This window comes from Myotis lucifugus, unplaced genomic scaffold (assembly GCF_000147115.1).
Source record: "Myotis lucifugus unplaced genomic scaffold, Myoluc2.0 scaffold_31, whole genome shotgun sequence".
In the NCBI taxonomy this organism is placed as follows: domain Eukaryota; kingdom Metazoa; phylum Chordata; class Mammalia; order Chiroptera; family Vespertilionidae; genus Myotis; species Myotis lucifugus.
The window spans coordinates 1071112-1126398 of record NW_005871079.1 but is presented as its reverse complement, the minus strand read 5'-3'; the positions used below and the strand labels follow the sequence as shown (position 1 = coordinate 1126398).

Here is a 55287-nt window from a genome sequence, read left to right as displayed (position 1 = left end):
TCCACTGCTCTCCAAGCACAAAAGGCTGCTACAGGCACCTCTGCCTTTACATGAGGTGTACATATGCATTTTCTTCTTAGTTTTATTTTTAAATTTTTTAATTGAGGTTTAGTTGACATATAACATTAGTTTCAGGTATGCAATGTAATGTTTGAATATTTGTATACATTGAGAAATTATTATCATCATAAATCTAGTAACATTGGTCACCTTACAGAGTTACAAAAATTTTTTGTCTTGCAATGAGAAGTTTTAAGATCTACTCTCTTAGCCACTTTGAAATATGCAATATGGCATATACATTTCTTTACCCACTTCATTGGTAGGAAAAAAATGTCTGAGGTTCTACAAACATAGCCTTTCTCTCATGAAAAGAAGTAGTGAGGGCTTTTAAAACCACGAATGCATGTCAAAGGTATCTGAGTGAGGCACAGATGATAAAATGCCCTGGTATGTAATGCCTCTACCTTAGAGGAGCTGAATTCTGACTCGACTTGGCTGACATTAGAATCTGCAGCTGCTAGAAACAGAGTAGATTAACATCTCACCCAATGGTATCATGAATGATAAATAATGTTTGCAATGTACTTAATGGGTTTCTTCCAGATTTCCCATGAAATTCTCAGATGTTGATTGTGGACCACAGGATTTATAAAAACCAAATATAATAGTGATCACCTGCTATAAAACTTCTTCAACTAGAAAAACACTGAGGATGCATTAAAGTAGCATTCCAAGATCAACCCAGGTCTGGATTACTGTTGTCTAGAAAAGTCTTCATTCAGTTTTAATAAAGTCTTTCCTTTATTGTCCTAATTGTTGGACAACTATCCTGGAATTGATAGACACAGTTATTGTGTTTGCTGGGGATATTCAATGCAAGTCAACTGTCCATCCATGAGCAGTGAGCCCTAAAAGTCTTGAGTAAGGAGTAAAGAATAGGTTTCTCTAAACTCATGGAAGCCACAGTTTAGTGTCTTGGAGACAGACCTAAAAAGTGGAGTTCTTTAACCCTATAATCTCCTTGGTTTTCCCCATTTGACAGTATATTTGATATTTTATTATCTCTAGTGTAGGAATGACAAATCATTTTCATCTTAAGTGTCAACAGTACTCAGCTAGTACTGGCTTCCTGCCATGATGTGTTGAGAATGATTCTGAGACCACATTTGGGCTCAGAGAAAAGATTACTGTGATAGATTAATAATATGCAAAGAAGGAATATACAGTTAATGTGCCATAAATGTCTACTCTTACTCTAAAATGAAGACAAAATAAAAAAATAATAAAATAAAATAAAGACAAAATCTTACAGATAGTCCTAAACAAAGTTATCTGCTTTTTAAAAAACTTCTCCTCTAAATAAATGTTGGACCAACTTTAGAAGCATGTCAGTTGAAGAGACGCCAGTGTTTCTGCCTGCCCATTTCAGTCAGCGCCGAGTCTGTGTTTTCTACAGAGCCTAACCCAATGAAAAGCTTGACTATTCCTTTTGCCTGGCTCTGGGCAATAGTCGATGATGGAATCTCATTTGGAATGAACTCTGAGGATGTGTTTCTCTTACAATTTTGGCAGCAGAAAATCTACCTGACCATGTGGCAGTCCCTGTATTCTTTGGCAACACTTCAATTTCTACTCTTGGGCATATTCATAACCAAAGGCAAAGGACAGCAGAGAAATTGCAGAGATACTGCTCAGGATTTGTCACCTAAATGTCCTGTTTGTCCCGGCCTTATGTGAAGAATTTGGCAGCATGTCTGCCTCAAGAGCAGTGCTCTCCAATCGAACTTCCTATGAGCATAGAAATGTTCTGTATCTCTGCTGTGCAATCAGCTAAGCACTTGAATTGTGGGCAGAGTGACTACGAATTAAATTTTACATTTTATTTAACTGTAATAAATTGGAGTTTAAATTACCCCATGACTAATGGCTTCCATATAGGATTGCACAGCTCCAGCATTTCCCCAAAACTGGGAACCCTTGACTGCCAACAGATTTCCATGGTTCCCTTTATTTCAATAACATTTTTTTGCATTTAGCCAACATTATACATTCAGTCATTCAACAATATTTTTTTAACACCTACTATGTTTCAGGCACTGTTCTAGGCACTGGCCAAAATACACCTGTGGACCAAATAGACAAAAATTCCTACTGTTGTGGAACTTTCAGTTTAGCAGAATTAGATAGAGAATAAGTAATAAACAGAATAAACACCCCTTATAATATTAGGTGATAAAGAAAATGGTGGGGGAATTAAGGTAAGGAGGTATGGAAAAGCCTCTGTCTTCAGCACCTGGATGAGACTACATAGTCACATCATGTGCAGTCCCTGCAGCCAAGGAGTTAGAGTCTCATTGGGACTTTCTTAAAAATTAATATTTCTTTATGAAATGCCATGTATAAAATGTATAGCACAAAGCTTCTCTTACAATAGGTACTTAGTGCCTTCTACCACCCTCAATCCTACAAAACTACCCACCTTCTATTTCTGTGTGTGTGTGTGTGTGTGTGTGTGTGTGTATTACCTTAGGTTTAAAAAAATAGAACAAAACAATGTGAACACAAAGAAGAAACACTCTATGAGTAGTTGTAAATGAATTTTATTGAACAGATTGTAGCATCAAAGTGTGTGCATCCTGCCCAATTATAGGCAGCTTCTCTTAGATCATTCTAACTGCCTTGCATTACTGAATGGGAGCCCCCAGGAAAAGCCCAGGTGAACAATTTCTCTAGGCTAGATACTAAAGAAAGATCAGAGGTACTGTTTCTCGCAGGCCTTAGCTTACAGAGGCCCTTTGTATCTGAAGTTGATCCTTAGTAAAAAGTTGGACAAACCAGTTTACTCACCTCATCCCCTCTATTCGTCATTTTTGTGCATTCCATTCACATGGTTCCCAACTTTCTGGTCAACTAGTGCTTTCTGAAAACCATCAACATTAGTCAGTTACAATTAAGCATGAGGTTAACATGAAGCATCACTTATCCAGAGCTGCTCTTAGGGCTTCTAATTGTTGAACAAAATATGTATTTTCCTTTTAATGAATTAAAAGGAACTTTGGGTATCTGGTAAGCTAGAGTAGTGATCCTTGAAATCACATGACTCAGTCTTCTCTCACATAAGACTTATAACATCCAGTTTCAGGAAAAAGACAGATGAAATCTCCACTTGTATCCAGTCATTTCAACAACAAATCACTAACTTTGTGTGACTACACTGAGTTGAACTATGTATTTAGGTTCATATAATTTATTTGCAGAGATTCTTCCTCCCCGATTCTCTTGTCCTTAGACCCCACTCTGATGCTGTCAGCTGTAATATAATTTTTAATAAGTTAGTTTACCTCTGTAGGCATCAGGTTCTTCATCTGTAAAATGTTTGCTCTAAACTTGTAGCATTCCTTTATCCTAAAGTTCAAATCCCTCAGCAACATTTTTAGATTATTGCTTTCCCAAAAATGTACAGATCCCAAAAATATCAAGAACTGATATGTTATGTTGCTAGTGATAGGATGCTATTGCACGACTTTAAGAAGAATGTGATAGAATCATGTTTGCTTTGTAGAAGCACAATTTAATCAACCCGATGGAAAATGGATTAGAGGGGGATAAAGGACAAACCAATTAGTGGTATGTTGGTACCACCTGAGTAAGATGTGACAAAGGCCCAAACCAAGGTATATCGAGAATAAGATTGAGTGGAACAGTACTTTAGAAACTCACATTTCTCAGTTCGTTTGTGGAAGGTGCTGTTGTTTTTCCTCTCCAAACAGATCCCAACGTGAGATGAGGACACCAAGAAAACACCCCGCTGTTTTTGCAGGTGACAACAGGGACACATTACATGTTAATCCAAGCATGACACATTTTACAGATGTCCCTTACATATAGCACTCAACAGAGACAAGGTCTGATAATATCCATGGAGAAAAGGGTCCAGCCAGGTGCCCAAAGCCTAAAAGAAACACCTCGTATGTAGTAGGTGCTGAATAAATGTAAATAGGCCACTGAATCAAAAGAAAACATTTGCAGGTCCTATGCTTTGAGCAAGTAATAACATTTTGAAAATATTTGTCAGTGATTAGACTCATTTTAAAGAAAAATTGTGGTTCTCATTCTAATCAGCTGTTAAAAGATGGAATTTAAAGTACAAAGTTGAGGCTCTTTATGCTTAAATGTGGAAAAAAATCAATGCTTTACAACGTCTCATCTGAACAGAATCTCTTAATGGAGTTGCTTGCCTCCAAGATGATCACCGTTAATATATTCCTTCTCTCTATATATTTATGCTTCTCTTCCATCAAGAGATGGAGTCTATTCCTTCCCTCCTCTTGAATCTAGGCTGCTCTTAGTGACTTGATTAGTTGAAAATAAGGAAATGATGTTTTGGGAATTCTGAAGTCAAGTCATAAAAAGCCCTGTTGTCTCTACCTGGGCCTCTTTGAAACTCTTTCTTGGAATTCTCACTGAGAGAAGCTAACTGCCATGTAAGAAGTCCATTTATCCTGCCACCACCATTCCTCAGTTCCCTCGGCCATCCCAGGCCTGGGGCCACACTTGGAAGTAAAGAAGCCATATTGGATAGTCCAGCCCCAGGAGATGCCATGTGGAGAAGAATTGAGGCCCCAGACATAGAATCCCAGTTGAGCATTGATAGCCATCTTCAGTCATTCCAGCTTTTCCCTAGATATCATGGAGCAGAGACAAGTCATCCCTACTATGCTCAGCCTGAATTCCTGACCCTCAAAACCATCAACACAATAACTAAATGCTGTTTTACATCACTAAGTTTTGGGATGTCTTACCAATTAAAAGATTATCAGAATATATGACATACAACCCTATGAGTTAATTGAGACTAGGTCTGGATAGTCTTCATCTCTCTACTCCTAGCTTAGTTCCAGGCACATAGTAGGAACTCATATTGTTGAGTAAATAAATAGATGTGCAGATGTCTACATGGCGTGTTTGTAAGGTTCCTCTTTAATTGAGCCTCCTAAATCTTGCTTAGTGTCTCTATTTCCCAAATGTAAGAAAGAACTGGTGATCTCTCACCTCTCTGAAGTGGGGAAGTTATTTCTGCAGCCTGGACTGGGAGTGGCCTTGTACCATTGGGCTCCCCAGGTGAGCAGAGCACTGGTGATCCCAGGACAGAGCTCTGCATTGCACACAGAGGCCCCAGCTACTGGTCGTGCTACTTAATAAGAAGTGACTCTTTCCTACAGGACATTGTAAGACAGTGTTTTGATAATAATAAACGCTTACATAGGATTTGTCAGGCACTTCTCTAATCCCTTTGCAATTATTAATTCATTTAATATTTACAAATGGATTAGATTAGTGCTATTATAATTCTCATTTTACATATATGAAAAATATAACACGGCAAGACTCATAACTTAGACAAGATGGCACAGCTAGCAAGTGACAGTTTAACTTTGGGAAGGACCATGCTGTTACTTATGACCCAAAGCCATGATATTTGGGAGGAAGTGGTAATTTTTACTGAAGATGGAAAAGAAGATTTTTAAAACTACCATTCTGCATTACCTTAGGCAGGACATGTAATTTTTCTGTGTCTTTAGTGTTACATTTAGTAATTTGCTTTGACTTCGAGAAAATAATAAAATTTCATTTTTCTTTAGAGTATTTGAAATTCCATGGGAAATGATGTCTTTTAAATACCAGGTTGATATTATCAATCTATTTTATCTACATAAATAAAATTTTATCATATTGTATCTGAATAAATTAATAGAAGGTGTTTATGGAGGGCATTAGAAGGGCTTCTCTCCTCAAAAGCCATTAACCTAAGTCTAGCTCTTTGAGTCCCATTGAATTTTAAATGCATTTTCTAATTTTTTAATCTAGGAACAAAACTGTCATTGCAGGTAATTAAATTCATTCTGAGAAAAGTGTGTATATGCGGGTGGTATTACATTCGAACAGAATACTAATAGCAAGCAGTGGGAAGTTTTGTTGGTTCCTCTGAGCATTGGATGAACCTTGACCTATTTCAAATAACTCTGCAATTCATCTAAAAAGCTCCAGGTCACAAGTACAGCATTTACATGGAAACATAAATGCCATAGTATAAAGATTTCCCTCACTTCAATGACTACACTTTTTAAATCAGAAAACCTTCCAATTTTAGGTATGCCAAAGATAGCATTGGTGTGTGGAGTCTCAGATTAACAGCTTCCATAAATAGGCAACCCTTTGTCAAAGACCCAGTTCTAGAACTAAAAATTTTACATAACACTATAACCATGTTTTGATGTCAAGAAACTTCCAATCACTATTTTAAAGCCATAAAAAGAAATCTAAAATGGGCTTATTTCTATTTGTGCTGACTATTAAATATCACAGTCCAGATTTTTAAATCATTCCACTGTTTGCAGGGGGGCGGGTGGGAGATAAAAATGGAAAAGGCTAGGAAAGCAATAATTTCAAGAAAGCAGGCTTCTCAATATCCTACAGAATATGGCCACAAAATAAGAAAGGGCTCTTGGGGAAGACAAGAAGCCTTTGTGCCAAACATAAGACATTGGTTCAGCACAGCAAACACTTGTGAAATTAGAAGCAAATGTAATCGTCAACATACTAAATGCCCTTTCCATCATCCTCACTTACCAGTCATTTGCTTATCTCCTCCAACTGCACCTGCTTTTCTTCAAATGTTCTCTTTATCGCAAAAGGAAAACCAATTTCCTACAACAAATACACTTACATTTTTACCCTCAATGCAGATTATTAGGAAACTGAAAGACATATTGATGGGTTCCAATCAGGAAAAGCAGCACCATGGAGGGAAGGCTGAAATCGGTAGACTTGACTTCAAGCATCTGAGATGACCAAGCTATGTGATTTTGTACAAATCATTTAACCTCTTGAGCCACAGTTTCCTCTTCTGAAAAATGGAAAACCTGTTGACACAGGTTTTTATGAAGATAAAAAGAGATTATCACTGTAGCCCACTGTGTCATACACCATGATGTGCTGTGAACATGTCAAATGTTATACAGGATCTTTTTCAAAACCATGTTATTAAACTCTTTAGATCAAAGGAATGAGACCTAATATCTGCTGTTTCTTTGTCAAAAGTGGGAGATTTGCAAGTGGTGAGAAGTTGTTAAAGGCAAAGAAGCTTCAAAAATGAGATTTTCCTCTTGATGCAATCAGGATGATGGAAAAAGAACTAAATCAGGAATAGCAGTTATTTAATGTTTAATGAGCATCTAGGTGCTTTATAAGGACCAAATCAACTTTGTTTCACCTAAAACCATCTCTGCTCCATCATTAATAGGCATCCCACACTTTGGAAAACAACCAACCGATAGAATTCTTCTACTTCAAAAAATAGAATTCCATGTTATTATTGCTAAGTCATTTATGCAAAACCACAGCTTTAGTCGGCTGCAAACTGGACTAAAAGTATAAGATTCTTAGTGTCTTTATTATCTCCTAACCACTGAAACACACAATCAGCTTAGCTGTACGTTATGCCTCAATATTTACAAAATGACAGGCTGGATACAAGTAACAGATCCCTCAGACAGATAATGACCTCAGGGAGCTGGGATTTATTGCAGATGGTTAGCAATGGGAAACAAATTTTGAGTTCTCAAAATTAAACACCTGCAGATGAATGATTGGATCTATCAAGTGACTAATCAGGAGAGTTTCTTCTGTGTTAATTGTGTACAACATCTATGTACATTTGATATTGCAGAATTCTCTACCAGTGGTCGGCAAACTGCGGCTTGCGAGCCACATGCGGCTCTTTGGCCCCTTGAGTGTGGCTCTTCCTAAGCCTTAGGAGTACCCTAATTAAGTTAATAACAATGTACCTACCTATATAGTTTAAGTTTAAAAAATTTGGCTCTCAAAAGAAATTTCAATCGTTGTACTGTTGATATTTGGCTCTGTTGACTAATGAGTTTGCCGACCACTGCTCTAGACCCTTCCACATGGGTTATTTGTCAAGTAGACACATGCCCAGGTATAAGTGCTCAGGACCTGACTCCTTAAGAAAAGTAATTGGCAACACAAATGTAATTATATCACTTTCCAACTTAAATCCTTCAATGGCTTCCAATTGCCGGGAAATAAAATCTGAGCTCTCTAACACTATGTCCAAAGTTCCCTGTTATCTTGCCTTTGCTCATCCCCTCTGCAGCTCCATCCTGTTCCACCTTTTCTTTTGCTCTCTATGCTCCAGGAATACTGACCTTTTATTTTCTCTAAACTAGGCCTGTTCATGCTCTTTTGTCTGCCAAGAATGCTCTTGCCCAGACCCCATGATCACGCTAATGCTCATTCATTCCTCAAGTCTCAGATAAAGCAGCACTTCCTCAGAGGAATCTTCCTTGAACCCTCCAGATTAGATTAGATTCAACTGTCACAAGCAGCTTCTTTTTACCTCTGTCAGTCACAGTTGAATTGCTGATTCATGTCTTTCTTCTCCACTGGTGTGAAGGCTGGAAGTGTATATATATCATCTGTCCCTGTAGCCCTGCATGCACCACAGTGTCTGGCACTAAATAGCCATTACTAAGCAATTGTTGAATGAATGAATAAATGGTTTCAGACTGGTCAACACCTAAGGCCACAGTGTCTTCCAACATAGTAAACTTCAGAGGATCTAGTATCCCTTTTCAACCTTATCGGGACCATCCTCTTTTCCTAAATGTATATGTTCATGATATAAATCTTCCGAGGGGCAGAGGAGTAACCCATTCCACTACGGAGCTGAGTGACATTCAGGATCCTTGGTATAGTTTCATCATGAGGAATGCAGCCTCCTCAAAGATGGGCCCTCATACTATCCAACCTACAGGGCCCAGGTAAATCCTCACACAATATTGGAGCAGAGCAGGCCGTTGATATGAAGATACTCTCAAGCTTCCCATCATGCTTGCTTTTAAGCAACACCATTTGTCATGCTTTTATGTTAAAGGAAATTTCATCATTTCCTGTTCAAGTAGCCACTGTGACAAAGAGAGGCAGTGGTGTAGGGCGCTTGATGTAATAAAAGGCAGTGTGTGGTTGCCCTGGCCGGTGTGGCTCAGTTGGTTGAGTGTCATCCCTTGCACCAAAAAGTCGCCAGTTTGATTCCCTGTCAGAGCACATGCCCGGGTTGTGGGCTCAATCACCAGTAGGGGATGTGCAGGAGGCAGCCAATTGATGTTTCTTTTCCTCTCTCTTTCTCTGTCTCCAAAATAAAAAAATGTTAAAGGCAATGTGGTGTTGTGGAAAGAGCACTAGACAAGGATTCAGAAACCTCGGTTCTGGTTCTGGCTCTGCCATGTATTTGCTGAGTGACCTTAAGCATCTGGCTCTCTGTGAATAAAATGTCCTTCCCTTTTAAATTGTATAAATATTTTGGCTATAGGGTTCTTGTAAGCATCAAATGAGATAATTATATTTTACTATCGTACGTAGGAATTGCTGATACTTCAGTGATAAAAAGTTGTAAACTTTAAAATGCTAGGCAAATTATGGTTATTTTGTCACTGGTCTTAAGAACAGTTTCATCTTCCTTATTTTGGACAGTATCTGTTAACAATAAAGTGAATTTTTATTCCCTGCCATTTGATCGCTGGTAGAACTAGCCCAGTTCTCATCAGGCTAGTAAGAGGAGTTAAAGTTAGTTATGATTGCTCCATGTTTAAGAGATCATGGAGGATTGATTGGATATGATGCACCTCCTGCTTGCATTAATTCTCCTATAGTATAAAAACTGTCTTTTAATAAAGTGGTCAATATAATACTCCGTATGGGTCAGGCCCTTGTTGACTATAACACAGCAAAATCTCAACATAATGATGATGTGAATCATAGGCCAGATAAGCTACCGCCTACATGAAATAAATTTTTTTTAAGTAAGTTCTGTTTATCCTGATTGATGCTCAAAAAAACCATTACTGAGATATGACATTTTTTTCACAATTAGAGATGAAGTTAAAATTTAAATGTTTAGATAAGCAATACAGCAAAATTTTACGAAGATGCTAATGATTGATTGAAAACATTTTTTATTACAACACTTGAGGATGAGGGTATTAAACACATGCCATATAAAAGAAAGAAGAACTAAATCTTCTGATACTTTGCTCTTTTAGGTTCTGAGACATTAAAATGAATTTGTTTTTAAATGCATGGTGGGTTTTCTTTTAGTTATCCCATTCAAAATAACTGTTGTGAGCCCTAACCAGTTTGGCTTAGTGGATAGAGCGTCAGCCTGCGGACTCAAGGGTCCCAGGATCGATTCCAGTCAAGGGCATGTACCTTGGTTGCAAGCACATCCCCAGTAGGGAGTGTGCAGGAGGCAGCTGATTGATGTTTCTCTCTCATCGATATTTCTAACTCTCTATCCCTCTCCCTTCCTCTCTGTAAAAAATCAATAAAATATATTTAAAAATAAATAAAGAAATACATAACTGTTGTGAGAAGCATACCGGAAGAGGAAACTCCTCTCGAAAGGAAGTTGTCATAATGCTTTCCTACGTTCTGTAATGTCTCTCAGCGATATATACTGAATAGGAGCTGGGTTCACCTGTTTGGGCGCTGGTTTTCATTGCAGACTTATCAATGAATCTTTGCGGGACCAGCTGCTGGTGACCATCCAGAAGACCTTCACGTACACTCGAACACAAGCGCAGCATCTGTTCATCGTCCTCATGGAGTGCATGAAGAAGAAGGAACTGGTATGTAAGCAGTGTCCCGTGCGTGGCAGAGCCCTCTCCACAGCCCCTCTGTCTGTCTCACTGTTTTCTTGAATCACACACTGTTTCCCCCTCCCCTGAGGCCCCATTGGCTTCTGTAGTTTCCTCCCCTCAGTAGCGAAGACACTGCTTTTCCTGCCCTGATTTAATGTGAGACAGGGTTTTAGAATCATTTCCTATTGAAGCTCACCCAAATGCTTCTGACTGCTTCCACCAAATGAGTAGACGAGATGAAACAGGTCACCTCCTGGGAAATGCTCCAGTGAATCCTCTCTGAGGTTTGGGGTCTCGCTGTGCTTGTGAGTCGGGAAGCACGGATGTGCTTGTTGTCAAGTAACTTAGTGACCCAGGGTCCAGGCTACTACCCTAAGCTACACAGGGAGAAAATGGAAGAATGTACCCAAGGAATGGTGGACATTTCTGGCGTTTCTGACGTGTCCTCCAATAGCTACTGAAACATTTCCTGCATCTGGACAAAGTGTCTTACAGAATGTGGGTAACACAGAAACCATCTGCTAGGGTGAACAGGAATAAAAAGGGCTAACATGCAATGAGCCCATGCAATGTGCCAGGCAGGATGCTCCATCTTCACATGTACTAACTCCTGCGATGTTTGCTACTATCCCAATGAGAGAGGTACGGTTATTGTTTTTACCGGACAGATGAAGATTGATTAGTAAATGAGGATCTAGGGCTCAAAACCAGCGGCGTATAATGTCTGTTGGAAATATCTTTATTCTGAAATTGTCTCACTGAGGCCAGTGTAGTGAACCCACCCTATCTAGGTAGATTCTCTGAAAGCCTGGGCAGGCAGGGGCTATTCTCAAAGGGCACTGGAGCCCACCTGCTCACAGGGGATGTAAAGGAGCAGTTTAAACCCAGCCAGTGGTCTCACTCAGGTTTTAGATGATCTCAAGTCTGCGTGTGAATCCTGGAAGGATTGCCTCTGGGGACACTTGGGGAGCACTTCATCTCCAGAGGGGCACCAGGGCCAGACCCTAAAAGGCTCAACCACAGGGGGATAGGAGAGGAGCCGACGCTAACTGCCTTCATCAGTTCTGCCACTAGACTGTGAGCTCCTCGAGGCCTGGGCTGGAACTGTCTGCTTCACCATGGTGTGCCTATGCCTGTCCCCGCTGAAAGAGAAGCCAGGGTGCAGATGGGGTTCACAGTCATGACCACTGAGCCTCTATCCACCCGGGAGTGTCCCTAGCATTCTCCCACCGAGAAGGCAGTGAGCTCACAGCTGTTCAGCTCACTGCTTCCTCTGCTCCCACAGAGACACAAGCAGCCCTGAGCTTCCACATGCTACACTGTGGATTTTCTCCTGACTGAGCACCAATGATTTCCCAATGCTGACTGTGGAACTTTCTCAGAACTATATATTTCAGCAGTCCTGCAAATTTCCTAGAAAAGCATTAGGATTAAAATTCTAGGAACCAGTTGGAAGTCATAAAACCAAATGAGGCTGAATGTGCTTCTCTGGGTATTTCATAGGACTGTCCCCTGGGATTCTGATCATCGTCATGTCACTTAATCATGGCTCCTGCAGAAAAGGTCAACGGCCTTTTAATGTGAGATCTTTATTGCAAGATATATGGGGTACCCCTAGCTGTCGGGTAGGGCAATGTGATCTTAAGAAGAAATGAATTCTCCTTATCTCCACATCTGGGCAGAAAGCAGTTAGAATTTTAAAATCATAAATGGAGTTATAATAATTTCAATTTTTGAGGGACAATTTATGTGCATGGACAGTACTAGGTGCTTGATAAAGGAGGTAGGCATTACTTTCCCCTGGAGGAATAGGAGGTTGCCTGAGGCTGGGCGAGGTGCAGGATGTGTGCACCGCAGGCAGGGGGCGCTGCACTAGGACTGCCTTGCTCCAGAGCCGACCACGCTGCACAGTGAGCACACAGAACAAGGAACGTTGCATGGTGAGGTTTCTCCTTGCTTTTATCTCCTTCAAGTTTCTTTTGATTCCCTTTGCAAACTAAATGGAACATAATATTCTGAGGTCAATCTAACCATTGCCAAGTTCAGCTAAGGGATTTGTTTCTGGAGCACATCTGATATCTTTCTCATCCCAGGATCCTAGTAACGGGTATTGAAGAACTGCACTATGAACGTATATGTAGCTAGTGAAACACGGCCTCTGGGCTGTGTGGCCTCGTGGAAAATATGCATCAATGAGTGTTTTGTGTGAATGCTTTCTATTCCATATCATCCTTGACAAAATTCACTTATCTGCTTATTTCCCACTTTGGGTCAAAACAACATCTCAAAACCTGTCGCCTTCTGAGAACATATATCCCCCTAGAAACCAACCTGTGAGCTAAGTCCCATCATTGTTATCAAGGAAAAAATAAAATTTAAAGAGATTAAAACTGTCCACAGCTGCATATTAATTAGGGGGGGGATGTAAGGGATAAGAAGAAGGGGGTAGAGAGACACTCTTCTTCCCTCCCCAGAGTTACTTTCTCATGGATTCGATGATACGTACTAGACTCTCTAGATTCACTATTTCCTCACCTTTTCCCTTACAGTTCATTTTGTCTTTCCATTGCGAGTTCCTCTTCTTTCTCTCTATTCTATAAACAGATATTCATCAAATGTCAATATTGGCTCTTTCCCCTTTCATTCACTATTCTGACTTCAGTTATCATTTTGAGACAACTCTCAAATGCAAATACCTAGCCCTGTCTTCCTCCAAGCTCCTGCATGTCTGAATTCCACATATATCAAGTTTAGAACACTGTTCTCTCTAACACAATGTCTGTGAAGAAATAGAAATTTTCTTTGCAGTAGATGCTGGATTGTACCTAGCTACTTTTAAGTTTATTTGACTATCATCTTAACATTAATAAAGTCCAAACATTTTAAATGAGAAAGTGGAAAGAGAATACAGAAAAAGTATTGCTCCATTAAAAATGTTTTTCTTATTAGTTCTCAATTCACAGTGGGTTACAGATTAAGTTTTGGAAATTCTGAAACTCTTTTAGATGATTAGATTATCACCATTCCAAGAATAAAGATGCTGCAGGCTTTGAAGTCAGTTTAATACATAACAATGAACAAGTTTTTGAATCTCTAGAGGCCTTTGTTTTGTCTTCAAGAAAGTTGAGGTAATAATTGTATTTATATTATTGAGTTAATTATAAGAATCAAATGAGTTAACATATGCAAAGAACATAGAAAGCACTCAATAAATACTTTTAACAATGATGATGATGATGTCTATGTAGCATCTTATGTTTACCAAAGATTATCTTTTGTCCTCTTCTTCGATACCACAACCAGCCTTGCTAACATCAGTATTAGTAACACTATTTTATAGAGGAAAATCAAGACTCAAAGACTTAAGTGACAAACCCATGGTCACGTGGCTAGTTAGTAGCAACCACGTAACTTGAACCAAGAGCATCTTTCTGCAAGTCCTGGGCTCTTTTTTCCATATTTCAGCTGATTCCATATTCTAAATATTAGGTATGACCAAGTTTAAAATGAATTTAGTAGAAGCCCATTTTCTCTCTCATCCCTGGAATAATCTGAACAAGTATTCATTAGACTCTGAGGTCCCTGGAGAAAAAAAGAATACATTGTCAGTTGCTTTTCCTGGAATGCCCTCTGCCCCAGTGTAGCAGTCATTATGTTTCTGCAAGGACAGGGTAAGCACAATGTCCAGGTCACTTAATATTTCTACATCAAGGGCAAACTAATCTTTCCAACATAATATTTAACTAGGCTAACTATAAGCCCAAAATTAGACATCAACTCATGTCCTCACAAAAATAATCATTTAAATAAAAAAGGAATTTAAAAGAAATGTCATTTATACAATTGCTTGCCATGACAGCTAATATTAATAATAACACCTTTCATTTTATGATTAGAGGCCCGATGTATGAAATTCGTGCAAGAGTAGGCCTTTGCAGCCGCAGCAGCTGCCTTGATTTCTCCCTCGCAGCTGGGGCGGCTGCCTTGATCCCACAGTTGCAGCCCCGGCTTCATCTGGAAGGTCGTCTAGAAGGTTGTCCAGAAGGTCATCCAGAAGGATGTCTGGATGGCTGTTCAGTTGACTATGCTTTTATTATTAAAGATGTACTAGAGGCCCGGTGCATGGATTCATGTATGAGTGGGGCCCCTCGGCCTGGCCGGCAATCGGGCTGATCGGGGCCAGCTGACTTGGGGGAGGGACTGTGGGAGGTTGGCTGGCCAGGAGAGGAGGGACCACAGGAGGTTGGCTGTGGGAGTGCACTGACCATGAGGGGGCAACTCCTGCATTGAGTGTCTGTCCCCTGGTGGTCAGAGTGAGTCATAACTACCGGCCTGTCATCCAGTCGTCCAGTCATAATGGTTGCTTAGGCTTTTCTGTATAGAGATAAAGTATTATAAGGTATTATTACTCCTTATATGGACAGAGTTCTGTTGCATCCCAGTCGTCCAGTCATAATGGTTGCTTAGGCCTTTCTATATAGAGATAAAGTATTATAAGGTATTATAACTCCTTATATGGACAGAGTTCTGTTGCATTCCTTGTGCCACTTGAGCTGCAAACAATGGGACAAGAATTACATCTATTTTTCTGCTAACCAAAAAAATTAAACAAATTGGAGAAGACCAGAGAACTATACAGAAAATGCCCATTTGATTTTCAACTTCACTATCCAGATGTCAGATTCTCTCTCAAGATCAACAAAACTGCATAAAATTTCAATGCCCCTGACCTTTTTCAGCCATAACCAGTAGATTAAAAAATAGAAAAATATAGAAAGTACTGTACTATCTTTTTTGGGGGGGGAAATAAATAAAAATAATACAATAACCAAAATATAATAATACACAAAAACAAACATTATTGTATTGTATTCACTTTAAGAGCTTACTTATTATATCATTTACATGACAATTGTTTTGAGTTCCAACTCTAGAAAGATATTCCTACCGGCCCTCCGGTCCAGTTTAAGAACCCATTGTGGCCCTTGAGTCAAAAAGTTTGCCCACCCCTGTAAACCATTGGTCTTTGCTTGGTCTCACAGCCCCCATCCTCTCCATTGTAACTAACCAACAACTGCTGCATGACTCCTTTTAAGGAGCAGCTCTCATAATGAAACCCCTATTACCCTCACTAGTGTTTCCCAAAGTGAAAAATGCTGATTGCAAATGAGATCATTTCAGGTGAAATGCAAATTAATATTTTTAAGAGGTGTTTTTTATTTTCATATATAGATAAAATAAACAATTATAATAACATAAAACCATGGGTATTAAACCTAAATAAATACAAATTTTAAAGGAAATTCATTTGGAGAAAAAATATAATTGTAGTGTTGATATATAAATATAGCAAAAAGATGAAGATTATACAAAAATGGCCTTCAGAATTAAGTTTCAGTTCCTTAGCCTGGCATTAGAGACCCTCTGTGATCCAGATCTAGCCTACCTTTCCAGCCACAGTTACTAGGACTACTACTCTTATCTTATACTCTAGTCTAACCAAATCTAATTTTTCTTGAGGAAAAATCTATGCCTCGTATTTTTCTTTATTTTGTGCAAGCTCTTGAATCCTTTCTCCAATGTTAAATGCACTAGAATTGAATCTCCACCTCTATCCTACAGCCTATTCCCAATATGAATTTTTCCATTCCAAATAGGAATATTCAGGCTAGTGTTTTCCCTGGATTCCAGAGAGCACAAATTCTTAGCCTAGTGTTTGAGAACAATTAGAAGTCTTTAGAGAGTTCTGCAAACCCTTAAAAATATATGCAAGATTTTGTGAACATAAGCATATTATGGCAAGAATGCATTCAATTCTTAGATTCCCCAAGGTATGAATAACTCATAGTTAAGAACCATTGTGTTAGAGGTCACTCTATGGCAGCAACTAAGTTAAACTCATAGGAGCCATATACATCATTTTACATTCCTTCTAGTTTCTCAGAGACACCACATCTGGATACATATTTAACTTCTGAGCACTTTTTAAATATGCAAACCTCCCTGTTTCTCATTAGCAGTTTTTATGCAGGTAATCCCTCACATGCTAAATAGTCAGTCATGTATTTCATGAAGTCATCAGCTTATGAACAGGCTATGAGCCAAGGATCGATCCCAGAATCAATTTTCTCATAAAGCAATATAAATAATTTAGCAAAATTCTGCTTTGCTATAGAAAGTCTGTGAACAAGAAACCCAGAAATGCAGTAGGAAAGGAGAAAAAGGTTATCATCTCTTTCTTTGGGACAGACTGACCCTAGACAAGGTTGTTCATATATTAACATTTGAGTAACTGCTCCCTCCTTCTCTGCAGCATTGCCCCCAGAAACACCCCAAAACCTTCTTTAGCATCCTAATAGGACTCCCCCCAACCCCATCTTCTCTCTCCAGCATTACCCATCTCTCACCTCCTACAATTAATTCCATGCCCTCCCTGAAGAGGAGCTGGTCTGGGAATCTGGAGGCCAGCAGTGTTATTGAATTCACATTCATGTACATGGGGCTGATAGCTCATTGACCTCCATGATATACTTGAACTTCCAATAGAGAACACATGCTGACCCAAAGGAATGATCAATTGGGGGACTTTTAGGAAGTCTAACAACTGAAGGGGAAATACAGGTGGGTAGGGTGAGGACGGGGTCGGCTACCACTTGAGTTTTGTTTAGAAATCTCTTTCCCATGTCAACTCTCACACTCAAATTATTTCCAACTCTGCCTCCTACAGCATCTTCATGATGGGTAAAGGCAAGGAAAAAGAGAATGCTGAACATTGCACACACTGGGCCACCCTTTCTCTGTTTTAAATGTATCTTAGTTCCCTAACCCTTTCCCAGTAATAGTTCTTTGACTAAGGTTGTAAGACTAAAGTTTGAAAATCACTGCTCCAAAATAGATGTTTCCCATCTTATCCCCTTCCTCCACTCCTGATTCCACAACATCTACTCAAACCTGTTCAGCTTTGTTGTGTTTTTGACCCATAGTGTTTGCAGAAGGAAGCGGAGTGGAGAGTTGAGGGGGCAAATAAATGGGAAGGAGCTGTCAGGGCTATTTATATGCATGAGTTATTTGTAAACCAGGTGTCTGAAACCAGGTACTGTCTGCTTTCTCTTCCATGCTAATCAATGTGTATAAAATACCTCCTATCATTTAAACTCATTTACCCACATTCCTTCTATATTCGTATTTATGTTTCTTCTTATTAGATGCGAGGCTCAGTAAATGAATACATTCATCAAATTCCAAGGTTTCAGCCAAGGCCATTAGCCCGGTGTTGATTACATGTCGCCCAATATAACATTTTCCCTGTTTATTATCTCCCTTCGCCAAACTCAAACCTTGCCCTGAGAAAATTATCCTAATCAGGGAAAACAAACATGCACCGCATAAAAGATTAGCGTTGCTACCATTATCTCTATCATTGCTTTTGGCCATCTTCGCCCTCAAATGGAATTTAAATGTTTTACCTGCTAATCTCCTCCTTTATTTTAAGAATTATTTTCCTTTTTTCCCATCTCATCTGGCCCTTTCTCTCTTGTATTTTATTTACTCTGCTGCCCAGTTCCACTACCTGTTATCAGCACACAGTCATCAGTTATAAGAGCCGGTGCTCAGACTTTATAATGAGACTGGGTTGTCATCTTCATTTCCATAATGATATGACTCACACTTTATTCACCCCTGTCATCGCATTGGCCTGTGGCGGCCACATGATTTTAGTTTTCTTCTTCTCCACTGCCTCTTCCTTCCTTTTAGTCCATAGAAATGTAGACACATAGTCCACAAAAGTATAAAGGTTTGGGGTGTTAAGAAACACAGCAGTGGTTCTCAACCTTGGCTGCACATTGGAATTAACTGGGGAGCCTTAAAAATTACTGATGCCTGGATTCCTCCTCTCCCACCCCCCAGAGATTCTGACATACTTGCCCTGAGCTGTGGTCTGAGTGGGAACGACGTTAAAGCTCGCCCAGTGGACTTCCTGAGATAAGGACCTTCGTGCTTCTGCACCATTACTTCTGACACCTTCTATTTGGTTCTGTGCCTTTGGGCCTAAAGAAGATCTGGCATAATTTGCCACAGGAGATGGGCATGATTTTTCTGGAAAAATATATTAAAATGTCATTTATGAAACTTTTCATTTTCCAAAGATACTGACTGAAGCATCATTCTACATTGAGAGCAGGCCTGGTGGGGGCTTGAGCAGAGAAAGAGCATAATGAAGTGAAACTGGTCCCAAATGACTTGGTTTCGAACATTGTGATCACATTCTTCTCCAAGCACTTGGCCATGACTTTTAACAAGTGATGAGAATGACTGCTGGGGCTTCTCACTACCACATCGTGGGCTCTCTGCACATGCCAACGATGAGCCATCCTATATAATAAAGACCTACTATGCTAATTAGACCGAACAGCAAACGACCTTCTGGACGAAGCTGGGGCTGCGAGAGCTGGGCAGGGCTGCAAGGGGCTGCGAGGGTCGAGCCCCTTGCACAAATTTTGTGCATCGGGCCTCTAGTTAAATGATAAAAGACAGACAAGAGTCATCACTGAGTAGTGGAGGGAAGGGAAGAGAAGGAGGGAACAGAAGAGAAGGTAAGAAGAAAGAGTAAATTAATATCTAGGTTGCCAGTTTCTTCTTCTAATTTTATCTTCTCCAAAGTAGTAAGAGAGAGATAATAGTATCCCTATTTTACAGACAAAAAAAAAATGTGTTAAGAGAAGGTAATCATTTGCTTGAGGTCACTCTGCTAGTCAGTGGCATAATTGGGCTCCCTCCTACCACTCCCCCATTATCATCCTCCATTCAAAGAACTACCGCCCTAGTTTTGAAGGGCAGGGAACACAGACCCTCCAGTTATGAATGAAATAAAGTTCCCTCGCTGCTTCCTACCAACCTGTCCCAGTGGGAAGAAGGGGCAGCCCTACCCAGGGGAGAGGAAGATTACAGTTTTCAGCCCTCCTGGTGGGGGCAAGCTGACTTGGGACCCAAGAAATAGAGATTGAGATTTTCTGGCAGCATGTCAACCTCCTCCAGAAGCCCTCCCTGACTACCCAATATAAAGCAGTTTCCCCTTTCATCCCACTATTTATTTACTGATAGCACTTACCACACTTTGCAATTTTCTTATTTATTATTTTCGCATGTGTTTTATGTCTATCTGCACCTTTAGCTGGCATATCTGTATTGTCCAGCACATCACACATTTCTAGATACAAAGTAGATCCTCAATTTAAATATTGCTGAATAACTGAGCAAATGAAGCCCAGGTCTGCCATGTCTGATGCTGTATTTTCTCCCCACACCCTTTTTTATAACTACTATTTAGGATGAGCTTTATTTCATCTTACTAGTAAGACTCAAAACAATGCTGTGTGATAGGTGTTATTTCTCCAATTTTACAGATTAAGAAATTTGGTTTCTTGTCTAAATCAACATGATAACTGAAAAGGCCAGGATTCAAGCACAGGTGTGTCTAATTCCAATACATTTGCTCTTTTCACTCTGTGACACTATTTCTAAGGAAAAAAGAGAGCATACTGGGGAGAATAGATAATCTTTCCAACAACTCAACAACTGTGTTTCTCTTATTTTTCTTCCTCCCCTCTTATTTGTTCATTTCAGCTCCCCAGGCCCCCCTTTCACATTGCAAAAAACGTGCACATTCGCCGGCAGGAAATGGGGAAAATAATCCCTGTCACAGATAGCACTTTCTGAAACACTGAAGTCAGAAAGCCACTCTGAACGCAGGCTCTTTTTCCATGGCTCTCACAGAAATCTCCTCTCATCATACCTATTTCAGAGCCTCGATGCCACAGACCTCAGTGGACCATTCTCAACCCTTGCACCTTCAGAGAGATGCCCCTGAGTGGCTGGGAGCTCCAGAAAAAGGCCAGATAATGCCCCTACCAACAGCCTCAAAACTCAGGCCGCACAAGAACTAACTTGCAAGCTCCATTATGAGGGCAAATGAGGGCAGGGTGATAGAGGAGAGGACCCCAACATAACACGGATAGAACTTGAAATTGCTCAGACTTGTCACTGGCTTATCTGTGGCTTTAAATGCCCATGTTCCAACTCTGCTGACGATAAAATGTCTCTCGACAACCCGATTTCCAACCAGACCTCAACCATCTGCCGTCCATGAGCCATAATCTCTTTGTCTTCCTCTTTCATTGGTCCTCGGAAGCCCTCCATCCGCACTGCAGCTGTTTCATCTCCTTTGTGGGGGTGGATTCTGTCGCTCTGCCAGCTTAGCAGACTTGGTAGCTTTCTCAGCCCCAACAGGATAAGCCAGAGGGCTCAGAGAGAATTTTCTAAACCTCCTCACATGCCGACACACTCCCAGACACCCTGTGGGCACGGGCACACAGAGGGCGGGAAGCAGAGCAGATGCCAGGCACAGCACACCTCGTACACAAATAAACACGGGCACAAGCAGCCAAAGCTCACGGCAGAAAAAGCCAAGTAGGAAATGCATCTCTTTTGAAATCCAAATCATCACACATGCCACCAAATTGTAAGCATTGAACAGAAGTCCAAGAACTGCCAGTGGCATCCGCGAGGTGGGCTCCAGCTTACAATATCCATTCACATTCCCCTTAGGGTCCACTTCTAAGCCACACAGCGTAAGGTAAAGTCTGCCTGTTACCTGCAATTGTTCACCAAACTACTTTGCCATCATTCATTTCACAGTTCTTGAGAGCCTGCCATGTGCCAGACTCTATTCTAGGGCCTGGGGATATAGCAGTACCTAACCTCAGTCAGCCTACATTCCAGTGGGGAAGCGGTGATAAAGAAATACAAAATAAACATATGGAAGGGAAGAGGGAATGATCTTGTGCTAATAAATCAAGGACTACAAGGATTAAAAATTTGCCACCAGATTTAGCAAGGAGTTCATTGGTGACCTTGAGATTTAGGAAGGAGTTCATTGGTGACCTTGAGAAGTACAGTGGTGGTGTGGGTGAAATCCTGAATGGTGTGCATTCCAGAGAGAATGAAACTGCAAGAAGTGGAGACAGAGTAGAACATGATCTTGGTGAATTTTGCACTAAAGGAACACCAAAAATGGGAAAGAAGCTGGAGGAGACCAGAGATCAAGAGATGATACCACAATAACTCTTTCCTGAAATATTTATCCTGAAACATTGACCTGAAATACTTATCCTACCATTGCCTTTCTTTCATACTATTTATAAACACACATTTTTAGGGTTAAACAATTCATTGCTTCATAGTGAAATTCCCCCACTGAAAACACTGAGGTTGTTAAGCTCAGTGTACCTCGCCCTCCCAGCCATGCTTTTAGAAAAGAGTAGGTGTCTGGTTATAACACCCAGGTCAGTGCTCCTAACACTTTCTTCCCACATTTATACCATAGTTCTCAAAACTGCTTTTCATAAGGGAGCTACCTTGGCAAGTATACACTTTGGGGTCATCCTGTTATCAATGTTATGACCCTATTGAGAATACCTGAAAAAAACATTGGATTTAGAAGCATGCCAACCGCACATCTGCCTAACAAAGTCCTCCCTAACCATTAAAGATGCGTGTGGATGCTGTTTGTAGCATCTACTGAGGACTGTATAATATTCTAACATTTGAACAGAAGATCATTGTTAAATATTATAATGCAGAGGTGACCCTGACTAATTGACCCTTTTTACCCATGAAGCTTATATAATACAATTAGTTTGAATTCATTTAATGTCCAAACATTTTGTTGGGCAATTCGCTGAGTTGGTGAGTATCATGGATTCTTAGACATCCTGGAATGTGAGGAAGTCAGTGCCTCCTAGAGAACCTGTGTCCCCTGAATACACAGTTCCAAGTGAGGGGGCCACGAGATCAAAAGGAATTGCAGGGCAAAAGAAATATGAGGACCCAGCTTGTACTTGACATCGTGGTGAATGCAGCTTTCACTGATGTACTGCTACCAGTCCTGCCTTGTTTGATTTGCATTCTCCATGAATGTGGCTACCACGCTGGCCCTGCTGAAAGTTCATTGTAAGGCTCCTGTTTCCTCAGAATAATACAACCAGCAAGGTTACTTACATGCCAGCTGCTGATTAACAAAATATGCAGCATATTCTTCACAGGCAACAAAAGCTATGTCAGGGACAATGTTAGAAACCAATTAGAACCACAAATGAAAACCCCCTTTTATTCTTTCTCTCATGCATGCTCTACTTTTTTATTTATTTAATTTCTTTTTGTCTTTTTTTTTTCCTTTGGAATTGTTTTGCAAGCAGTATTACCAATACATCTATGTCTGATCAGGAGTGGTTCATTTTGTAAAATATCACTGAAGTTAACTATTGATGGGTTATATTTGTTTTCTTTTCTGGACTATTGTTCCCTAGAAAAATTTTATCTTCTTGGCTGCATGTATATTTTTTAAATACTTTTTTTATGCATTTGGAAACAAGAAATAGAGGTCTTGTGTTGCAGGAGGAGATAGGATTCTTCCACAGTTTTGCAGGAAATGCATTTCAGGGACGCACATATAGGAGGGTTGGAGGCATAGAGGCAAGATTTATCGGAGTGAAAACAAAGGCCTGCTCCCAGGTACACCAGGCCCGGTCTCATCCACAACCAGGTGGCTCTGCTGTCTCATTGCGGAAGAAATCCAGCCTCTGGGACCGCAGGCTCACATTTGTTCCCACCAAGCCCGGGAGGGCCAGGACCCAGAGCTGCCATGCCATTATCCTGGCATCCCAGGTTCCAGTAGTCCAGCACAGTCTCTGTTCCCATCCAGTCCGCTAGGGGCGCTGTGCTTCAACCTATAGGCTGCTGAAGAGACCTCAGGCTTGTGTTATGCTTTGATTATATGTCCTTGGGCTTGGGCAAGAGCAGGCTTTCTTTCAAAGAATCCAGTCCTGTGCTGGTGCCTCTCCCTATACGATCCCTTTTCTGGGTCTTCCGAGGTTTCATGTCCTTATCCTATCCAATTCTTCTCCAGGATTTTTCCAAGCTAGACTCCTCACTTTATGGTTGCCATTTTGCGTTCTACCACACATGCCTCAGCAGAGATATTCTCCCCTCACTTTATCCTTCCCCCTGTTAATCTGGGGGCTCGCCCAGCCGTTATTCCCTGGGGAGATTGGAAAGCCTGCTCTGGGATTAGCATTTGTTTGGCAGGGATGTAGCTGTTCCCTGGAGTCTGTGAAACTGCCACTTCCTAGTTAATCTGGCTTAATTAGATGTCTCTTTTTTGTTAATATCTAACTAGCTGCCTACTGTAACACTTGGATTTTGGTGGAGCTGAAATACTGGGAAATGTTAGGGGGGAAATGTCTTTTTCAAGAGAGAGCTTATTCACCACCTCATAGGCTAATTTTAAGCAGTTTACAGCCCCCATGACGAGCCTATATTTTGATAGGAAGATATTTGAGAAAGAGAGCAACTATTTGGGGAGTGAAGGATTTGCATAGCAGTTGCTGGAACAACTGGCTCCCAGCCTGTCCAAACATTCTCCCAGATTCATAACATAAAATTAATGTATCAGAATGCGCCTCCTGGGAGCTAAAACAACCAATTCACAAGCTGCTCTGCTCCCTGTTAGGGCTGAGCTGGGTCTCCATCCTTCTGGATCCAAAGCATTCAAAACTAGGCCAAGTTCTTAAGCCCCTCAGGGAAATTACCTGCTGATTATCATCTCATCATTCTGGCGCTATAAAAAAGCAAACACAGAAGTTACTCACATGGATCAAGACAAAATAGTTACTCATCTGCTTCTATTTGCGGCCACAGTTCTTAATTCTTCGGGGTGAATTTTCCTTTGTGTTCAATGTTAACCTGATCCATTCATCTAAGATATTGGTCACTTCATTGAAAGTTAAAGGACAGAGCAGCAGAGGGTCTCCAAAAGAAAGAAACAGTAGGGATTGTCAAGATTAAATTCACCTGTTCATTTTACAGATGAGGAAACTAGGACTTTAGATAACAACAATAATAGCAACAGCATTTATTGAACACCTGCCATTTTCCAGGTGGCTTGGGTTTTTTTGAGCTTATATGTCAAGCTAGTTAAATTTCTCCAAGAATGTGCCAAGCTCCTTTCTGACTATTTTACACATATTAATTCACTTTTCTCATAACAACTTATGAGGGAGATATCATTACTGTCCTTGTCTATAAAACAAAAAGATGACTTGTTCATGCTAACAGAACCAGTTAACTGGCCTATTATATGGTTACATATCATTTTATTATTTATAACATTTATTTATGTGATAATGCATATCACATAAATTATTGTATGTAATAATAAATATTATTGAAAATTATAAAAATCCATTCTTCTAAAGGTTTCTATACATCAAGTATTTCTTTCAAGAGTGTTTTAATAAGTCTATCATATCTTGATAAGGAAAAGCAAGAAAAAATAATATGCCATATCCCATAGAGTAAAGGTCCTCTGATTTCACTAGATATTGAATTAAAACACCAACCTTGCATCTGGAGAAAATGTTCCAAAATATCTATTGAATCAGAATCTGAAAACAGTGGCTTTTATGGGTCCAGAGACTAGATGGATGTTAGCTGACAACCGGACAGAATATTTGAACTAGGGATGATTCTATATGTGTTTAATGTGTGTGCGTATTGTGTATATTTGGTATGTATCAGTGTAAAATTCTAACAGACTAACATTCTTAACTTCTTTTGAAAAGTTACTTTACAAAATTTTAAAACTTGGCCATTTTAGAAACTGTAGGTAAAGGCCAATAAAAATTTGAATCAAAAAGCAGGGTATCCAGTATTTTTCACGAGTCAGTAAAAAGTAAGTTACCAGTGACAAAGAGGAAGTCTCGTCCCTGAATTTCATTTTAAATCTAGAAATGCCTCTTTTCCTCATCCATATCAAAATATAGGATAAATCACTATAAAAAGGTATGTATACAATGCTTTATTCAGAAAGCTGCTAAAATGTGCTCTTCCTTTAAGGGCCTTCCTAGTTCTTTCTCAGCCTTTGTCACATGGGGCCCGGGTGGTTCTGGGTCTGTGATTGCTGAGTGTGATCAATGAAGAGTGCTTGAAGGTAATTGAAAGCTCAGCTTGAATGGGCCTATAAAAGTAGCCAGTATACTTGAAATTACAACCTGGACTCTTTGAAATGAAACTTGTCATGCCCAGCAAAGCTGTTGACTGTCTGTCATATGTGGGAATTCTTAGAGGAATTGAACTAGCCTGACAGATAGACTCAAAAACCAAGTAACCTGGGAAATGTTCCTGAATTTTCCCTTCCTTCACATAATCAGGGGTGCTAGTGGCCATGCCTGGGCTGTCTTCCTCGTTAGTTCCCGGTGGCACAGTGGTCATGTTTAGGTGGTCTTTGCAAAAAGATGATGAGATCCTTGATAAGATAGTGTCTTGAATAATGAAAGAAGTTGTCATTCAGATAATATTTCTTCTTTTGGAAAAAAAATTCTTTCCATTGTCTAATTTATTTCAGGAACTGTTTCACTTCTATCAAGTCATAGATCCATGAAGTTCCAGTACGTTTGAACTTGGCCTTACTGGCTCTTTAAAAGCTCCTAGTTAATATTTTTTTGAAGGAAGGAAAGCTGGAAGGGAGGGAAGGAATGAAGAGGGAAAGAGAAGGGAAGGTTGAAAACATAACCAAAAGAAACACAGGGTTTGTATGAGAGAGACAGCATTTGAGTGTTTCTTGAATGTTCCCATGCATCTGCCCACACATAAGTTTCAAGCTAAGGGATGTTTTGCTGCAGTGGACCGATAAGGAAGTGGTGAAAAGGAAAGAAACATCTCTCACCGATGTCCAGAAATGAATAACAAGGTGACAGACTCCAAGACAGGTGCTGGACAGAAAATAATTACATTCTACTGTGTTGCCGCAGTTAAACGCAGTAGCTTTATAATTGCTAGCTAAAAATATTCACCTTTTCATGCCATTATCCCATGCCTCTTTTCTTTGGAACTTGACTTTCTTTAGCAACTTGCTTTATTCTGTGCTAGTTTTACTCTGGGCATCTAAGGAATTCTCTACTTGAAAAGTCCAAAGGAGCTGATGATCAATGGTAAAGCCTGATTGAATAATCTGACCAATCAGTAGGTCCCCTTGCCAAAGCCAAAGGAGAGGACACTCCAGACTGGCTAGTAACCCTGACTCTTTCTTTGTATCTGGCTTTTGTTTGCTTGTTTGTCTGTTAGCCTTCTCTGCAAGTTGATGGTTTTAGAGGAAATAACAGGAAATGAATTCTGAACGTTAGAGAGCAAAAGGAAGAATGGCTAACTGTCATAATTCTCTTCTTCTGGTAGGTTTTTCTTTGCCTTTGAGTCCATTGAATAGAGGAATAGTCTGCACAAAATAAGGGGAAATGAGGCTTCAGCGGCAGAGCAGGTGGTCAGCATGGCCTGAGAGCTGTCTGACCTCCAGGGCGACCAACCGGGCTCTGCTGCTGCTCTGCCTGCTCTCTCCGCAGGCTCCACATTGGCTTGGAAGCAGTGGCCAGGGACACTGAATAAGGAACACTCCCTGTAACCTCAGTGTGGCTTCCGTTCATTCTCCTGCCCTCCCATTGACTGCAGGAAACTGAGTCATCAGTAGAATGAGCGGGAGGCCTTCAGCAGGAGAGTGTTTTAGAGGACAGCGCGGGAAGGGAAATTTAGCTATGTGTCTTTGAATAAACTGCTTTACCTTTAAGCCTCAGGTATCACTACTGGAAAACAAGAATATACTTTCTAATGAGGGTCATTGGGAAGGCTAAGTGAGAGTTACACAGGTACAATGTTGAGGAGCGCTGGCACACCATGGCTGCCATTATGATTATAAGGGCTCGCTTCTCTTCTCAACTGAGGCAGACGTGTTTATTTCACTTAGCAACCGCTCTCCCTAAAGCCTACAGATGTTCAACCCTTAACTTTCTAGTAGCAGAAAGAGCTCAAAAAAAAGATTAACTAGAAAATTGTCCTGCCTAAATATAATACTTAATTTTACCTAAATATCTCTTATGTAGAAACTTCAACTACTCAGAACCAGGAAATAAGACTTTTTTTAAAAAAAAAAAAAAAAAGACTTATTTCAATGCCAATATCAATATCAGACAATCTGTGCACTAAATTCCACACAGTCATGGGCATTAAATGCCATAGAAACCACCGCTCTTCTGCTCAGTGTTGGTATTCCTGCCCATTGCAGTTAGAAAGCTGGGAGGCAAAATGAATGAGGGTTGTTAGAAGAGTTAGTCAGAGTGTACAGTCAGGACCCTTTAAGTAGCAGACAAATAGCTGTAAACATGAGCAGTCTGGGACCATTTAAAGAGAGCCAGATCACTCTACTTTTCCTGAGTCAATGATAACAACACTGGTCACAAAAGAAAGCAACGGATTTTCATTTTGTATATGTTGTCTAAGATGACAAATGTGTCCATTACATTTTCAAAAAAATTTCATCAAAAAGAATTGACTTGTTTTTAATTAGCATTAAGGGATAACCCGTACTTACCTGGAAACGTCACTTCTATACAGCACTCCATTCTTTAATATCTCCAGATAAAACAGACATCATTGTATAACTGCACAATCGAGGCAATAAGGGATATGTGAAAAAATGCTAGCATTTGACGGAAGTGGTATATAGAGTCAAACATTTTTCTGACGGTTCTTTGTGGGAAAAGCAATGCTGGTTGAAATGACATTCTGCCACACAACAGAACCACACTCAAATTGCATATAGAGTTGCTTTCTGGAACAATGATTACGTATTTAACATTGCCCAGTCACATGACTCATGAGACCACTGTATGTAGGTGTGTGTGCACATGCACATATCTCCTTATGGTTGTGATAGGCAAATGAATAGATGTAAAACCTCCCTCCTCTTTTGCTCTCCACAGGGAGCAATTTGAAGAGCTTCTGTTCTTAGTCTTGGGTTCTCCCCGTACATACACATTGCTCTGTTGCAGTTATAATCTCAAAAGTTATAAAGACCTCCCTTTCCCCACTTTCAGAATCTCCCCAGGGCCATGATGTAGCTCTATTCAAAGGCATTTCGACAAAGAGCTTGTTCTTTTTGCTCATCAGTGCAGAGGTTTCAAGGGCATGTGAGCAGCAGAGACTCTATCCATTTTGGTAGAGCACAGAGCACTATCTGATTCACCTCCTACCTTCCAGGGTGCTGCGCTGGGCCTACGTTCTACTTTTGAGTCAAAAAGGATGTAAGTTAATGGATAAACACTTCACCTTCCCCCAAATTATTCCAGCTTCCCTATTTCTGTCACCAGTGGTCCCATGCTCTCAGCACTAAGGCTGGAAAACTAATAAGAGTCACCTTTGATTCCTCCCTGTCTCTTGGCCCCTGAAAATCAACCCACCTATGACCTGGAAAGGCTCTGAGCAGAGTCTTTAAGAGCTGCACAGATCTGAGATTCAATCTTACCTCTGTTGTTTGCCAGCTAAATGCTTCTGGGTAACTCATGGAGCCTCTGAGCCTCATAGCGTTGATGTGAGGATTAATAGCTATAAAATGCTTGACACGTGCCCTAGAATATAGTGAATTATGTCCAGATTCCTTAACACTAAAAATCATTCACAGCTTGGCCCCAACCTTCCTTCATAAGTCACCTTCCCTTTACCCAGTGCTCCAGCCAAGTTGAATATTTGTATGTAATGTTTTTGATGTTCACTTATCTCTTATTTTCTGTTATCATTTTCTTCTTCCTGCTCCACCTCACACCACACTTCCCTATTGAAACTCTAATACCTCACAAAGCCCAGATCAAATCCTGGATTTCTCAATGAAGTCCTTGTGTCACACCAGGCAGAAGTGACCTACAGTCTTTCCTGAGTGGTAGTTTCCTTGTGGCCTTCATCTCAGCTCTCTCATTTTGACCATGTTTCAATCTCTTTCTCCCCAGATGTTTTCCCGTGTGACACATGGACATATGTGTAAATTAATCATCAGAGAGAGAGAGAAAAGAATTGTTTTGTTTTGGAGAAAAGCTATTCCTCTTAGTCATTTAAAAAAAAAGTTAATAATCCCAAAATTTTGCAATTTTTTGAAGGATGTTAACCCCAGAGCAGTTAGCAACACTTGTTTGTGCAGTGGACAACAATGAGAACACGGTCAACTATTCAATGGGAAGATACACGGCTGTGTGCCTGAATGAGTCCAAGAAGGAGAGAGGGATTACTGGGCTATCATCGGGAAAAACAATAGACTTGATAAACTGAATCATTTTTTTCTTTGAATCAATTACCTCTAAGCTTGAAAGAATAGAAAACTTTTCCAAGTAAGGTCCATTGTCAGTTGGTATAATATGACAGTGATGGGCTCTCCCTTTGACCATTTAACAAGTGTCATGTTGTTCCAGTGGCAGGTCAGAAATGCAGCTTCCTTTTTAATTAGCCAAACTGGTTCAAGGGAAAACTGGTCACAGAGAAAACCTACCAGGGATGCTTTGTGTTTCCCTTTGTGTTTCTATTCTTGTCATCTGACAAAGGAGGCTCTTGCTTCGTATTCCTCTCAAGTGGCCCTAGAAGAAAGCTGTGGAGAAAACACAAATTTCTATTAAAAACTGAAAAAATAGCAATTACAGCAGCATCTCCAGGCTGGGCATTGTGTAAATAAGCAGGGATTTTTTCCTGCGGGAGGCACTGAGAGCCAGGCACACAGGAACAAGAAGAGGAGAGCAGCCCCTGGCAGGCATGCAAACTTACAGGCAGAGGAAGGTCTATGAGGGTTTGATTTCCATGTAATGTTTTTTGTGATTTTCTATTTTGTTTGCCATTGCTTAAGACAAAAATATAATTGTGCATTTTCATGTGCAAATGCTTTCAAATATTTTAACTCAAACAAACACAAAATTCAGAATTATCTTGGGACAGACACAAACCCCAGGATGTCCTGACATTGGCCCAGCATGTCCTTCAAACATGTGTTTGTGCACACATTTACAAAGCAGCGCAGGTTTTCTTTCTTTACCTTCTCTCAGGCTACAAATTTACTTTACTACTGGTTCTTAGGACCAGAGGTGACTTTCTTGACAAAATGGCAGTATCTATTTTGCTTATGATTAGCCTGCAAAGCTGCAAATACTATTGAACAACAAAATGAAAACCTGATTCTTGGAAATGACCATGATTTCAATCAAGTGAAAAGTAAAAATGAATGAACAATCTGCCATATAATTCTAACTATAGAGGAGATTATTTAAATAATAAGAGAGTTCTAAGTACAACTACATATCAATAAATTTTAAAATCAACATGCATTGTTTGATTATCTAAGAAAATATATGAAATTGATTCAAGGAGAAGCAGAAAATTTAAATTGATCAATAACTTGAAAAATTCATATAAGTGATCTATCTATCCATCCCTAAAAATGCTTCAGTGCTAGATAGTTTATAACTGCCCTACTACGTCTGCCAGAAGCCAATTCTTTGTTATGTAAACTGTTCTGGGACATAACTAAATATGTAAAGCTTCCCAATTCATAGTGAAAATTAGTGCAACTCTAGTACCAATATCAGTCAAGATTGTGACAACCTCACTTGCAAACATAGCTGCCAAGACCCTAAATAAAATAGTAGCAAATAAACCCAGTGCTGTTAAAGAATAACAAATCGAAACCAAGGAATTTTATATCAAAACTACCATTTTGCTTCACATCCCCACCTGATTTTCTGCATCTCTGCCAACACAGGGGAGTGGTAGGAGAAAACTGTTTTTCTTGTTTGATTGTGTTGTTGTTTTTTCCTGAGGCAGACATACAAATGTGTCATTAGTACTTCAAATGTTTAAATGTCAAATAAAAACGTTTTAGAGTAGTAATGAACTCATAATATCTCAGTCAGTTCAAGGCAAAATTATGAAATAAATTTCATCTTTGGATCCTCCAGCCATTTATTGGTGCTTCCTTTCCCTCTTTCTAGAGTCCTTTAATTCTTCAAGCTGAGCACACAAGGATTGGGATATGGACAGGTGGGCAGCCATTTCCTCCCATCAGTTATCCAAACAAACTGCAAAGTTCTGGCACACAATTTCATTTCAGGCTCTTTGACAAACAACATCATATATACCCATGTCTCCACCTTCCCACACTAAAATCCTTTAGATTTTACTATACACCTTCCTTTCCCTCTCCTCAACTGTGTTTCTAGGATAGCCTGGTAATCTTATATTTGAGGATAAATGTATTTGCTGCCTCCGAAGAATTTCATCTGACATGTGACCTCTAATTAGGCAGTGAAATTTAGGCATCTGCAGGACAAATAAGTCAGATGTGTAAGGAATTCCATTTGATGCCTGATTTCTGAATTCTAAAACGGCTCAGATGTTATCCTGATTCTTCAGCCTGCTAACAGCTTGGTATATAATAATGTCTTTCAGACTATAACCATCCCTGGCTTAAAGAGTAAAAAAGTTAGGCAAGCCAGCCAGCATGGCTCAGTGGTTGAACATTAACCTATGAACCAGAAAATCACGGTTCGCTGATCAATGATTCTCTCTCATCATTGATGTTTCTCTCTCTCTCTCCCTCTACCTTCCTCTCAGAAATCAATAAAAAAACAACAACACTTTTTAAAGTTAACCAAAAATTCACTTCTGACCCCAGGTTTTTAATCCAGGGCACCTCAAGTTTTCTTCCCATGAGTGCAGAGCAGATAAGAGGTGCCTCTCACCTCCCAGGAGCATCAAGAGCTATTTGAGGCAATGTCCACTGGCACTTTGGCCAAACTATGGTTGCACAGAAGCAGATTTCTGTGGAAATCTTATGGAGTTGGGGCACTTTCCACTGAATGGGTCTTACCAGAAGTCTCAACTGTGACCCATGAGCCAAACACAGTACATAAATGGATCTTGTCTGGCTCTCTATATTTTTTACGTTTTTTAGTTCAAGTGCCTGTGAAGGCACTTCATCTCGAAATCTCTGCCCTATAATCATCCCAGGACATAAACTGATACAAAAGAATTAGACAACACACAGTGCTCATATGGTCTTTTTCCTTCCCCTCACTGTTTCCCAAAGATTAAGGCACAAGACAAAAAGGTGAGATCTATTGAGTTTCAGCCACAGCTGTCCTTCTATCTAGTTGTTGACCTTAAGCATTGGGTCTTTTTCTCTGGGCATTAGACCAGAAAATTACTAAGGCAACTAATAGTTTAACAGTTTATGGTTCTGTGTCCGTTTTATCCACCATAGTAGAAAAACTTAGAATTATATATTAACAAATTCTATGAAGTTTACTCCCTATGTAGTTGGAAATAGGCAAGAACTATTATTTTCCCATTTACAGACAGGAAACTCAATGCCTAAAGTAGTTGAATACAATAGTAATTGAATGTATCTATTTTAAAAATCTTTTGGCTTCCTTAAATAGCTTCCCTCTGACTTGGAAAAAAAGTCTTTATTGTTCTTAAGCATTATTTGGGGACTTTGTGTTAATCTATGTTAATCTATCATGTATTAATCCTTCCCCAGAAAATAATTTTCTCTACTAAATTATTCTCAAGATGTTTCAAGGTTATTGAAAGAACAGAGGCATCACAACATTAAAACCCTTGAGTAACAATTGCTGAGAAGTAAGTGTAGGGATGGCTATATTGCACACATACATACACACGCATGCATATTGACACGTAACAGGGCCATTTACTGAAGGGCATACTGACTCACTATTTTTAAACACTTAATTACTCATCTCATCATTTACATTATGGCTTACACATTTCTGTAAATACAGCAAGTTTTCACTTTACAACTGAAAGGTTAGAAGAGGACATTTTCCTTGGTTTCTGGTTTCTCCTCATTGTCGCTTAATCAATGCAATTACCTAACATGGTCTCTGCTAGGAGGCTGCTGAGGCACCTCCCTCTCAGTGAACTTTCTGTGTATGCTTTCCCTGTGGTTAAGAATCTGCCTTAAAGATGTTGAAATAGTCTGCGTTCAGATATGGTCTCGATGATTTAATTTCTCTTGGGAGGAAAAATGCATTGCTAATGGCCACGTCTCACATTGCAGATTACAGTATTTCGGATGGGATCAGAAGGACACCAGGACATTGATTTAGCTATCCTGACAGCTTTGCTCAAAGGTAAGAGTTTCTGTGTCCAGAGAGTGCAAAAGTAATTTAAATCAATTAACATAGCAGCTTTATGTACTATGTGGATATAAATAGTGGATATAAATCCAAATGATACCGTGACACATCCTATCATGGATAACATAAGGACCTCTCCTGTAAGATACTGTTACTGCTATTAAATTTTTCTATAATGCAGCTGTTATTGAATGACTCAAGTTCATAAAATTTAAGTATACTACAATTCAGTCATGTCCACTGAGTCATAAAACTACATAAAGTAACAGGCTACTGTAATATGTAAGAAACTGAGTTACTGAAGCTATTTAATAATTATTGCCCTATCTACTTTTAAAAATCACTTAATATGGCATAGATAGATAGATAGATAGATGATAGACATAGAGATATCATAATATATTAAAATGGAAAATTTCTAAAACCATTTAGAGCAAGAGAGAAAGAAATAAAAAAAGTAGGCTACTGTACTTTTTATAATTGAACATTATAAAGTGTATCATGTGTCCCAGGTTGAGAACCTCTGCTCTAAAGCATTTGATACCAGTGAACTAAAAAATATATACATGCAGAAGAATTAAGGGACCATGCATGGCTTGAAGCACAAAGCAAACCCTGGGCCCCCTTCTCCATTTATGAGACAAAATTAAAAGTTTGAGGCAATTAACTCTCTGATATCTGCTAATCCTATATAATAAAAGGCTAATATGCAAATTGACCAAAGGGAACGACCAGTCACTATGATGTGCACTGACCACCAGGGGGCAGACACTCAATGCAGGAGCTGCCCCCTGGTGGTCAGTGCACTCCCACTGGGGAGTGCTGCTCAGCCAGAAGCCCTGAGTTGGGCTCACGGCTGGCGGCTTAGGCGGGCCTAAACCATCAGTCAGACATCCCCCAAGGGCTCCCAGACTGTGAGAGGGCACAGGCCTGGCTGAGGGATGCCCCTGAGTGCACAAATTTTGTGCACTGTGCCTCCAGTCTTATATAAAACTAAGAAAACATAATAAAACTGATAGCTAACACTTAGGATTTGTTAAGTGCCCAACACTGTGTTAGATACATTTGATGTATAAATTCATTTAATCTGACCAGTTCATTACAAGGCCCATTTTATAGAGAAATTGAGGCACAGATTTAGTAACATGCCTAAGGTCAGACAGCCTGACCTCATAGACCTCACTTAAATATACCTTCAAGGCATTCCAATCCCATTGGTAATAAGATATGGAACATCATATTTATCACCTTGAACCAAAATGAGGAAGTGGCTCAATTATTTAAACACTAGGGGCCCAGTGCACAAATTCGTGCACCTTGAAAGGAACTGTGGGCCACGAGGCTGCGGTGGGCACAGGGGCGGGTCTCAGCCCATCCTCCATGCCCCCAACAAGCCCCTCCCACCGTGGACCCTGGTCCCCTGTCTGCCAGCAGCCTTGCTCCCACGCACTGATGGCACCGGCCCACTTGCAGCCACTGAGGGTGTGAGGCGATTGGGGCCTGCGCCAGCAGCGGGTGTGAGCAGTAGCTGCTGCCCCAATTGCCCCTCAGGAGCAGGGGGAGGTGGAGAAGCCCTCAGGGGCGATCGGAGCCGGCAGCCACTGCTCGAACCAGCTGATACAGCCAAGTGATCGGGGCTAGCGCCGGGTGCCAGCAGCAGGTGCAAGTGGTGGCTCCAGCGCCTAAAGTGGGTGCAAGCAGGGCTGGCTCTGGTGCGAGTGCCCAGTGAGACTGTGGCTCATAAGAGCAAAGAATTTTCAGTAACCACCAGAGGCTCGCCCAGATGACAGCGACCGGTGCCCCACCTGGGTCTGGCGCCCCCACTCCCCTGCTCCACATCCTGCCACGGCCGATGCCCAACATGTTCTGCGCTCTGCCATCTGCTGCCAACACCCGCCATGTTCCACGCACATCCCCTGGTGGTCAGCGAGTGTCATAGAGACCGGTTGTTCGGTTGTTCCGCCGTTCAGTCTATTTGCATATTAGGGTATTATATAGATGGATGGATAGATAGATAGATAGATAGATAGATAGATAGATAGATAGATAGATATTAGCTATTGTCCTGGCCAGTGGGCTCAGTGGTTAGAGCATGAGCCCCATGCACCAAAGGGTCTCAGGTTTGATTCCTGGTCATGGACACATATCTGGGTTGCAGGTTCGATCTCCTGGTCCCAGTTGGGGTGTGAGCAGGAGTCAACCAATCTGTGTCTTTCACATCGATGTTTCTCTCTCTTTTTCTCTCTCTCTTTCTCCTTCTCTCTTTCTCTTTCCCTCCCCCTAAATCTCTCCCATCTACTCTCTCTAAAAAGCAATGAAAAAATATCCTCAGGTGAGGATTTTATATATATTAGCCATCATATTATCATCCATTGAAAATATTTTCTTCCTCTTTCAATATTTTGTGATTTAAAATTGCACTTCTCCTTTAAATCAGTCTTAGAATTTATTTGTTGTAATGTTTTCTGATTGTTTTGTTCATAACAGAGCATAGGAATATATTTTATATTATAACCAAGTAGTTACACATACGTATTTAGAAAACTGAAATTAAGGTATATAAGATAATGTTTACATAGACTTTGGATAATGAAATTCTATATTTTTTATTATCTTTAATGTGATTATATCCCACTGAATGGATTTCATGACCCACTATTAGGTCATAACCTGAAGTTTACAAAACACTGCCATAGAAGATTAAAGGAAATTATGATTGCTCTAAAAATTAACATTTTAATCACTATAATGAACCTTATTTATGTAGCAATTGATGCTAATGGGAATTTATGCTGTTAAAAGATTATGGTGTGTCAACTCTATTTTGCAAAGGCTTTTAAATGCTCTCTGATTTTGACCCAGTTGGTTTGTGAAGTATATCAAGCATATACTTTTGCTGACTTTCTTAGAGGCCAAGAGCATACTTATATGAGTTGCGGATTCTTTAGTTTGTTAAATTATTCTTCCTATGTATTTTGTATTATGCCTGAGCATGTAATGTTGTTTAAACTTAATTGTTCTACAATAATATTTAGTTTTCAATTATCTAATGCATGAGGAATCTTTGTATAGCACACTTCTTATTCTCTCCATCATCAGAGAAAACCAGAAGTTAGATAGGAGAAGCAGGAGAGAGCTGTGAAACTAACCACTGGTTGGTCCATAAATCCAGAGCCCGTGGGGCATGGGGGGAGGGAAGATAGAAAACCAGGTGGCTTTGGGGAAAGTCTACCTTTGCTGCCCCTTGTTTCTGATCCCATTGGGTTTGATTTTCTTCCGAATCTGTATGTATTAAAGGATACTGTTTATGATACAGACTTATTGAGTATCTGTTCAAAAATGAAGAGAGAAAGAGAACAAAATGAATACTGTCACAGAGATCTGAGGCCCATACCTTCTGCAAATGATAGCCTGAGGTAGCTTTGAGAATAGGTGACATCACACATGTCATTCACATTAAGTAACCATTCTCCGAGAGTTGTGGTCTGAGGCTGGAGACTGTACACCCTTCTTCTCCTTTTCCCTTCTCCCCTCCCTAGCCACACACACCCAGGGGAATCTAAGGAGATGGCGCAGGGTACAGTTGCCAGAAAAAACACAGCACAATGAACATCCAGATAAAAAACCAATTTTTGAGCATAATCATGTCTCAAATATTGCATGGGGCATAGTTACACTAAAAAAAAATTGTTCATTATTTATCTGAAATTCAGACTTAACTGAGAGTCCTGTATTCTTACTTGCTAACTCAGGCTACCCTACTCAGAGGAGGTCTGACACCTTGAGAGTTTCTATGGGAAATGTATTCAAGAATCTACGGAGGGTAAAGAGATTAACCAAAAAATATATATACATAACACATTGATATAGACAATACTGTGGTGCTAGCCAGAGGGAAAGGAGGTGGGGGCTTAGTGGAGTTGGGCAAAGAGGGGGAAATGGGGTGGAAAGAGACTTTGCTTGGGGTGGTAAGCGTGGCACAGTGTGTAGATGATGTTTTGTTGAGTTGTACATTTGAAACCTGTATGGTTTGCAAAATGTCACCCCAATAAACTCAATTAAAAAAAAAGAATCTAGGAAGGTCACCTAGTTTCTCTGTCTGCCAGGCCCTGCCTACATAATAGCAACCAGAAAAAAAACTTCCACTGGAAAAGACCCTAAACTTATCCTAAACTATCAGATGTTGCCAACAGCTCTCTCAGTCACCTCATACTATCTGTGTCTCTCACACAGCAGCATAAATCTCTTGATCCAGGTTCAATGAAGCCAGAAAACATCTGCTCATAGCAGAAGTTGTAAGTAGTGTTTGACCCTTTCTGTGGATAAAATTACTCCCAATTTTTTCTTTTTCTTTTTTCTTGTATACCTTGGATTTGACCTTGGAAATCAAATAATGTGGGTGTACACTCTCATACTAAAATATAATATTGCTGTCCTTCCTAAATGAGAAATTCTTTTTCTTTGAGTTTAATCTTCATTGGTAAAGAAGTTCATCTGCAGCACAGGGAGAAAGTAACCTTTACTGCTTGCTTCTTTTTCTGGAAAACAATTTAAAAGAGCTAAAAGAAAGTTCAAAACAATATGCTCCTAACTGTCCAGATCATCAAAACAAGGAAATTCTGAGAAATAGTCACAGCCTGAGGAGATATGACGACTAAATGTAATGTGGTTTCTTGGATATGATCTTTGAGCAGAAAAGGGAAAGTATTAAGTTAAAACACTAAGAAAATCTGATAGAAAAGGAGAAAGCATCTTATGGAATCCTATATAATAAAACCCTAATATGCAAATTGACCGAGGGCAAGCGCTCAATGCAGGAGCTGCTTCCTGGTGGTCAGTGTGCTCCCATAGGGGGAGCGCTACTCAGCCAGAAACTGGGCTCACAGCTGGTGAGTGCAACGGTGGGCCTAAGCTGGCAGTCAGACATTCCCCAGTGCTGCAAGAGAGTGCAGGCCAGGCTGAGGGAACCCCCCACCTCCCATTGCATGAATGTCATGCACTGGGCCTCTAGTTAACTATAAAAGTCAAGTACATATGTGATCAAAGTACTATACCATGTACAGGCAATATTATCATAAAGCATCTATATAAATCACATAAGCATGGACAATAGCTGATCACTGTTGATTAAAGAAATGATTAGAAATACCATTGGAAAATCTAAGCAAGAGATATATGAATGTAGAATTAACAACAAATAATTTGTAGGAAATCAAATTTCCCTATGATCTTATATAGTCAGTTCAGAGAAAATTATCTAGTTTCTACCATTTTATTTCACATGTGTTAGTCCTTCAGACATAATTAATGCTAATCAATACTGATAAACTAATTAATTACTGATAGATACTTAAGTAGGGGAAGACACTTCTTTTTAAGATGTGCATTTTTAAGTTTGTTCAAACCATTAAGAAAAAAGTTTGAAATAAAAATTCAAATGCCAATCTGAAACTAATACAAAATAACAGTGAATGTAAGCTGTAATTAAGAAATCAAATTTAAAAATGTCAAATGCCAAAAGAATAGCCAATATATTCTAACTTCAGGAAAATTTCAAGAATGCCATTGTTCCCATTTGACCCAGTGATCCCACTCCTAGGAATAGAGCCCAAGAAAACAGAAACACCAATCAGAAAGGATATATGCATCCCCATGTTCATAGCAGCACAATTTACCATAGCTAAGATTTGGAAACAGCCTAAGTGCCCATCAGCAGATGAATGGATTAGAAAACTGTGGTACATCTACACAATGGAATACTATGTTGTAAAAAAGCAAGGAATTCTTACCATTTGCCACAGCATGGATGGAACTGGAGAGCATTATGCTAAGTGAAATAAGCCAGTCAATGAAAGAAAAATACCACATGATCTCACTCATTTATGGATAATAAAGACCATTATAAACTGATGAACAAAAATAGATACAGAGGCAGAGAAGCATTGAACAGACTGTCAAACTACAGTGGGAAGGCTGGGGAGGGTTGAGGAGGGGGTGGTAAGAGTTCAACCGAAGGACTTGTATGCATGCATATAAGCATAACCAATGGACACAAGACACTGGGGGGTAGGGGAGGCTGGGGGAAGGTCAAGGGGGAAAAAAAAGGAGACATATGTAATACTCTTTGTAATACTTTAAGCAATAAAACAAAATTTAAAAAAAGGAATGTCATTGTTTAATTTAGATCATACAAAACAATGAAAATCAGTATGTTCACCATTTTCCTTTAAAATTATATCTTTTAAGAAAACTAAAATTAAAGTGGATAAAGTCTTTAAAAATATTTTTTAATATTTCAAAACTACTTCTGAATGCATACTCCTCCAACTCTATGAACTACAAACTGCAGAGTTATTATCACAAACTAGTACTGACATCAGTAGGCAATTAGTCTTGCTAAATAATTCATCTTATTTGTTAAATGACTTGGTCCCTAGTGACATAAAAACGTTAGAATACATTCTGAAGTAGTTTATGTCCAAAGATTCTATGTACCAAATAGATCTCATAAGCAGCTAACATCCTGGAGTATTTGCTGAGAAGCTACCTTGCTTAAGCTCAGATGACTCTTGAATAGGTTTTATGGGAATTAATTATGACCCAACTTTGAAAAGAAAAATGCATTTCTAATTATGTGTGCCATCTTTCACACCCCTCTTTCTTGTGTGTAGGCAGCTTAATACAACACTTGCATGATTGCTTTCCTTTTAATATCTTTTTTTTTAACCTGCAACTGTTTGAATAGCTTAATAGGCCAAAAAAAGAGGCATTGATGTTAACACTTTCATCACTCATGATATGCAAACTTATCATAGTTAATAAATGTTATACAGATGGAAGTAGATAAATTTTTACCAAAAGAGATCTGCAGAGTTAATATGTGTGGCATATTCACTTTATTTTAGATTTGAAATGGGAGGGGGGTAAACTGTGGTTGAACAGTAAAATATTTCAGTTGGAAATGAAGCTCATCATGTAATTATTACATTGTAGATTCTTTACCAAAGTATTGATTAAGCCCTTCTCTGCATGAGGCCACTTCCTCAAATGCATTTGTTTCCTGATGGTTTACTTTACTCTTTTAGTCAAATCTTTAACTTCAGTGACACAGAGCAGATTGGCCATCAGCAGTTAGAGTCCAGACGTGGGTTCCAAAAGCTTATGTCTGCCACTGGTTTATTACTACCTCATCCCAAAGCCACTATGAACTATTCCATTTGTAATGGCCTATACCTGAATAATTCTGCAGAATTTTTAAATATAGTTTTTATTGATTTCAGAGAGGAAGGGAAAGGGAGAGAGAGCTAGAAACATCAATGATGAGAGAGAATCATTAATCGGCTGCCTCCTGCACACCCCACACTGGGGATTGAGCCCGCAACCCGGGCATATGCCCTGATGGGGAATCGAACCTCAACCTCCTGGTTCATAGTTCGGTGCTCAACCACTGAACCACACCGGCCAGTCTCTGCCAGAATTTTTAAAGCAATTAACATTCTTACCATTTTTTTACCAAGACCAAAAATCTATTCCTTAGGGAAAAATGATTCTTTAAAGGCCAAATTGCCCTAGGCTTTCCCCACAAAGTCCTTCAATCCTATCCTCCACTGCTGCCCCAAATTCTCAGTATGGGCTTAGCATAATGAGACCACCTTACAAAGGGCCTTCTAACAGAGACAATGACGGCCATACTGGAAGCATCACTACTCCCTGATTGAACAAATTGCTTCACCTCATTGAGACTCTGTTTCCTAATCTGTAAAGTTGAGATAAGTATCATACCTCCTTCATAGTCATTGTAACAATCTTAATTGATAACAAAAGTAAAAAAAACTGGAAAAATCCCATTAGTAAATGATGATCTGAATGATGATGGTGATGATGATGATGATGAAGAAGAAAATTTATTTCCTTGCAAATCCAAGTTGATCTCAAAGCAATAACAGAAACCAAGTAGACAGCAATTTTAGACATTTTTGTCTGTCTCTAATAGCAGAATGCAATAAAAGAACTTAAATCTTTTAATCCCTTTATCTGTGTAATGTTTTACAATTCACAAAGCATTTCACATAAATTTTAATCACCTATCTAATCTTTACAGCTCTGTGCTTTGGTTACCAGGTAATTTATCTCTAAACTGAGACTGTCTTAGGCATGAAAGTGGCCAGTATTGATCATTATACCAGAACAACTGGAATAAACCAAGAATATCCAGGCAAGCTCAAAAGTGTTAACACCCTGGTTACAAATTCCACCTTCTAATTAGAAAGTTTTCAGAGGAAAAGGATTATGTCTTCTTTGCCTTTATATCCCAATACCCAGAAAAATTCTTAACATATGGTAACATTCATAAATATCCATTGATGAGAAAGAAGTGGAGTCTGGCTCAACCAACCACTATCCAAAGTCACATAAACAATCCAGACATAAGCTGGGCCTCCTTAGGCCTTGAAATTTCATTAATGTGGACTCTAACCTCTCAACTCAATAATCCACAGAAATGCAAATCCTGCATCATCCCCAAGAGTTCCACAAATTCCTAAAATCCTTAAATTTGCCCTGTCACCCCTGCCTTCTGGTTTCTGATCCATGTGTGTTATTTCTGTTCCTCATCATAGAAGTCAAAATATAAAACTGAGCCCTTCCAGTTTCAAAACAAAAATACAATTCACTTAACACAAAGCGTTTAATAGACATAGTAGACTTTCCTAAAAAAATAGGTACGGCTGGAAGAGAGGTTTACTTCTGAACACTTCTAATGAACAGCAGGCATCTCCAATGTTGCTATCCTTTGGCTATTTCATACAGAGGACTTTCCATGGATCCTTCATCCATGACTTCCCCAGTATCCTGCAGGCTTCCCCTCCCAATTCTCCCACTATTTGCTTCTTCCTCATGCTTCCTGTTTAAGAGTAAAGCAGCCCTCTGACATGCCTCAGTGATGGAGCACTGACTCATGAACCAGGAGGTCACTCTGATTCCCGGTCAGGGCACATGCCCAGATTGAGGCTCAATCCCAGTGTGAGGCGTGCAGGAGGCAACCGATCAATGATTCTCATCATTGATGTTTTTATCTCTCTCTCCTTCTCTCTTCCTCTCTGAAACCAATAAAAATATATTTTACAAATAATAATTTTTTTAAAAAGAGTGAAGCAAAGTCCTCTCCTCCTTTCAGAGTGGTCCATCTCTGTTTTCTGCTATTTGGTCCCCAGCCCTGAAGGGCTCATCTGCCCTAAGCAGCTTTGCAAGGTATTTTGCAAACAAAGACCGTCCCTTCTCTAATCCTGGTGCCAACCCATAAGAGAGAGTAATTTCTTCAGCTCCTTTCATATAGGTAGTAACTATGAGGGTGGGGCTTGCAATTCAAATTTCTCATCTGAGAATGAGAGTATAATGTTCTTTGCTCGAAGTCCATAATCACCAGCAGGAGAGGTGCAACATGTAGGTTCAAGTGTTTGCGAGGACCATGAACCATAGGGCCTTAGGCCATTCCCAGCATAGTTCCAAAGTCATGATCATGTCCATCAGATTGTCTCACTGTAGAATTTTAAAGCTGGACAGAGCTATGAAGATCTAGGCCACTGCGATGCCACGGCTGATGTTTGGATGAAGGGAAACTGGAATCCAGTCTGCAGATGCTGGGTGCGTTATTCCTTCTCTGCACCATGCAGCTAGTTCTGATGACAGAGGTGGTCGTCTCCGGCCTCTGGTTACACGGAAACTGAACACCCTTTCTCTCTGCGGCTTGCTCATGCCTCAGGACGGGCACAAGGCCAGTGGGCTCCGTGATCTGCACATTAAGCTAATTGCAAACCCAAGGCTTGTGAGTGATTCTCAGCTGGTGAAGTCATCACTGCTGGCTGCCCAGTAGAGCTATACAATCATACTTTTTCTTCCTTGACTACCTGAGAGCAATGAATCAGCCTCACTCATTAATTTAATCATTGCATATTCTAAATTACATGTTCATGCAAAATAACAACAGCATGATTTGTGAAGTTTACATTAATAATACAAATAATAGTGATAACAACGGTAAAAGTAACATATAATAATAGCAACTAATATGGCACTTACTATAGTACAAGTATTAACTCATCTAATCCTCACAATACTACAGTGGGGCAAGTACTATCAGTATCAACCATTTAAGTTTAGGAAACTGAGGCACAGAGAAGCTAAGTACCTTGGTCAGAGTCACACAGGTAGAAATTGATGGTGTCTGGACATGAACCCAGGTTATCTGAACCCAAGACACTTGCTGTGCATCCTGGACATACCTATGGCTAGGATAAGATACTAAAGACTGTCCTTATTTTTCACATGTTTCTGAACAATCAATGATGACTAAACTTTCCTTGGTACAGAAAAAAATATATAGTGATTCCTTGATATATATAGTTCACTGAACACATAAATCCCTCTAAAACAAAAGTAAAGGATTATTTATTAAAAATCATTAGAGCAGGAACAGTATTTTGTGTTCTTGCATACTAGCCTCCCTTGCAGAGAGGTTGGAAAAAAATAAACAACTGAACACTAAGCTGGTGTCAAGGAAATTATCAATGCAAAAATTCCAGAAAATGTCCCTGAACTCCAGAATACATTTTCAGATCATAAGAACCCACTGAGGGACCAGCACAATAGGTGAAAGTAAATCCACATTAAGTCATGTAATCATGATATTGCAGAACACGTAAGACCAAATATATTCTAGTTGCTTCCAACCAGAAAAACAAGTCACATGCAAAGGACCAGGAGCCCAAATGTTTTAAACTTCTAAACAACAATACAGAATGCTATCGTGCAATGACTTAAAATTTTGGAAGAAGATTACTTGAAATCTAAAGTTCTATATATAATCTACCAGTTACTTGGGAAGGTAGAATAAAGACATTGCCAGACATGAGTCGTCAAAAACTTCAATTCCCATGAACCACTTTGGAAATTACTGGAGCATGGGCCCCACCAAAATGAAAGAGGAAACAAAACAAAACAGAAAACGTGGAACATACGAAACATGAGCTCCGACATAGGAGAGAGGTGTTGGAAATCCCTGGATGATGAGGAAGGAGAGGCTCAAGGTGACAGTTGTGCACCAGGTGGAGGAGGCAAAAGCAGGAGCTGTCAGACCTCCCTTAGGCTTAAGTCTGTAAATGGCAGTGTCACTTCTGCTACATTCTATTGGCTAAAGCCAGTCACAAGACCAGCCCAGATTCAGTGCTAGGGTTGGGGAATACCAAGAATGTGAATACTGGGACATAGAGTCCCTTGGAAACTCTCTTTGAAGACCAATTACCACGGAGAACCAAAATAATCAGCTACTAGAAATGAATGGTTGACTGTGGGGAAAGAGGACTGGGGTGATGAGACTTGTGATTTTTTAAAAATATATTTTTATTGATTTCAGAGAGGAAGGGAGAGAGAGAGAGATAGAAACATCAATGATGAGAGAGAATCATTGATTGGCTGCCTCCTGCACACCCACTACTGGGGATTGAGCCCACAACCCGGGCATGTGCCCTTGACCAGAATCAAACCTGGGGCCCTTCAATCTGCAAGCTGTCGCTCTATCTACTGAGCCAAACCAGCTAGGGCGAGACTTGTGATTTTTATAACAAATCTCTGCATGCATAACTTTAGTAAAAGTAAAGTACAAAATGGTCCCTGGATTACCTAGTTTTCAAATAAAGAGACGAGTAAAAGAAAAAGGTAACGGAAGTTAGGAAATCATCAATGCAATAATTTCAGCAAAGGTCCCAGAACTCCAAAGCATGTTTCTATAAAATCCTGCTAAAAATCACAATATGGAAAATACAGTTATTTTAATTACCAAGAGATATAAATGAATTCATATTTGCCATATCACAAGCAAGCAGAATAATCCAATAGAATGCTTTCTTTCTTTTATTCCAACTTACATTGATAATGTTTCTCAGGGGTTTTTTGTGTTTTTTTAAGTTTTATTTTTTATTTATTTATTTTCAGTGGTATTTATTTATTATTTTTAGATAGAAATGAATTCATATTTGTCATATCACAAGCAAGCAGAATAATCCAATAGAATGCTTTCTTTCTTTTATTCCTACTTCCCAGTGTTGTTTCTCAGTTTTGCATATTGTGCATAATACAAAAACACTTTCATAACATTTTTTAACATGTCAATGGGAGATTTTGTGAGGTATTGACTTCTTTTATTGCAGAAAGGGCACAATAAAGAGGACCCATCCATTTAGGTAGGTCAGCAAAAAGAAGGAAGTATCATGATGCTTTACAGTGTTATTAATCATAAGCCATAGAATTCATTTGTCCTTTCAGCTTGCATATTTTATTAGGGCATGAAAAAACAGTGGCAATATTTACTGCAGAAACCCTTGGCAGATGTCATTACCTAGGCAACCTGACTTTGTAAGCTTTTCGTATAGCCTTGGCCCATAAAGGTCTAGTATCCCGGCTCTGAGACCTTACACAGAAGACTCAGACTAATTAAATAAGAAAAAAGGAAGAAAAAAAAAGCTTAGACCCAGTGGTTAGGAAGTGTGAGGACCCACGAGAGAAAGAGTCCAGCTGTCACTGCAGGCAGGAGACAGTGCCAAGAGGAGGAGGGGCAGCCTTCAGTCCCAGGGGAGCCCTGTGCCACCTCGGACAGGCCAGGGAAGATGCAGCAAGTCCCTGAGCAGCGGACAGCAGGTGCCACGCACAGGAGGGGTCTCCTGTTACACCACAGAGGAGGGGCCGGGTGCCCTTTCCTGACTGAGCGTGGTGTGGCCCTTAGAAACCCCGTGTCCCTGGCCTAAGCTGCCCAGGCACACATACACAATCGATCATCTTAATTCACGTTCTTCGGAAATAATCACGTTCTTATAATCCAAACAGAGCATTTATATCTAAATTGAGGCTCTTTCATTGTAACAAATTTACCTCTTCTCATGTCAATCTCAGCACCTTACAAGCTTCACTCAGGAGAGTGTCTAAAGAAAAAACCTCAACAAAAGGTAGCATTTGATCGGCTCCCCAAGCTCTGTCAGAGGACTACTCCTAATCCTAGTGGCGATTCTGACATGCTCATAAGCCCTGGGTGATTTAGGGGCTATCCGTTCCTAACCCTGAGAATGACTACCTCACTATGCAGTAAGTGCTCCTCTGATGAAAATTCGATGCGCTAATCATTCCCATGGGCCGCAACAGAAACCGTAATCATAGTCTGGCTGGCCGTTGCCCTGCACCCAGGAGTGTTTGCATGGTGGCAGCATTGTTAACCTGATACATTGATTCAATACTAATCTGGTAAATTTATTGTCGGAAATATGTAAAACACTGAAAATACTTGCACAGTGTTTTATTTTAACAAAGCAATTTTCCCCTCTATTATTCTATTATACCTCCAAAGCAATCCCGTGCGGGCAATGTTATTGATCTTGTTTCATACAGGAAGAAACTAAATCTTGGAGAGGATAAGGACATTTCCAAACACCCACAGGCAATATGTAAGCTCAGGGCCCTTCCCTTCCACCCAAAGAAGTTGTTACAGCCTCTATTTCCCCTCAGCACACAGCTGCTCTTCAGGGAGGGGCAGCCTGACCTGGACTGGAGTTGAGCCCGGCAGGGATCTCCTTCAGTCTGGCTGTATCTCACTCAGTTCTCGCAGAGGCCTGTGTGTATCATTCTTAATATCAGGGAGAAATGACCTCTTAAGTGCTGCAAAGGCTTCAAAGACTTACGTGTGATAGGAGTATCTGCCATAATATACCATAGTTTACTTGTAATATAAAGAGTAAACAAGATGCTAAAAACACACCAATGAAAGAGACGCCTGGGTTTAGGGGAAATTTTCTTGCACCTCTGCATTTCAGAATGCCAAGCCCACTTAATTGATTAAACAGCCTAGAGAAATACAAAGTAAGTGATATGCCAATTATTTTTTTCAGAGGAGTTTAAAATTACCATTTTAAATTTTACCATCATTTTGGCCCTAAGCACACAGCAGTAGAGAATATTCTGGTTCACCTCATTCGTGTAGTGTGGGTTGTTTTAGAGAGAGGTCACAAAAGCCTGTTTGCCTACTTCTCTTTGTGTGGGGGTATCATGAGTTCAATAACATTTTCTAAGTTTCTATGAGTAAGAAAAATAAAAAATAAAAAATCCGCTCTGAAACCAGGCTGCCTGGGTTTGAATCTCATCTCGGGCACTTCCTAGGTACTTCACGTTGGACCAGTTTCTGTGCCTCAGTTTTCTCATCTGTAAAATACTGATAATGGCACCTCATAGTTTGTTCTGTGAATTTAATACATTAACACTTAGAAAGAGTTCATGGCACAAGTTAAGCATGAAAGAAGTATTAGTTATTATTATCTTTCTTATTTATTAAAAATACGCCAAAAAAGAAAACCCCAACTTCCTGCAAAGGGCTGTTTCACTTCAGCCGCCTGGTACAAGCCAAATCTGAATTTCTTTAGCTAAAGTTCATGCAAGTTTTCCTACTTCCTTTTAACTTTCTCCTGAGAGTTCACCGAAGTTATTTTTACCAAGGAGAGATAGTTATCATTCAGGGCAAGAAAACAGAGCAAAGAATAAATTATACACAGGCCTCATCTACTTTTTATGTGTCTGCTTCCAGCCTTTAATTTGGTTTTGCTCCATGTAGCAGCCACATTCCTGAGAGGTTCTCCAGGGTAGGTGGTGTCTGTGCTCTCAGAGGCAATGGAAGGTGTATCCTAGCAACCCAGTCACATGATAGCCAACCCAAGTCACATTTTAATTAGTTTCATTTTACCTTCCTGGTTTTTATATAAATAGAGAATCTGATATCTACTTATTAAATTTATTTACTTTTTTGAGAATCTGATGTCTTTAAATGAATGGATTGGCCGCCTCTCAGTGACTGAGACCCTTATCACATTTAGCTGCAATATTTACATGAAAAATAAACTGATGGAAATAAGTACAATCCTTAGGAAGACTATTTAATCCAGACAAGATTCTTTAAGTAAGAAACGGAAAGGTCCAAAGACTCCAACAAGAAGAAATGTGCCTCAACTAATGTAGGAATGGATTGCATCATCCTATTCTCACAGAATGATGGCCCTACTAAGGACATTACAAGGCTAGCAAATCCTGCCCCCTCTGCCACTCCAGCCCATCAAGCAGGACCAGACTTAAACTATCCAGCTCAGATGACACACCTCACATTTTCTATTTGGAAACTCCCAAAGAGAGTCCACAGCTCTTTACAGCCCATTGAGGTATTTAATGACCTCAGGGAATTAAAACATTGTTCCCTGCCTTGGCCAGTGTGGCTCAGTTGGTTCAGCATGGTCCCATGCACCGAAAGGTTGTGGTTTTGAGTCTGGTCAGGGCACATGATAGGGTCTCAGGCTCATCCCCAGTAGAGGGTATGCAGGAGGCAGCTGACGAATATTCACTCTCTCTTTCCCTCTCCCTTCCTATCTCTCTAAAAAGAATCTATCAAAATATTTTAAAATAAATAAATAAAATGTCAAGACCATTTTAAAAAGTTATATATGGGCTCTAGTTTAAACCTCAGACTTCAAAAAGGAATGCTCCCCAACACTGATGCTCAAGTCCCTAAATAAATATTCCCAGAAACGCATACCCATTGGTACCATGACATATTTGGGATGGCATACATACCTCAAGCGGGTCCTAACTCTGCTCTGAAACTGCCTCATTCTTTAAGCCTCCACCTTCCTCCATTCTCTTCAAGCTACCATTCTCAGTCTTAGCAGGTGGTACCTCTCTTACTTCTCTGATACTATTTATGTTCATCCAAGTTTTCTTCTATCATTCTCTTCCACTCATGAATATTATTTTCTTCATTCAGCCTCTTTGTTTTTCTTCTTTACTCTGAAGATTCTCTTCTTGGCCTCCATTCTCCAGGGTCTCATCCATCATGTATTTGCTTTCTTCTTTCACATTTCCAATGCCTCCCTCTCCAGTGGCCCTTTCACTTCTGCTATAAACACAGTCAGGGTCCCTGTCACCTAAGAAGACCCTTCTCTTCTCTACCAAGCCCCTCAAGGTAGCATCTTCCTTTTTCCCCTTAACCATCACTCTGAATATTAACCTGCCTTTCTACCAGCATTCCTCTGCCTTCACTCATTCTGAATTTTTGACTTGCTTACTAATTCTGCAAATTCTTTGGGTAAAACTAGGAAATGTTCCAAAATATTTATATATGTAGGAGCTATGTGGGAGGAAAGGATGAAAGGAGAGGAGAGAGAAACCAGCAGTGGTAGTCCTCAAAGAGCACCAACAAAAATGTTATTCCTAGATGTGAGGAACACCCCAAGGCACAAAGTTTTCTCTTTTTGCAAGAATGAGAGTGAGTTGGGTAGTGGCAGTAGACCTTGATCCTGACTTACCACCTGGATATACAGAAGGTGGGCGCCATATAGAATTATGCAGCTAAGCCACGTTTGCAGGAGGAATTTGTCTTTGTGGTAACTGAGAAGAAAGCCTTCCAGCTGTGAATAATAACTAGCCTGGAAAGCTACCCTGCGTCCAAAATAACCCAAATCACCAAGTAATAAATAATAAGTAAAGGATTCACATATAGACATAGTCTAAGAAAAAAAAAAGCAAAATGTATTCACAGAAGAATAATACTCTTCATAAAAATGTTTCCTGGGAACAGATAAACATGAATAAATATTTTATTATTAAATTTAAACATTTTATTTTTTAAAATCTTTATTGTTGAAAATATTACATATGTCCCCTTTTTTCTTCCATTGACCCCTTCTCGCCCCCCAAATTTAAACATTTTAAATATCAATGAAGTACTCAGAGTAGGTGAGGCAGCAAGAGGAGATAAAATGTGAGTAGCACTCAGGAATGAAGTACTGGGAAAACAAAATAAAATCATCAGAGAATTGCAGAAGAAATCAGGAATAGTGCAAGATAAAATACACATTGTAAAAACCAGGGCAGGACACAAAGGATAGAAATGGGGAAATTGAATAAGAATGAAATAAAATGAAAATGAAGAGGTAATTGGAAAAAAAGAGTTAATTGGTATGAAAGAGAAATTATATTTATAAAAGTCAAAAAATAGAGATCCAACATAAGCATAATTGGTATCTCCAAGAAATAAAAACAAAATAATGCATCAGAACAGATATTTTAAAAATATAATTACATAATTTAAAAATATAATTTAAGAAATTTTTTATTTAAAAATATTTTAAACTTTCATCTAGATATTGAAAAAGCCACGTTATGCTGGAAAAACTTATTTGAATCTTCAACACCCAGATATATCAGCTATATACTAGTAAAGTTACTTAACTTGAAAAAGAAAAAGAAAAGAAAGAATATTTTGAGCCACCAGGCAAAATAAGCATGAGTTGGAAAATCAAGCTGGCCTGAGACCTACTTACAGTAATAGTCAATGTGGGGAGACAATAGAGCAACAGAGCAACAGATTTTATATTGAGCCATTGTCACTCAACCATAATGACTATTTTCAAAAACAGCTTAAAACATTCTAGAACTGTCCCTATAAGTAACTCTTAAAAAAAAAAAAAAAAAAAACCTACTAGAGAAGAATTCCACCTACTGACCAAGAGATTCTTGAGCACACTCTGGCAAAATCTCTAATTGTGAGCATTGGTACTAGGATCTAACAGAATTGAAATAAAAACAAAAATGGGAATGTGAGGAACATAAAGGAGTTATTTTCCATTACAAGTCAGAAATAATACTATAACAATAACAATAGTATAACAATTGGCAATACATTTTGATATGTTGCTATTTATCATTTGTTTATGCTGGTGACCCTGGTATGAGTTTGCAGTCCCTGTTGTTATCTGAGGAAATAATATATTTTTATGGAAAAAAATCCCTGTGTAAACTGAATAAATATTCATAATTTTTAAACACTAATCAACTTACTACAAGTATGTGGTTTATACTGAACCCAACATATGTGGACACCAGAATCAGAAATTCCACTTGAGAATGGCTATTATTTAAAAAAGTAAACAAATAACAGGTGTTGGTGAGGATGTGGAGTAAAGGAATGTAAACTGGTGCAGCCACTGTGGAAAGGATGAAAGGAGAGGAGAGAAGATTTCTCAAAAAACTAAAGAGATTTACCACACAACATAGCAATTCCACTTCTGAGTATTTATCCAAAGAAAACATAACACTAATTCAAAAAGATATATGCACCCCTATGTTCATTGCAGCATTACTTACAACAGCTAAGATATGGATGCAACCTAGGTGTCCATCCATAGATGAATGGATAAAGAAGATGTGGTACATATATACAATAACATATTATGCAGCAATAAAAAAGAATGAAATCTTGTCATTTATGACAACATGGACGGGCATAGAGTGTATTATGCTAAGTGAAATCAGTCAGACAGAAAAAGACAAATACCATATGTTTTCACTTACAAGTGGAACAAAACAAACAAAAAATAGAAACAGAGACCAATGGGGGAAGAAGTGTGAAAAATATACAAGATAATATAGTCAATAATATTGTCATAAGTTTGTACAGTGACAGATGATTACTAAAATTCGTGGGGTCATCACATTGTAAGCTATAAAAATGTCACATTACTATATTGTACACCTAAGCTAATATAAAATTGTATACCAACCACACTAACTTTTTAAAAAAGAGATTGTCAAGCAGTAGTTCTTAATGACTGATTTGTGTCCCTTCACTCCTGGGGGAATTTAGCAATGTATAGAGACATTTTTGATGGTAGTGACTTTAAAAAGAGGTGCGATTGGCATCTAATGGGTTGAGTCCAAAGATGCTGCTAAATATTCCACAATTACAGGATAGCCCTCACAATAAAATGTCAATAGTGCCGAGTTTGGAGAAACCCTGCTGTACAACTGAGTCCGCTTTTCAGAAGAGGGGTATTGATGGGAGAGTAAGGGAGTGGGTCGTCTTGGTATAATAAGCTCATCATTGTTTTCTCTCTCCCCCTCTTTCCTCTTGTCTACAGGAGCCAATGCCTCTGCCCCGGACCAACTGAGCTTGGCCTTAGCCTGGAACCGAGTCGACATCGCTCGCAGCCAGATCTTTATTTATGGGCAACAGTGGCCGGTAGAGTATATATGTTGTCACCCCTGGAAAGCCCTCCGCTTGCTTGGGCAAGGGTGTTTATTTAAGGAGCTTCTGAGAGCAGCTGGGGAAACTGCTGCCTTTTCTTTAGGATGTAAATGAGTTAGGAAATCACTGCCACCTGGTGGAACATGTGACTAAGCACAACTCAAAACGCTCCCAACATCTCCCATCTCTCTGAGCGCCTTTGATAGCAACTTTCAGCAGCAAATGGTGCTATTTCTTTTAAATGTCTAAAAAATTGCATCAATTAAAATACAGGAGGGAATTAGCAGTTGTAGTTAGCAATTTGTTTCTGGTTTCCTTTGAGGTTGCTGCTTCCAGGTAGCGGCAACCTGTGCTGGTGTATGGCTGGGTCGCACCTCAGGATGCAGAATTAGCAGGCTTCCCCATGCCAGTGCCATCTGGTCCTGGTGGCTGAGCACCGGTCCTCCCTATTCCCAAGCACAGCACAGAGGGAACCAATGCTTTATATAACTGTTCCTGGTTTGTTGCCCTCAATTGACTCTACCAAAAATAAAAACTTGGAAAATTGCCCATTGGGTGATGTATGCATGTGTCCCCAGGAGGTAACCAGCATACTTCTGTGCCTGGAATGAGTGTACGGGTCTTTTTTAACCCTTCCTTTCCCCAGAGCGTCTGCCTAGGATGGAGTCTCTGTCTTCATTTAGTGCCATGAGGGCATTGCTGCTATGGAAAAATTTGTCAAGGAGTCTGGACACAGAAATTTTTGTAAGAGGAATTAAATAAAACCTTAGTAAACAAGCCAAAGGACCTAAACAGTTGTGTCTCTCTGTGGAAATGGGTGAGATAAAGGCAAAGTGATATCACTTAACTAAAAAAATAGAACAACCTACTTTCTAGTCTGCTTACAGGGGTCCCTCTTGTCAAGCCAGCTAGGGTCTAATTCAGAGCCTAAGAAAGATGAAAACAAAGACAGCAAGGTACCCACTTTAGCACTTCACTGGTGCTGCAGAAGTTTGGTCAGAGAGTTAGGGGAGGAAAAGCCTTGTAAACCCTTGTACCTTCTCAGGAGAGAGAGTGAAAAAGAGAGAGGCCGATTTTGAGATTCAAGGAGATTATAGCTTTAGCAACTAGAAATCCTTGAATTCTATTTTCAAAGATAAGACCCAAAACACAGGAGAGATTATCGCTGTCCCAAAAGCAGAGTTGGAAGCAGTCTTGCTAGCATGCTCTTGGGTGTGCTGAAGGTTTACCAGATGTCAGAGGCATCCATGTCTAAACTGTCCAGGTGAATGCTAAAGAGCTGCATCTCCAGAGCCTGGGGCAGGCTAACACAGTGACTTGATTTGCAGGTGGGGTCTTTGGAACAAGCCATGTTGGATGCCCTAGTTCTGGACAGAGTGGATTTTGTGAAATTACTCATAGAGAATGGAGTAAGCATGCACCGTTTTCTCACCATCTCCAGACTAGAGGAATTGTACAATACGGTAGGACCAAGCTGAGGCTTTTTACTTTCTCTACGTTTTTTGTTTTACCTTCTCCTGCTCCCCTACATGCCTGAGTCTCCTCCCTGCCCTCCAAATGCATGGATCATTCTTCACAAAAGCCCCCTCACACCGGTGTAGTCAAGCAACACCGAGTCACCAAGATTCCACTTGTTTTAACTGCTCAGTTGTAAGCATCTAAGGCAGAAAGTTATGTGATCACCAAAAGGTAACATTCTCAGATTCTTACATCAAATCACCAGGACATCAAAATTAGGACAAAATTAGAACACAGTTTGTTTGTAAACCAGAGGTGTTTGAGGCAATCAGCAGAGAACGATTGATTTCACTCCAAGCATCAAAGAAGGCAAATTAATTATCCTGCACCATCTTGTTATCCTCAGAGCTATGAATAAAATATAAAAACCTCTTGCTTGGGGTTACCCCCAAAAATTTGTCATTGTTTCATAATGATTTTTTAACTCATTCACTAGGGATACCAATCATAAGAAAAACTACTATTTATGAAGCTTTTGAGAGTATTCAGTGAATTAAGTACATTGGCTCTGAGCTCCTACTCACTAAAATCCAGTGATGTTTAAAATGTTAGAAATTGCACTGCCCCATTTTACAGATGAGAAAACAGAGGCCAAAAAGTGAATTGAGTTATTCAAGGTCACAAAACTCCTAGGTGAAGAAAGAAGCTAGTACTGATCTAAAGCTTCTTAGAGATTATTCTTCCCTTCATTTGTCACAGCACTTCTCTATTTCACCACCCACAGTACTAATGAGATTAAAATTATTGACCTATTCCCAGCCAGTTTTAGGTGTTAGATGGTGCCATTCTGGCTCTATCTTACTCCCACTGATGGACATAGAAATGAGTTTAGTAGAGTGTTTCCAGGTTTCTTTTTCTCCTGTAGATTTTTTGT

At 39.7% G+C, this 55287-nt stretch overlaps 1 long non-coding RNA gene across 1 annotated transcript; it reads left to right on the top strand.

Moving 5' to 3' along the window:
- Positions 1-10588: 10588 nt before the first annotated feature.
- On the top strand, positions 10589-52842 carry LOC111825545. Its single transcript, XR_002828728.1, has 3 exons — positions 10589-10709; positions 33715-33787; positions 52789-52842. It is a non-coding gene; the product is annotated as an uncharacterized LOC111825545 (long non-coding RNA).
- Positions 52843-55287: the final 2445 nt, after the last annotated feature.